The sequence below is a fragment of the Aegilops tauschii genome, chromosome 4 (genome assembly GCF_002575655.3).
Source record: "Aegilops tauschii subsp. strangulata cultivar AL8/78 chromosome 4, Aet v6.0, whole genome shotgun sequence".
Taxonomy (NCBI): Eukaryota; Viridiplantae; Streptophyta; class Magnoliopsida; order Poales; family Poaceae; genus Aegilops; species Aegilops tauschii.
The window spans coordinates 372,375,308-372,446,621 of record NC_053038.3 but is presented as its reverse complement, the minus strand read 5'-3'; the positions used below and the strand labels follow the sequence as shown (position 1 = coordinate 372,446,621).

The window sequence follows — 71,314 nt, the reverse complement described above, 5'->3', positions numbered from 1 at the left end:
AAGAGGACTAGGGTGGGTACAATACGTTTGTTTCGCTTATGAACGTACAATATACTCCCTCTGATCCACACAACCCCCCCCCCCCGCGGGTCATTTCTATCATAGAAACATACCAAACCTTTATCTCCTTGCACGACACGCAATTGATCTCTGAACATCAATCGATCTCGTCAACATGTGTCGGGGCATGCATGAACCGAATGTGATGCCAAAACTAAGACGCGAAGCGACACGTAGTGGAGGCAAAGTGAAACTTCAAACGAACCGTTTGTTTGTATGCATGTCGGACAAATTACAAATAAACATTGGAAATACAAGCATGGTCTAGGCCCACATGCGAATGATACTCGGCAGAATGTTCAAATGAGGCATGCGGGAGGATGGACTCGACCGGAGGGTGACATGATCGATGGAGAAGAGGGTTGGAGATGAATGAGAAATAAGCAAACGCCACATGATTATACTTGACTGGCTCAAATAAACAATAAGTTGTCTCGCTTGGCCTACATAGTGAAAGGCCTAATGCACAACGCGGAGCACTGGCGCTTGAATATGGCCGGGAAAACAGGGAAACCGACATGTGGGGCACACCTGTCGGGACGACGTAGCGCAAACTAGTCCAATGGAGGAGCTGGCCCACGACCTCCTCGCCACCGGCAACCGTTCATGTGGGTCGTGGGGGCCAACAACGTGGCGCAGCTCCAGCACCGCCTCTGGACACAGCGATCGCGGTGAGCGACACGCTCATCGTCGCTAGACACGGTCGGTTTCAGTGTGCCGAGGGTGGCATTAGTGCTGTGGCACGACCAACAGCTAGTATGTTTGCTTTGTGCCCAAGGTTGCCCCATCAAAGCATTGGGTAGCCAAAATTTTGGTTGAGGTTTTGGTCGCCCATGATTTGGCCGACATCGGCAAGAAAAATGAACTAGAGTTGGCTAGAGTTCATTGGCATGCCAAAAAAATGGCAACCATCCATTTTTGGGTCATGACCAAAACCTCAAAAAAAATGGCAACCATCCAAACAAAGACCAATCTTTGGGTCATGACCAAAATTTTGGTAAGGTGCACTTTGGCCACAATCCAAACACACCCCAACACCCGGCTCGTCGAGGATGCACGGGGCGCCAGGACGCGTCCGCGTAGTGGTGTAGCGCGGCCAACTGCATCCTCAGGACCTGAGACCATGCCGGGTCGTCTTGCTTTTTCAATGACATGCGTCGATCGCATGTGAGCAAAGGGCATCTCCAACGTTGCCACGACCGCAGCTGACTACCCTGGCACACCAAAAACCCTCGTCCCTCGCGCCGTCGCGCGGTGCGTTCCCAGCCGGCGCCAGCTGCCCGCATTCATGCCGTCCGCCCGTATGTTGTCGTTAAGAGGCTCGGTGCCCGAGGAACCAACTCTGGCGACTTAATGAGGCACCAGGACGCTTGGCCTCACCGGAATGCGCTACTTAAAGCGGCAACACCCAGCTAACCTCCACACCATAGTGCATCGTCCTCCTACCTGGCACCACATCCGCCATGACCGCAAGCACGAACGCTCTGCGGGAGAGCTTGTCTTCGGGGATGGAGCTCGAGGTCGCCGCCCTCGCTCAAGTCGTCGCACAAGCGGTGGCCACGCTGGCGGCCGACGACGGGAGCACCGTCAGCCACGCGTCCTACTTGCCGTCGTCCAACGTACGGCACCGCCGAGGTCGGGGACTCCTCCGAGGATGAGTAGGGCATGGGAGGCGGCAGGGCATGGTGTGCCAACTGGCCGGTCCGTCTCCCGTGCTCTACTTTTCCTCGCCGGAGACTGCACCTTCACTTCACGGGTCAGGAGTAATAGCAAGATGCCCGTGCGTTGCACGGAAGATCAAGATCTTGTGGGAGAAAAGGATGAACGAGGGAAGGCCTTATCTGCAAATGCACATTCACGCATTTCACATTTTTCTACATCTACGGGAACCTACGAAAGGGTTAACATAAATTGCCTCTCTCTCTCCTCCCCTGATTTTCATGGTGGTGGGCCCCTCCCTCCCCCCAATCTACAATCAACAGCTCACACGTTTCACATTATGTTAATTACGTAACTGGGACTACGTAGGTATAGCATTACTCGTCCTAAAAAACCCAACTAAGCCAACCTCCTAGCATATCGTGCGGGAAAAGACCCGGCCGCGCCGTTTTAGTCGGGATTACTGGATTACTAGTAGTAGTATCGATGGATCGCGCGAAGCAACAAGTTTTTTTTAGGGGGCGAAGCACCTAGTTTAAAAGGAAAAAAGGCGGTACACTCACAGCACCCCTGTCGCGGTCGCATTGCACCCCACACACGTTCGGTCCTGCACACGGCTCACGCAAATGGAACGCGCTTCGGCTTGCCTCTTCACTGACACGTGGGACTGCACTTGGAGAAACCGACCATGCGCCAAACTCCCCCCGCCCACCGCGCGAGAATCCTCCCCCCACCCAAAAATTCCCCCCAAATCCTAGATTCAACCGCCCTTCGGCCAACTAGCCAATAATATTCCCCAAACCCCCCTCCCCCCGTCCCCCTCCACTCCATTCCCGCCAAAGCCGCCCTCCCTGCCACGCCGATACATCGGCGCCGCCGTTCGTCGAGGGGACGCACGGCGATCCTCTCGCTCCCACAGTACGCTATCATAGACTGCCGTCCTCTAGCCGCACCGCCACCGCTGGCGACGTTCTTGTGGAGGCGCACGGCGGTCAGCGCCGCCACCGCTGGCGACGTTTGTGTGGAGACGCACGGCGGTCAGCTTCTCCCACGGTACGCGCATTCTAGACTAAGGCCCCATGCATGTCGGTGTAGCGCTGAATGTTAGCTGATAGACACTGTTAATCTCACTGTTTGCCGAAGTAGTTTACAGTCAATATGCTCTGCTTAAGAAGCTTCCTTGCCCTGCTCTGCACTCAATCTGCTTAGCTGAGATGGCATGCCAAGGCCGATTAGTTGCTAAAATATCCTGCCATATATTTATTGTGATGTAGATTGCCATGGTCTAGTAGCCAATATGTTAGGTGAAATAGCTCTACACCGTTTTATACTCGATCTTTGTTGCTGCGATGGCCTTCGATAGTTTGATGGCTATGTGCTCGGCCTCATTGACTGCTGAAACAGCCTGCCATAATTTAGCACCCAAATATGTTTGCTGAATTAGCTTTACATATATTTCGTTACTTAGATATGCTCATCCAAATATCTTGCCATAGCTTTAGACATCGACCTAGGTATTTTCTTCTGGACTTCACAAAAAAGCATATATGGTTTTCCTGTAATATCTAGTAGAAGAACTAATTTGTATGTCTAATAGATGGACATGACTTGGATAACTTCTGCTCGAAGATTCTCCGCTGCATATGTCGAGGGGGTTGAAAACTTCATGAACTTTATCAGAGCTGAGTACGGTGATCCGAAATCAGATGTGCTCTGCCCGTGTAGCAGTTGTATGAATTCAGTTACAAGACCCCAGTCAACTGTGCAAAATCATCTACACTTGTATGGGATGTCGGTCACATATACTAGGTGGGTTCATAATGGTGAAGCTATGAACGTCAATGTTATTGACTACGTGGAAGCAGCAGATCACCATCTTGATCTGCCTGATGCTCAGGTGGAAGAGGAGGAGGAGGAGGTGGTGGCGGAGCTAGTGAGTTTGACCAACATTGAAAAAATGCTACGAAATGCTCGTGCATTCCGTGAACTTTCACCTGCAGAAGAAAAATAGTGGACCCGCATGTTGGAACAATGCAACGTGGCTGTCACCCCAGGAAATAAGCTGTCAGTATTCTCAGCTATGGTCACCTTTCTTCAAGTTAAGACATCTGAGCGGATGACCAACAAATCATTCGATGCGATGTTGCCTGCTTTCCGCAAAGCTTTCGCAGATGCGTCTGAGCTGCCACACACCTACAGTAAAATGAAGAATTTCCTTCGTGCAGTTGGAATTGGATATGATATGATCCATGTTTGTAAGAATAATTGTGTTCTGTTCCGGTAGGATTATGCCAACTTAAGTGAATGCCCGAAATGCAAATCATCAAGATGGAAAGATGGCGATGCTGTGAAGAGGATTCCTCGTAATGTTCTGAGACATTATCCAATTACACCAAGATTGCAGAGGTTGTTTCATGATGCTGAAACAAGAGAGGATGTACTGTGGCATTCTAGGAACCAGGATTTCAGAGATCAGAATGTAATGAGCCATCCATCTCATGGTAGTGAGTGGAAAAGCTTCAATCAGAAGCACGAAACGTTTGCTGCTGACCCGAGAAACATTAGACTTGGATTAGCTTCAGATGGATTTAACCCATTTGGCCACCAGAGCGCCACATATAGCATGTGGCCAGTGCTTGTTATCCCTTACAACATGCCTCCAAATGTCTGCACCAAAGAATCAAACTACATGATGGCCTTGCTCAATTCAGGTCCAAAAATTCCTGGAAAGGATTTTGATTTGTTCATGGAGCCTCTTGTGGAGGAACTTCAACAGCTATGGAGGGGTGTTCTCACTCGAGACCTATATAGTAGCCCATCAGCTGATTTCTTTCTGTGTGCTGCTATAATTTGGTGCATCCATGATTATCCGGCTTTGGGCACTATGTCAGGGCGAATGACACATGGTTAAATGCATGTGTTCGCTGTGACAGGAATCCGCTATCATACGCAATACTTAGCAACATATGTTACATTGGACACCGCCGTTTCCTTGCCAAGGACAAGCCGCATCCTAGAAAATACCGAAGACATGTGTTCAATGCAAAGCATGAAAACCGTGATGCGCCAAAGAGGCTCACCGCCGATGAGTTGCAAGTGGAATTAGAGAAGGTCAGGCATATTACACCAGGAAACCATCCTGATAATGGTAGCGGGAAAAGGAAGCGTGGCAGGGCAGAAGAGAGATTATTGTTTACCCGCAGGTCCACTTTGTGGGACTTGGAGTATTGGAAAGATTTGGATCTGCGGCATAATCTTGATGTGATGCACATCGAGAAAAATATATGTGACAGCATTATCGGCACACTTCTTAATATTGAAGGCAAGACGAAAGATACCTTAAAATCTAGGATTGATTTGACACACCTGGGTATCAGAAAGGATTTGCAGGTGCAAGATGAAGGTAAACCACGGGATATGGCACCAGCTGTGTACGTCTTGGACAAGGTAAAAAGAAAAGAATTCTGCAAGGTCCTGTCACGTGTGAGATTCCCACATGGATTTGCTTCCAACCCTGAAAGGAGAGTCAGTGCAGATTGAGACAAGGTACAAGGGTTGAAAACTCATGGCTGCCACGTCCTACTTCAAAGGGTTTTACCTGTTATCCTTAGAGGATTGGGCTGCCCTGACTTATACAGAGCAGTTGCAGAGTTGGGACAATTCTTCAGGGAACTCTGCAGTAGAAATATCAGGATAGATGCTTTGGAGCATCTTAGAGACAAGATACCAACTATCCTATGCGACCTTGAGAAGATATATCCTCCAGCCTTCTTTGATGTGATGGTGCATTTGGTTGTTCATCTACCTGATGAGGCACTACTTAGAGGTCCAGTACAGTATGGCTGGATGTACCCTATTGAAAGGCGGCTAGGCACTTTCAAGGGCTATGTTAGGAACAGAGCTAGACCCGAGGGTTCCATTGCAGAGGCCTACATTGCTAAGAAGCGTTGACATTCCGCTCAAAATACATTGAAACAACTGATCAGCTTAGCAAAGACGTGGATGAAGACAATCCCGGGCTCAATGTTTTCGATTATTCTGTTCGAGTTACAGGGAAGAGTCGACAAGAGGACAAACCTAAAGATTTGGACCAAATGGTTTGGTATGTGTTGAATAACTGTCCTGAGATATTACCTTATATCAAGTAAGTGCTAAGTACTGCAGCTTATACATCGTAATCTACTAAACTTGCAGCACATTCTTATATATTTAGATGTTTGACGTGATCACTATGTTGTGCAGCATCTACAAAAAGGAGTTACTGCCGCAAAATCCAAGAAACATTGACAAACTGGTTATGGCAGGATTTGCGAAATGGTTCAAGAGCCATGTAAGCTTTTGAATTGCACTGTCAGTTTTTTTAATATATTGAGTACATAAGATGATCAGCTTGTCTATTTTCTAACCATAGGTTAAGAAGATGCGGGAGGATGGGCAGGTAGTTGATGATGCCCTTTACTCACTAGCAATGGGTCCCGATACTCGGGTAAGACATTATGAATCTTGCGTTGTTGGAGATGTGCGCTACAACACCCTTGCACGAGACGAAGGCAGGAAGACACAAAACAGTGCCATCATGAGCACGGATACGTATGACAAAGAGATAACTGAAATGTATGCTCACATAACAGACATTGTTCAGTTGCATTATATCTCCAGTTTCGAGGATCATCGGTGTGTGGTTTTGTTGTGCTGTCGTTGGTATAACCTGTTTTCCAGGATCGCAAAACCCAGAGCTGATGATTATTTCAAATCCATCAATGTCAAGGCGGCGTACCAGACCAACGAGCCTTTTATTTTGGCAAATCAAGCAACACAGATATTTTTCTTGGAAGACACATTTGCACGTAGCGATGACTGGAGAGTAGTGCAAAGGTTTAAGCAGAGGAATTCGTTTAATGAAGTTGCACAACAAGATGATGCTTACACTGCTCCTGATGTACAAGATAACACAGATGTTCCTAATATCTTTGAGAACCATCACGTTAATGACGCCGGCAAAAATATTATCTGTCATGCTGTGGACATACAAGACTTGATCAAGAAGAAGCCAACGTTCGAGGACGTTGAGGACGAAGAAGAAGATGACACCATGGGGAATTATGATTCAGACTGATACACATGGCGAAGATGTTGACGCTGCTACTGCAGATGATGATTACATTGCTTTTGTCGTATTTGCCTGTCAGAAGACGTTTTTTATCTACTATGTGAAATTGTGTTTGCTATGACAACTGAAACCTGATGAACATGTTGTTTAGTATTTTCCTGTGAGAACATCACTTGTTATGTATGCTGATTTGTGTTTGGTGATTGTATGACGACTAAAACATGATGACATTGTTGTTTAGTTGTACTCATATTTGGCTGTGAAACTTGAATTTGATGACATAGTTTGTTGTTGGACTGCAATTTTCTCGACGTCTTCGAATGAGAACAAAGCTGACCCGACAGGTCCTCTGCTATTTTATTTATTTATTACCAAAAGGGCCTCTGCTATTTATTTATTTATTTATGAGCAAAAGGGGATACCCCCTGATTTCCGTTAATAGAAATCATTATATGTTCACAACACTACGCCCAGCCTGCTACACAGGTTTCATTCATTACTAGTTTCAGCAAAGTGCTCATGTCATAGCCACTAAATACATCACGAGTGCTACATACACTGCAAATAAAGAGACAATCATCCTACAGAGCACATCGATTTTGCCCGTTATCTTCACAAGCTCTTTCATCTCCTCATTGCTGTCAAGGTCGTTCAGCAGCTGTTGCTTGGCCATGATCAGAGGAACTGCATCTTTAACCTTCTGCTCTGCATCTTCCTCTTCTGCCATTCCTTCTGTTACTTCTCCAACACCCCAACCTGCTGGTATTGGGATTCCTTGGGTAACCAAATAATCAGTGTAGTTGCACTCCCCCACATCAGCAACTTCCCAGAAATACAAATCACACGAATCTTCCCTTTTCTACACGAATCAAATTGGAAGATCATCAACCAAACTATTAAAAAAATCAGCAGCTGAAAGCAGCAGAACAACACTTAAACATATTATTACCCCATGATTCGGGCATTTGTAGAAGACTCGGCCAGGGTTGAGGATTGTGGTTGAGACGCGATGGATGACTCTGCGTGATTTGCAGCAGTGGCACCACCAACGGCAGCGGGTTGCGATGAGCAACCGGCTGCGGTGCGCGTGCCGGCGGGGGTGTGATGAGACCCACAGGCGATGGTACGGGTGGCGACTTGGCGCATATTTGGTTGTTGCCTGCCAAAGAGCAGGTGGACGAGCAGCGAGCGGACATGGTTGCTGCGGCCAGAGCTTCTGATGCTAGGCAGAGTAAGTAGAGAAGAGGAGAAGTGAATGTTGGATATGTCAGTTTCATTACTTGCATAGTAGCATAGCACCATATATAGTCATAGTCTAGGTTTGGATTCGAACCAGCTACAGGAGCACGTCTCTCTTTTTTCTAAAACTCAGCGACGTCTCTTTACTAGTACACTAGCTTGTTCTGTACGCCTTCTCAAGTCTTTGATTCCTCCACCTGACATCTGGAACCCACCGGAAGGGTCTCTGTATTTCGCGAAAAAAACGTGCCCCCCGCTGACAGCTCGGACCCACCAACTATCTTCGCACGCAAGGAAGTGCCTCCTTATTACGCACAAAAAAATGAATACTCCCCCTGCCAGCTGGAACCCAGCATCGTGGGAGGCTGACTTGTGAGCCTACCAAGTTGACAGGGACGGAGGGCTTTGTCAACTTAGTCAATATGAACTATTCTAGCTCCAGTTACCGTACGATGTTCATCCAACGGCAGTAGTGCTTCTTCAACCTCTGGTCTTCTTGCTCCAGCCGCCCAAAGCAGCGCCTGTCGTGCCGCGTGCTCCTGCCTCCCATGGCCGGCTGTGATGCCGCGGAGGCCTTACCGCCCCCTACTACTCCCACCGCTCGCCAGGCCATCCCTCTACTCACCCACACCCCCTGTTATTCTGCGGCGACGACAGCCTCACACCGCAGCCGAACCAGTGAACCCTCGTACTCCTCTCCGCCTGGGCATCCACTGCCGCATCTTCCCTGCCTCCGCGTCGTCCCCTTCCTTGGCCTCGCCGTCGTCCACCGCCTTGGTGCTCTCGGCGTGGCATGGTCAACGTGGTCAAGGAACAACTTCCATCGGAAGAGTACTGTACGTGGAGAGGCTGACAGCTAGGTCCACGGCAGCCGCAAGGAAGTGCCTCCTTATTACGCGGAAAATAATTATTCCTCCACCTGACAGCAGGGACCCACCGGACGGGCCACCGTATTTGGCGAAAAAACGTTTCCCCCCTGACTGCTGGGACCCACCGGACGGGCCAACGTATTTCGTGAAAAAACGTTCCCCCCACTGTCAGCTCGGACCCACCGGAGGTGCCTCCTTATTACGCACAAAAAAATGAATACTCCCCCTGCTAGTTGGGACCCACCTTGGTGGGAGGCTGACTTGTGGGCCTACTAAGTTAACAGGGACGGAGTGCTTTGTCAACTTAGTCAATATGAACGATTCTAGCTTCAGTGACCGTACGATGTCCATCCAACGGCCGTAGTGCTTCTTCAACCTCTGGTCTTGTTGCTCCAGCCGCCGAAAGCAGCGCCGGTCATGCCGCATGCTCCTACCTCCCGTGGCCGGTTGTGCTGCCGCGGAGGCCTCATCGCCCCCTACTATTCCCACCGCTGGCCAGGCCATCCCTCTACTCACCCACACCCCCTGTTATTCTGCGGCGACGGCAGCCTCACACCGCAGCGAACCAGTGAACCCTCGTACTCCTCTACGCGTGGGCATCCACTGCCGCGTCTTCCCCGGCTCCGCGTCGTCCCCTTCCTAGGACTCGCCGTGGCGTGGTCAACGTGGTCAAGGAACGGCTTCCATCGGACGTGGACTGTACGTGGAGAGGCTGACAGCTGGGTCCACGGCCGCAGCAAGGAAGTGCGTCCTTATTACGTGCAAAATAATTATTCCTCCACCTGACAGCGAGGACCCACCGGACGGGCCACCGTATTTTGCGAAAAAAATGTTTCCCCCTGACTGCTGGGACCCACTAGCTACATCTTCGCACGCAAGGAAGTGCGTCCGGGCAAAAAAATGATTCACCCACTGACTGCTGGGACCCACCAGCTACATCTTCGCAGGCAAGGAAGTGCCTGACAGTCGGGACCCACCTGGTCGAAGCGTATGTAGCGTTGTCATTCTGGTCGCGAATGTGTACGTACATACTGGTCGATGTAGAGGCACGCACGTAGCATGTACACGTACGTACAGCGGCCAGTGTGCAAGAAAGAAAATACGGCCACGTACGTGCATACGGGCAGGGTCTCGAACGCCTACTCGCGCATACGTACGACCAGGGCTCGTGTACATGGCTGGGTCGGAACGGAGAAACAACGTCGTCGTGTTCATGGGGAGCCAACCGGCTGGGTCGGAACGGAATGCGCCGTCGTGTTCATCGGGAGGGCTTGGACGGAACAACCGATGGAAACGAGGCCTGGCGTACCGCAGAACGGAGGAAACGGCCTTGTGTTCGACCGGCCACGTTCGAAACGGGATCCTGTTCATCGGGAGGGGTTTGGCGTACCGCAAAACAGAGGAAATGGACCTCCTACGGTCGAAACGGGGGTCCTATTGATCGGGAGGGGTGTGGTGTACCGCAAAACGGAGGAAACAGACTTGTGTTGGAGCGCTACGGTTGAAATGGGGGTCCTGTTCATCGGGAGGGGTGTGGCGTACCACAAAACGGGACTCCACGGGATACTGTTCATCTCCACCGTCGACCCCCTCCAGCCTCCACGGGCTACTGTTCATCCACCGTCGACCTCCTCCAGCCTCCACCTGCGACTGTTCATCCACAGGCTCCTGTTCATCCAGCCTCCACCGCGCGCTACTCCACCGGCTACTGTTCAACCACCCCTCTCCACGGGCTCCTGTTCAACCACCCCTCCACGGGCTACTGTTCAACCACCCCTCCACGGGGTGGTCCTGTTCATCCTGCCCTCCACGGGGTCCTGTTCATCCAGCCCCTACCGGCTCGAACGATCGAGGTCCTGTTCATCCACCCCCACTGGGAACTGTTCATCCAAACCCCCCAGCAACGCTCACTGTTCATCCAGAGGCAACGCCACGGGGTCCTGTTCATCCACCCCCACCGGGAACTGTTCATCCAAACCCCCCAGCAACGCTCACTGTTCATCCAGAGGCAGCATCGATCGGCTTCAGTTAGCAACAGTAGCGAAGGAATCGCTCGATCGGGTTCAGTTAACAGCCATCGATCGATCGCTCGGGTTCAGTAACGCGTAGCCTACAGTGCAATCGCTTGGGTTCAGTTAGAGCCCAATGCCTCGCTCAGGTTCAGTTAGAGCCCAACGCCTCGCACACACGCGCGTACGTACGAGAGAAACGCGCATCGCTCGGCCCCCGACCACCCACCGTAATCGGGGACTCCCCGATATTTTCCGCGCCCTCACTTCTACCACGGTTTTTTCCGTCATGGACGGCCCAAAGAATGTCATGCAGCTGCGTCTCCGACCCGCCCAGGACGAAAAGCCCATTTTTTGTCATGATTTTTTGTCATAGAAGTAGTACCCCACCACATCTATGATGATACCGGGTTTTGTCACAATTATTGTCATAGAAGTGTCATAAGTATGACAGAAAAGATTTTCGTTCGGCCCAAAATGTCACGGATGTGTCTTTTTTTTGTAGTGATTGCACATCCTGGTATTGACAGAGGCATTCATATAGAGTCATATTTTGTTCTAGATATCGAATTGTAAGTAAATAGAAGTGTGATGATCATCAATTTTCATTATTAGAGCATTGCCCTAGTGAGGAAAGGATGATGGAGACTATGATTCCCCCACAAGTCAGGATGAGACTCCGGACAAAGAGAAAAAAATATGATATATATATATAACTATGTAAAAAGGGAAAAAAGAAAAAGAAAAGAAAAGAAATACAAAGAGAGAAGGGGCATGCTAGTTCCACACTTGTGCTTCAAAGTAGCACCATATTTTTCATATAGAGAGTCTCCTATGTTGTCACTTTCATATACTAGTGGGAATATTTCATTATAGGATTAGATGCACACCCACTTAGTTTTCATATTGAGCTTTCATACACTTATAGCTCTTAGTGCATTCGTTGCATGGCAATCCCTACTCCTTGCATTGATATTGATTGATGAGCATCTCCATAGCCCGTTGGTTAGCCAGGTCGATGTGAGACTTTCTTACTTTTTCGTCTTCTCTATATTTACCCCTATCATCATACTGTATTCCATCCATAGTGCTATATCCATGGCTCGCGCTCATGTATTGCGTGAGGGTTGAAAAAGCTGAAGCGCGTTAAAAAGTATGAACCAATTGCTCGTCTTCTCATCAGGGTTGTGCATGATAAATACTTTGTGTTAAGAAGACAGAGCATGCCAAGACTATATGATTTTGTAGGGATAGCTTTCTTTAGCGTTGATATTTTGAAAGACATGATTGTTTGTTGGGATGCCTAAGTATTGATGTCTTTATGTCAAATTATAGACTATTGCTTTGAATCACTTATGTCTTAATATTCATGCCATGATTAGATATATGATCAAGATTATGCTAGGTAGCATTCCACATCAAAAATTATCTTTTTTATCATTTACCTACTCAAGGACGAGCAGGAATTAAGCTTGGGGATGCTGATACATCTCCGTCGTATCTATAATTTTTGATTGTTTCATGCCAATATTATACAACTTTCACATACTTTTGGCAATATTTTATATGATTTATTGGACTAACCTATTGATCCAGTGCCCAGTGCCAGTTCCTGTTTGTTGCATGCTTTTTGTTTCGCGGAAAATCCATATCAAACAAAGTCCAAATGCGATAAAAATTTACAGAGAATTATTTTGGAATATATGTGATTTTTGGGAGGTGGAATCAACGCTAACGGAGGCCCACGGCCTCCACAACCCACCAGGGCACGCGGGGCACCCCCTGGTGCGCTCATGTGTCTTGTGCCCTGCCCGTAAGTCGGTTGGGGCCCTTCTTCAGGTGCAAGAAAGATAATTTATGGAAAAAAATCGTGTAAAAATTTCAGCGCAATCGGAGTTACGGATGTCCGGGAATTTAAGAAATGGTGAAGGGCGTGAAAACAGAAACGCGATACAGAAGAGAATAGAGGGATAGATCCAATCTCGGAGGGGCTCCTGCCCCTCCGCCGCCATGGAGGCCATGGACCAGAGGGGGAACTCTCCTCCCATCTAGGGGGGAGGCCAAGGAAGAAGAAGAAGGAGGGGGGCTCTCTCCCCTCTCTCCCGGTGGCGCCGGAGTGCCGCCAGGGCAAGGATCGTGACGGCAATCTACATCAACAATCTTGCTACCGTGAACACCAACTTTCTCCCCCTCAGCGGTGTAACACCCCTTCTCCCCGCTGTAATCTTTACTTAAACATGGTGCTGAACTTCATATACTATTTCCCAATGATATATGGTTATCCTATGATGTTTGAGTAGATTTGTTTTTGTCCTGTGGGCTAATCATGATCTTGGTTGGTATGAGTGTATATTTTATTTATGGTGTTGTTCTACGGTGCCCTCCATCTCGGGAAAACGTGAGGGGTCCTCGCTGTAGGGTGTTGCAATATGTTCATGATTCGCTTATGGTGGGTGGCATGAGTGACAGAATACACAGATCCGAGTAAGTGGGTTGTTGCGTATGGGAGTAAAGAGGACTTGATACTTAATGATATGGTTGGGTTTTATGACCTTAATGATCTTTAGTACTTGCGGATGCTTGCTAGAGTTCCAATCATAAGTGCATATGATCCAAGTAGATAAAGTATGTTAGCTCATGCCTCTCCCTCATATAAAATTTCATGAATGATTACCGGTCTAGTTATCGATTGCCTAGGGATAAATGACTTTTCTTGTTGACAAAGGTTATCTACTTTTATTACCTTGCAATTTATTCATAGATTTATTCTCACAAAGTACTCGTAGTTTTATTTTTGCAAAATAGTTTCATGCTTGTTTTAGGTAAAGAAAACGTCAAGTGTGCGTAGAGTTGTATCGGTGGTCGATAGAACTTGAGGGAATATTTGTTCTACCTTTAGCTCCTCGTTGGGTTCGACACTCTTATTTATAGAAGAAGGCTACAAACGATCCCCTATACTTGTGGGCAGGGGTCCCGAACTGTGGATCTTGGATCGATGGAAAACAAGGGACGCAGAACACGATATTTACCGAGGTTCGGGCCCTCTCTAAGAGGTAACGCCCTACGTCCTGCTTGATTATATTGCTTGTGTATATGGGGGTTACAGAGTTGATCTACCTCGAAATCAGAGGAACTAAACCCTAACTAGTAGGATTGTGACTATTCTCCTAGCCTCTACAGACTAAACCCCCTGGTTTATATAGACACCAGGGGTTCTAGGATTTACAGATAGTCAGTTACATCAAGGAAACGCCGGATCTTCCATCTTGACTTGGGGTACACACCAAGGCACAAAAAAGTCTTTGGTCCAGATACAATGCGGTCCAACAGTCCAGCCCACATGAGATGAGTCGGCACCCCGAGGACCCCCTAGTCCAGGACTCCCTCAAAGGGGGAGAGAGAAGAGGTCGAGGAGGATACTTACTAGGGCGACTGTTGAGTATATGTGTTATGTGCATGTTGTGTATTACGCCCGCCTCCTAGTTCCTGTATAGTTGAGGTCCATGGCCCACCTTTGTACATCATATATACATGCCTATGCACGAAGAGCAATACATCGTGCAATCATACATGGTATCGGTTTTTAAGTTTTATCCCTAGTCTTCCGCCGCCGCCTCCCCTTAGCCGCCGCCTGCGCACCCCCGCGCCGGCCGCCGCTACTTGATCTCTCCTTCGCCTGCTCGCTAGCCTACCAATCGCGCCCGCCCGCCTGCACCCGCTAGCTTCTACCTCCCACGCCCGAGCCGTTCGCTAGCCAGCCGATCCCGCTCGCTGCTATCTCCGTACGCCAAGTCACGCCCGACCCGCTCGCTTGCATCGCCCGCTTCGGTGTTGGTGTGCAGCGCACCAAGTCAAGCCCGAGCCGCCTGCCGCGTCCACATCGCCAGTCGCCTACCGCGCGCCGCCAGCCGCGCGCGGTCTCGCCCTGCCGTCCTCGTCCGACTCGCCCAAGCCGCCTGTTCTCGTGTGCGTGTCTTGTATAGCTAGCAAATCCATCAAGTCAAGGCTAGCTAGCTTTGCTAGTCAACTACGTCTCGTCGGATCGTTTCTGGTGTGCCTGGTTAGCTCCGGCTGCTGCGTACGTGCGCGTCTTCGCGGAAGAAAGCACTCGTTCCGCTCGCGTCCGATCCGAGCTGCGCCACTAGCTGCCAGCCGCATGCGCGCCTCCCGCCTCCCGCTGTTGCCCAGTCGCCGCTGTCGGACCAGCGATGGCGTCAACCGGCCCGTCTGCCGCCGCCTCTGCCGTCCCGCCGCCGGTGCCCTACGGCGTGGCCCCGCCAACCCATTTCGACTTGCCGCACGGTTCGGCTCTGCTGCCCCCGCCGGCGTACATCTCTGGCCAGTCCGTCGTCGTCCGGCCGCCGGCGCCGACTCTGCCCGTCGACCCCTTGCTGTTGCGCGACGCGTTCGACCCGCCCATGTACGAGGCTCCTGGGTACTGGTGGGGGTCGTCAGCAGGCCAGCACTCGCCCGCTGGGCAGCAGCCAGACGGCGCCCAACACCTGCAGCATCTGTCAGCGGGCCAGCAGGTTTTTTCGGCGGGCCATCCGGCCTACCCGGCACCGCAGTTGCAGCCAGGGCTGCTTCCCATACCGTCTGGAGAGTACCCACCGCTGCTGCCGAGCGGTGGCTACGGCCTCCCCATGGCGTCTCCGTCCCCCTTGTCGGCCCTGCCGCCGGCACCATGGGACCCGGTGCTCCTTCCCGCGCTGCATGCCGCTCCCATGCCGAACAACTGCACCGGAGGTGATGATTGGTACGTGGACACCGGGGTTATGACTCACATGTTCGCTCATCCTAGTAATCTTGCCTCCTTCACTCCCGTCACCACCGACCGCCGCATCATTGTCGGCGACGGTTCCACACTCCCTATCACACATGTCGGGCACACTTCTTTTCCTTCTAATTCCATGCCTATTACTTTATCTAACATACTTGTGTCACCTCATCTTATTAAGAACATTGTTTCCGTTCGTCGTTTAACTCATGAAAATCCTATTACTGTTGAATTTGACGAGCTTGGGTTTTGTGTCAAGGACGCTCGAACCCGGATGGTACTTCACCGATGTGATAGCCTCGACGAGCTCTATCCGGTGCATTCGCCGTCCACCTCCACCACCGCACCGTTTGCTCTCTCAGCCGACGTCGATCTCTGGCACGCTCGTTTGGGCCATCTCAACCCCGTCACACTTCGTCATATTCTTAGGAGTTTCAGTTTCAGTTACCATAAGATAGAGGATCACACCTGTCATGCCTGTCGTGTCGGCAAACATGTTCGCCTCCCGTTTAATAACTCCACCACCATAGCTTCTTTTCCTTTTTAGTTGATTCATAGCGATGTGTGGACCTCTCCGGTTCCTAGTAATTCGGGCTATTTATATTATCTGGTTACCCTTGATGATTATTCTCATTATGTGTGGACTTTTCCTTTGCGTAGAAAGTCGGATGCACTCTCCACTTTGACAGCTTTTTACTCCTATGTCAGCACGCAGTTTGGGCGTCCCATCCTTGCTCTTCAGACTGACAATTGAAAAGAGTTTGACAACCTTGCTTTCCGCACTTTTCTGTCATATCACGGCACAGTTTTTCGTCTCACATGCTCGTATACTTCCCAGCAGAACGGTCGAGCCGAGCGCGTCCTTTGCACTCTGAACGACTGCGTTCGCACGCTCCTGTTCCATGCTAACGTGTCGCCTCGTTTCTGGCCGGACACACTCGCTACTGCTTCTCTTCTCCTGAACCTTCGCCCTTGCCGCCCACGGTGGCACTATGCACCTCACCATCTTCTCTTCGGTACGCCCCCATCTTATGATGGCTTGCGTATTTTCGGGTGCCTTTGCTATCCTAGCACTGCCGGCTCCGCTCCTCACAAACTCGCAACTCGTTCTATCGCTTACATCTTCATCGGCTACCCCTCCAACTCCAAGGGATATCGGTGCTACGATCCCATCTCCCACTGTGTGTTCACTTCCCGGCACGTTTACTTTGATGAGCATGTGTTTCCGTTTCACCAGGTACCCCCGGCGGTTCCTCCCGCCACCGGTGACGCGGGCTCCTCGACGCCTCTCCCAAGGCGCTCGCGCGCCTCTCTTGGCCCGCCCCTGGCTTTGAGGCGCTCCCCCCGCATGTGGCACCTCCTCCAGCTGCGGCGCTGGCGCCTCCGGCGCCCCCGACATTGGCGCCCATGGCCCCCGCGGCCCCCTCGACGCCCGCGGGCCCCCCGGCGCTGGCGGCCCCCTCGGCGCCCGTGGCCCCCCGGCGCCTGTGGCCCCCTCGGCGTCCCTGGCCCCTGGCGCCTGTGTAACACCCACGATGCGGCTATATCTCTCACGTGTCGAGGCACGACTTAGAGGCATAACCGCATTGTGGTTTAGTCGCAAGAAGGGTCATCTTCACACAATCCCATGTAATGAACAAGAATGGGATAAAGAGTTGGCTTACAATCGCCACTTCACACAATACATGAATTAAACATACATCATCAGAGTACACACATAGACCGACTACAGTCAAAGCCAAAAGAAAAGAAGATCACCCCAAATGCTAGATCCCCGATCGTCCCAACTGGGCTCCACTACTGATCAACCGGAAACGAAACATAGGAACGACCAAGTTCCTCGTCGAACTCCCACTTGAGCTCGGTTGCGTCACCCGTACTGGTATCATCGGCACCTGCAACTGTTTGGAAGTATCTGCGAGTCACGAGGACTCAGCAATCTCACACCCGCGAGATCAAGACTATTTAAGCTTATGGGTAGGATGGGGTAATGAGGTGGAGCTGCAGCAAGCACTAAACAAATATGGTGGCTAACATACGCAAATAAGAGCGAGAAGAGAAGCAACGCAACGGTCGAGAAGCTAGAAGTGATCCTGAAACTACTTACGTTCATACATAACCCGAACCGTGTTCACTTCCCGGACTTCACCGAAAAGAGACCATCACGGCTACACACGCAGTTGATGCATTTTAATTAAGTTAAGTGTCAAGTTCTCTACAACCGGACATTAACAAATTCCCATCTGCCTCATAACCGCGGGCACGGCTTTCGAAAGATAATACCCTGCAGGGGTGTCCCAACTTAGCCCATTACAAGCTCTCACGGTCAACGAAGGATATTCCTTCTCCCGGGAAGACCCGATCAGGCTCGGAATCCCGGTTACAAGACTTTTCGACAATGGTAAAACAAGACCAGCAAAGCCGCCCGAATGTGCCGACAAATCCCGATAGGAGCTGCACATATCTCGTTCTCAGGGCACACCAGATGAGCAGTCCGTACAACTAAAACCAGGCCTCAAGTTTCCCCGAGGTGACGCTGCAAAGGGCTCTAGTTTGGACCAGCACTCAGAGGAGCACAGGCCCGGGGGGGGTTTAAATAAGATGACCCTCGGGCTCGCGAAAACCCAAGGGAAAAAGGCTTAGGTAGGCAAATGTAAAACCAAGGTTGGGCCTTGCTAGAGGAGTTTTATTCAAGGCGAACTGTCAAGGGGGTCCCATAAATCACCCAACCGCGTAAGGAACGCAAAATCAAGGAACATAACACCGGTATGACGGAAACTAAGGCGGCAAGAGTGGAACAAAACACCAGGCATAAGGCCGAGCCTTCCACCCTTTACCAAATATATAGATGCATTAATTAAATAAGAGATATTGTGATATGCCAAAATATCCATGTTCCAACATGGAACCAACTTCAATTTCACCTGCAACTAGCAACGCTATAAGAAGGGCTGAGCAAAAGCGGTAACTTAGCCAAACAACGGTTTGCTAGGAAAGGATGGTTAGAGGCTTGACATGGCAACATGGGAGGCATGATATAGCAAGTGGTAGGTAGCGCAGCATAGCAATAGAGCGAACAACTAGCAAGCAAAGATAGAAGTGGGTATGGCCATCTTGCCTGAAATCCCATTAGGAAGAAGAACGGGTCCATGAAGAAGACAAACGGACGTAGTCGAACGAATCCTCACAACTCCGGAACGAAACCGAAGCTAACGAGAGAAGCAACCCGGAAAGAAACAAACAACATGGTAAACAACCACCACATACACATGGCATGATGCACAAACAAGTATGATGCATGTCCGATTTAATGAGGCATGGCATGGCAAAGTGCAACAAACAACACTACAAATTAAGTGGAGCTCAATATGCAACGAGTTGCATATTGACGAAACACCACATCAATTATTTAGTTCTCTCTCGTTTATGTACCCAACAATATTAAATGTTATTAAACATGGCAAGAGGTGAAGCATAGTAAGACTATCTATCTAGGCAAGTTTAAATGAGGCCGGAACAACAAACAACAATTCCGGAAAATCCCCATTTGCATATTTTGGTTATGGTACTGTTCTGCCCTAAACCATATTTTAGAGTTGTTAAACATGCAAAATAAGTGCACCATGTTAAACTAGGCATTTTTCTACCCCATTTACATATAAAGAACATTTAATTTGGAGCTACAGTTAATTAGTTATGAAATAATTCATTTTAACATGCTATTTATGCAAATTAATTCAAACAACACATTTAAACATTTTAAACATGGATGAAAGTGGCATATTATTAAACTACACAAATTTCTGAGCATTTTACATATTTAAGACATTTTAATATGATGCATGGTTGTGGAGTTATTGTATGCATGATCTAGAGGGACTTTTCTGTAAAACAGTAAACTCTGGATAAATAGACAAATTCGTCCGGAACAGGGAAAAAACATGGCAGGCCGAATCTGATGGAACCGGGCTGCTCACATTGGGCTTCAGAGAGCTGGCAGATCTGGGCCTGGTGCGGTGCGGGAGTGGCTGGAGCTGGGCCACGAGGTGCGACCGGTCAACGGGGAGGCTGGACGAGGCGGGCGCTCGCTCGTTCTCGAGCGAAACGACAGCAGGCGAGGGCGCGATGCAGGGGACTTGGCGCGGCGGCGCGGCTTGATGCAGAGAAGACGACGACGCGGGAGGAACTCGCCGGCGTGAACGAAATGACATGGCGCGGGGATCCGGGCGAGGACGGCGTTCTCCGGCGAGGTGGCGTGCGGGCGGAGCTGAAGAAGGCAGCAGCGCTGCTTGTTCTCCTCGGTCGAGGCCGAGGCGAAACGGGGCATGGCGGGCGGACTTGGCGCAGAGGAAGGAGGTCTGGCGGGGACGCGGGTCTCCAGGGCGTAGGATCTGGCCGGCGTCGAGGAGCTTCGGGCGGCGCAGAAGCTTGAAGCGGATGCCCTGGCACTCCCTGTCCATGGAGAAAACAGACAGGGGAAAACGAGGTAAGGTTGGGAGGAGAAGGGAGGAAGAGGAGCAGGGAAGGAGCGGCGACGGGGTGGCCTGCAGGTGGCCGAAGGCTGGCCGGGGTGGCCTGGTTCGGCGAGGTCGCTGGAGCGGCGCTAGGAGGTGGTGGCACGCTCGGGCTCCAAGGCGACGAGGAGGAGGCCGTGGGGCGCAGAGGTCGGGGTCAAGGGGATCAAGGAGCTCCTCTCCTGTGCATTGGCCGCTGCGAGCTAGGCGCCTGGTGGATCGAGGCAGAGGGGCTCGAGCATGAGCGATGGATCCATCGAGGGGAGACACTGTTGCGGGCTGGATGGATGGATTGGGTGGCGGCGGAAAACAAGGGACTTGGTCGGAGAGAATTTGGATCGGGAGGAGATCCCGAGGTGGGAGGTGGAGTGTGGCGGCGACGATTGGATAGGGGAGGAATGGATGGGATAGCCTAGGGTTAGACTGATATATATAAGTAGGTGGGATAGGGTTAGGGGTCTTTGGACCCTCCGATCGTAATCGGGCGGTCCAGAATAAATAGGTTAGGTCGACCAAATAAGAAAACAAAGATGTATTAGGGATGTTTGGGGATGATCCAAAACCAACGGTGATGATTGAGCGGGTCGGGTTCAGGGCACTCCGGACATGGTTGCGAAGATGGTCGGTGGCAGGCACAGAGGTTAGGTGGTTTGACAAGAGGGAATCGAAAACCCGGTTGGTCTCGGAACGGTCAACGAGGCAAAGGGAACACGACAACTTAGAGCGGATGCAAGCTTTATGAAAACATGCAGATGCAATGCGCATGATGCGATGATGAATGCAACAAACAAATAAATCACACGACAAAACAACAAAATAGCTGGAAGACTTTGGTAGCGTCGGTCTTGGGGCGTCACAGCCTGTGGCCCCCTCGGCGCCCCCGGCGCCTCTGGCCGGTCCGGTCACCCGCGCCCGTACGGGCGTTTTTCGCCCGAGCTCGCGCTACGCCTCGGACGACTACGTCCATGCGGCGTCCACCTCTGAGCCGTCGCCGTTGCCGTCCTCCGTTCGAGCCGCTCTTCGTGACCCGCTCTGGATGGCTGCAATGCAAGAGGAGTTTGACGCCCTGTTACGCAACCGGACGTGGCAGCTTGTTCCCCGTCCCCGGCACGCCAACGTGATTACCGGGAAGTGGATCTCTAAACACAAGCTCCGTCCTGATGGTACCCTTGATCGCTACGAAGCGCGTTGGGTCGTTCGTGGCTTCCGACAGCGTGCTGGCATCGACTTCACCGACACCTTCGCTCCGGTCGTCAAGCCCGGCACGATACACACGGTTCTCCACCTTGCGGTCTCCCATGCTTGGCTGGTGCACCAGATGGACGTCTCCAACGCCTTTTTCCATGGCCACCTCGAGGAGCAGGTCTTCTGCCAGCAGCCCACCGGGTTTGTTGACCCGGCGCTTCCCGACCACGTGTGCCTGCTTTCGCGGTCCTTGTACGGACTCAAGCAGGCTCCGCGCGCTTGGTACCAGCGCATCACAGCGTTTCTTCACCAGCTTGGGTTCCACTCTACCCGCTCGGACGCCTCGCTCTTCGTCTATCATTAGGGCTCTGACACGGCCTGCTTGCTGCTCTATGTCGACGACATCATCCTGACGACATGTACGGCTGGTCTTCTTAGTCAGCTCACGACTCGTCTTCGCGCTGAGTTCGCCATCAAGGACTTGGGTCCTTTGCACTACTTCCTCGGTGTCGAGGTGGTGCGCCGTCTGGATGGCTTCTTCCTTCATCAGCGGAAGTATGCTCATGAGCTCATGGAGCACGCCGGCATGCTTAACTGCAAGCCCGCCGCTACGCCTGTTGATACGAAGGCCAAGCTTTCTGCCACGGATGGTTCTCCTGCTTCGGATGCTGCTTTCTATCGGTCTATCGTCGGTGCTCTCCAGTACCTCACTCTGACTCGCCCGAAGATTTAGTATGCCGTGCAGCAGGCATGTCTTCATATGCATGCTCCTCGAGACGTTCACAGGGCTGCCGTCAAGCGAATTCTCCGCTATATCTGTGGCACTATGGATCTCGGCGTCACGCTTCACGCCTCCGCCGACACCGCCCTCACCACCTACTCCGATGCAGACTGGGCGGGCTGCCCTGACACTCGTCGCTCCACTTCGGGCTATTGTGTCTACCTTGGACCCTCACTTATCTCGTGGTCGTCCAAGCGGCAGCCTACGGTCTCTCGTTCCAGTGCTGAGGCTGAGTATCGTGCGGTGGCCAACGCCGTCGCCAAGTGTTCGTGGCTTCGCCAGCTGCTTCAGGAGCTCTCTTGCCCTATTGACCGTGCCACGGTGGTCTACTGCGACAACGTCTCGGTGGTCTACCTCTCCGCTAACCCGGTGCATCATCGACAGACCAAGCATATTGAGTTGGATATTCATTTTGTTCGGGAACAGGTGGCCCTTGGTCATATTCGTGTTTTACATGTCCCTACTTCCCAACAATTTGTCCATATCATGACCAAGGGCTTGCCTACGGCGTCATTTGAGGAGTTCCGGTCTAGTCTTTGCGTCAGCCGCGGTGCCGCTTCGACTGCGGGGGGGGGGGGTGTTGAGTGTATGTGTTATGTGCATATTGTGTATTGGGCCCGCCTCCTAGTTCCTGTATAGTTGAGGTCCGTGGCCCACCTTTGTACATCATATATACGTGCCTATGCACAAAGAGCAATACATCGTGCAATCATACAACGACGATGTTAGGTGGACTAGGACACTCACCGGGGGTAGGACGGAGTCACGGAGGACATGGGTTGGTGCGGAGCAACATGGAGTCATGGTGAAGTGGATGGGGAGGGGAGGAATAGGAAATGGGAGAGGGGGAATAGGAGATGGGCCGTGCTGATCAGAGGGAAGGCTCGCTGGTGGCAGTGGACCAGGGCGCCATGGATGTGGAGGATCGGGATCTGGGAGGGAGAGTGGTGTCGGGGAGGACGAGAGCAGCGGCGAATCCGAATGAATGACAGGATGGGGCGGGGATTTGGGTATAGTACGACTGAAGGGTGAGGGATTTGGGTGGAAATGTTCTAATGGTCAATTTCCTGGCAGCGAAACGAGTTAAACCCGAAATTCACAAATGAAATCCATGAAATCCGGGTGCCAAACGAGCTGTAAGAGATATCATAATAATATCCATGCAAAAAGAAAAGAGAGAAATTGTAATAAGTAAGCTAGTTGAGAATGGCTATGGAGCGGACGTTCATTGATTGTGGCATGAATATAATCCTGACTTTGTTTTTTGGTTGGTCAATAGCGACTGAGCTAAGCGATATTAAGTAATGGAATGTAATTTGCAGGTAAAAATATATACCCAAAATGTGTATGTTATACAAGATTTCAATATGTGTATTAAATACTTGTTCTAACATATTTATTATTTTCTTCATACTCCCTATATCCGGAAATACTTGTCGAAAAAATGGATGTTTCTAGATATAATTTAGTCCTAGATACATCCATTTCTAACCATTTTCGCGACAAGTAATTCCGGACGGAGGGAGTACCATGTTATAAGAGCATTTTTTACATTAATGTAGTGTTAAAAACGTTTTTATATTATTATGAGACGGAGGGAGTAATTCTCATCTATTTTCTCCGTCTCATAATATAAAAATTTTCTGCAAGCTAATAAAGTCTCATCTAACTCCTACACTACTTGATTAACCAAAAAAATTCCCTACAAATCTTCGTGTAAAATCCAACGGTGTATGAGCTAGATTAGAATAGTCACAGTTTTTAAAATAAGGACCAGTGCATCTTTCCTGAAAAAAGAAAAAGGAGCAGCGCAAATCTACTGCAGAGCCCAGAAGCTGCTCGTGTCTTCTGCACGACACCGGACCAAACCAATCCCGGCCCAACCAACGAACACAATCCAGTGACCTCGAGTCTTCACGGGAAGACGATAGAATTCTCCAGAAGTGCTTTCTCCTTCTCCACCGTTCATCCCCAGCTCTCTATAAATTCTTCCCCGTCCAGATCGGCAGAAACCCAAGAAAGTTCGAACAAAGCACCGATCAAAGAACGATCCCTCCCAAATCAATAGCTCACACTTCCGATTCCAACAAATCAGTCGATTCCTTCCACCAACAGCTTGAATCCCCACCGACAATGTCGCTGATCCGCCGCAGCAACGTGTTCGACCCCTTCTCCCTCGACTTCTTCGACCCCTTCGACGGCTTCCCCTTCGGCTCCGGCAGCAACAGCAGCGGCAGCCTCATCCCGCGCACCTCCTCCGACACGGCGGCCTTCGCGGGCGCGCGCATCGACTGGAAGGAGACGCCCGAGGCGCACGTGTTCAAGGCGGACGTGCCGGGGCTGAAGAAGGAGGAGGTGAAGGTGGAGGTGGAGGACGGCAACATCCTCCAGATCAGCGGCGAGCGGAACAAGGAGCAGGAGGAGAAGACCGACACCTGGCACCGCGTGGAGCGCAGCAGCGGCAAGTTCCTCCGCAGGTTCCGGCTGCCGGAGAACGCCAAGGCGGAGCAGGTGAAGGCGTCCATGGAGAACGGCGTGCTCACCGTCACCGTGCCCAAGGAGGAGGCCAAGAAGCCCGAGGTCAAGTCCATCCAGATCTCCGGCTAGAGCGATGAAGTGGAGTGCAGAGCAGTGGCGTGGAGTCTCGCCCCGGTCGTCGTGATGAAATAAAATCAAGAAGAGTCCGGCCGTCTGTGCGTGCGAATGGTCCAATGTTGCAGTCAGTGTTTTGAGTCTCTCGTGTCAGTGTTTTGAGTCCGGTTTGTTGTTTGTTCTTCAGTCTGTACTGGCTCTGTACTCCATCAGCAACTGAGTAAATTCATTACCTTCTCTGCTAATTTGTGAATGGCCGTGCTGATCGTAGAATGTTCCTGACTCTCACAATTGAACTGGGAATGAACACTGAACATTACAGTGACGCTGATCTTAGTCGGAACTTAGGCGCCTCCCGGATGCTGCTGGTAGGAGGAGCACGGCAAGCGGAGGCGGACGACGAGCAGCCAGTGGTCTTCCCGGATCCCGGTCGCTCGTCAGGCGTGAGGAATTCGTGGAGGAGGGGGCGAGGAGCTCGAGCCGTGCGCCTCGGTGTCTTGTCAGCGTTCCGTATCGTCAAAAGGGCCGCGGACTTCCGGTCCAGCAGCTAGCTAGGCCCAAGTTCGCTCGTGCCTCCGCCGCCGCCGTCACCGTGCGCCGCGGCCCCATCTGCGTCAGGCGCCGGGCACCCCGCGTACGGTATGCACCTTACAGGCCTTCGGCGACCGTTCCATTGCCACCGCGGGCTGGTTGGGCTAGCGAGGCTTCTCGTCGTGCTCCCACCGTCCCAGACCGCCGGCGGCCTCCCCTGTCTGGCCACATCATACATCTCCCGCCTCCTCGCCGTCAGCTGCATATGCGAGGAACCGCGAGACGAGGTCGCCGAGGAGATCTCGGCTCCGTTTTCCTCAGTCGCGATGCAGCCGGGCGGTGGGCGTTGGCATGTCCACCGCGTCCGCAAGGTGTTCGGCGCATTGCGCGACCGCGCCCTCGACGAGAGCCCACTGGCGTCAGCGCACTCATGGACACGTGTTATTCAGCTAATCTTGTCTACTTGTTGCTTGTGCTGTCGTGCGTTTACCAGGGACGGGAATTTCAGAAGCTGGAATCCGGAAGATTGTTCCAATAGGTGGAGGCAGATACAGGCAGAGCCCCTCCTCTCTACCTGCTTCTCTCTAATGCGTGTATGAACCTGATGCAGTGGTTAATTGTCTTGTTGGGATGCAGATGAAGCAGCTGGAAGCCACACAGAGGATCTCTTCCTGCGTTCATCCAGCTTAGTCCTCCCACCTCTAGTTTCGTACCTAAATGTTTTGATTTTGAATGTACTCCATCTGTTTCACCGTGACAATTTTCATCTCATGGTAGCTATCCATTGATGTAATCAAGACTGCAATTCACTTTTCCCACTGTTGCTTTTGCTTTTAGAACTTGGGAGGAAAAAATGAATTGGCTACAACATTTCTTTCATACATGTTATTCTCTTCATCTCATTAACATAAATTCCATTCTAGCTCCATGAACACAACATTGCAGAGCCTTTACTTTGCTACTGATGCAACTTCAGAGCAAATAGCACCTTACACCAAGTAGTTTGCAACTTGTGTCACTATACTAGGTTATGCAAGAGTTTTCACTCTGCACCATGTTCTGCTCAGTAATATTGCACTTTGCACCATGTCCGGCAAAAAAACATATTAATTTTTCTTTTTGAAAAGATTAACATGAGCATATGAACTTGGGAAACTGAATTTTCATGTATCTGCAAGACATCTAGTTTAGACAGGAGTCATTATATGAATCACTTAGTTTGAGTTATATGCATTATTTAAATAAGATGGTAAAATAAATTGTAAAATGGGAGAGTTAATGCTGTAACTTTTTAGCTTTAAGTAACCGCTTTTTATGAGTTTCTTCTGTCTCCTACATTTATTTTGGACTCTTATGTCCATGTACATGTCGAGAACATGACAGTTGGGTGCATTTGATATTAATCTTACTATAATTTTGTCTCCAAATCATCTTCACAAAATATCTAAGGTATCTTCACAAGATGGTGTTTGGTACATGCATGTGCTCATGTGGCACCAAATGTACCGGACTTCACTTCACACACTAAGAATTAGATCTTTGTTCACTGACAAGCACATGCCATGTAAACTAAGTTCTGTTCAACTTGTTTCTTAATTAAAATGTGTTTGTGCTTAACTTTATTACATGTGCATGTCTAATAAATTCGATTCCATTCCAGGTACATCTCAAGATGTACTAAAACTATGAAAGGGTTAGAAGTCAACCATAAAACTCATAATAGGAGTTAACTACCATATTTGTGCATGTCTAATAAATTCGATTATGTTTCAGGTACATCTTAAGGTGTACTCCTCTGACCCCATTTACATGGTGCACACATGTTCCGAGGTCCAACTTTGACCATTAATTTGACTAGCAAAACTTGGGCTCTGTATTACAACAATTATACAATTCAATCCATATTAAAGAGTAATTTCCAGTGGTATAATTTTTATGATATTTAATCAGCACATCATAGATTAAAAAAATGATGGTCAAAGTTTAATCGCGACGAGGGTGCGATGTAAATAGAGACGCATGGAATACTAAAACGACGAAAGGGGTAGAAGTCAACCAAAACTCATATATCTCGCTTACATAAGAATGGCAATGCTTCAATTATTTAGTTTCAAAGAGAAATCCTTTGCCTGGTGCATGCTTCATGACAAAAAGAAAGTGGACTATTTATGAGTGATTTTCTTCAGGTAAAATTTTGTATTACAGAGCCCCCCCCCCCCCCCCCCCCTGTATAGGCTTGTATACAAATATATTTTTGTGCAATCTAGCATAACTATTTATACTTAGTTGAGTTTGATAACTATTTATACTTAGTTGAGTTCGATCCTTGAACTATCTTATTTCTTAAATCAGGCCCTCATAATGGTCTGATTTTGACTATTAACAGGTTGATAGGGTGTTAAACCTTGCCACATAGGACTACCAACTAGTCAGCAATTCACTATGTGCACAAGAACCGGTCAAGTTTACTGTCTGGGACTCGCCGGCCTCCCCTACAGTTTTCAGATCGAAAAGAGATCTGGTCAGAGTGAGAATTAGGTGGTAGGATTGGCCCAACTAAGAAGAGGGGTCTAGGCTCCTCCTTCAGTTGTAATCTCTCCTGAAAAGATGCTTCAATTATCTAACTGTACAAGAAATATCGTTCAAGATCTTCGCATTTTGCATGTTCAAGATATGCAAAGCTACTGCTGCAAAGAAAGACTTCTATGAAGAACCGGTGCTGCTCTACATTGAGAACTTAAAATCGTTTTTATTGAGACAGTCTTATTGATCACTGGTTTTTCAGTCACCCAGCCACCACCAACTGGCTTCATCAATTGAACTGGGTGGACTAGTTGGCTTCAGTGGTGGAACCTGGTATTTAGTAGGTATGCTGCATGTATATGTATACGTGGGCTACAAAAAATGAGAACTTCACCCATGTGTTCTTGGTACGTTCTTTAGAGCTTGCAATCTCATATGCTAGCCCAATCTGCATTGCCAACCCAAATTTCCAGGGTCCAACGGTCTAACACTCACTGTTGATGCTTAGGGCATGTTTTCATAGCCACACCTTGTCGAAGTTTGCCAGAGGTATGGCAGTTCGGAAGGGTACACTTTATTTGTACTGCTACAACTGTGGCATGCGACACTTCCTTTGCAGCATACCCCACTTGTTATAATCTCTTCGGAGTACCTACCTATCGTGGCTATGTGCGGGGGCCCCAGGAACCCTAGTTATTCATAGGTCGATGTGGTCATCATACATTTGTATGGTATACCTCCTCATAGTTTAGGACTACCCATCAACACCGTTTATACTTGTCATAGTTTAGTAGATAAAGCGTAGCAAAGTCAGCATGTGCAAAGTTTGGCTAGGTGTGGCTATGAACCAAATATTCCCTAAGCATTAACAGTCCACTGGACAAACCTAATCCCAACTTAGAATATAACAGTTACTCTCCCTGCCTTCATCCGCATCAAGGAGACAATGCGGCACCAACTACAACCCACCTCAGCAGAATCATTGTCTACTATGTGTAACCATCTTTGAGCAGCAAGAGCGACCTCGTGTGACTTGCCCACTTTGGGTGTGGGTGCAGCATCGTTCCTGCACATCTTCTCTTGTTCCGCAATGGACAGGTTGAAGGAACAATCCCCTTTGCCTCCCGAACGAGTTGCGCTTGAGCACCTTGCCCAGGGAAGTTGGCGGCGTCAAGGTAGAGGCAGCCGGCAGGGGTTCCTTCAATAGAAAGTGTGTAATTTGAGCTACTGAACTTTTCTACTCCTCTGTATCAAAATATAAGACGCTTTTTGATACAAGGTAAGTCTCAAAAAATGTCTTATATTTTGATACAGAGGGAGTATTGTATATCTTCAATTTTTCTGTTGGACAATGCTATTAACCTTATAGCTATGATTTTTTAATGACCAGCAGTAGGAATTCCTACTGCGTATATTTATGTATTTCTGTGAAGCATGTTACATAAGTACATTAAGATAGTAAAGAAAGAAGATTCAGTGGAGCTGGCAATTGAGGCACGGAAGTCGTGAAGTTCTTTTTCCTTTTGCCCTATGGATAACCATGGCAAGTTCTTTGAATTTCATTCTGCATCCATAAAGACTTTGGTAGCACTCCTTTGAAATACAGTCACTGCGAGCGTCCAAATAAGGCAAGCTTGATGGCTTGAATGTGATGTGGAAACCAAGAGTTGTGGCACCAGACATATTTCCAGCATTCATTGGCAAATTGGCAGTGGAAGGAAAGGTGATCTCTGGTTTCAGTTGTGCTTGCTCCACATAGAACACACGAATAGTCAGGTAGGAAAAGTTTTTCCTCTGAACATTCTCTCTTGTGTTCAGCCTGTAATGTAAAAGCAGCAAGAAGAAAACCTTAAGCTTCTTTTGGCAACATGATTTCCAATCACTCAAATGCTAGTAATGCCTCAGAAACTTAAGCTATCTGCTATCTAAATACTGAACTGCCACCTGTGCTATGTATTCTCTAATATTGAACTTCATAATGTTCGATTGTTGTCTTGTTGCTGCCCTGCCTCGGCACTTTTTTGCAAGTTTGACCACTGTTTGACACTTGTTTGTTGTTGGCTGTTGCTACATGGAAAATGGAGCTTGGGGTCCAGATCAATGCTTCAAACCTGCAAAGGTGATGTACTGATGTGTTGCTTCATTATTAATTTAACGGTATTCACATTGTATGCTTATTAACATTCTATCCTTTTGGACTTTTGGAGTTTGAATAGGGCATCAGCAATTCAGCATTAGAAGTTGGCGACTTGGAGGTTTGGAGCTGCTTCGGTATGATCAGGGAAAGAGGGCAGCAAGGTAATCTGCTGTCCTAGCAATCACACATATTTGTTAATGACTAAAGAAATAGTAAAATGTACCACCGCATTGGTGCATTTTAAACATGCCGAATTTACGTATCAGCATCGGCCTGATAATGATCTACACGTATCCGTATCGGTGCTGCATATGGTAACACGGTCTCTTCGCCCATAAAAACTGAATATGCTTCAGATGTAGAGAAGTCAGGTGTTGTCCAGGAATAGGTCTGTGAGGACTAGTTCACGGATCGAGCTCTATTCATGGCGAAATGCGAATTACAGAGGATTTCGGAGGAGGGAGGTCCTCGCTTACAAGTCACGCACACCACACACCCACTAGCCGTTTTGCCAGCCGCTGCCGAATCCTATCTATTCCCAGGTATAAGTACATACGCAGATTTAGGCCCACTCCGGCCCAGCAAGCCGAGACTCTTGGGCCGTGCTTCTGTTTGAACTCCTTTTTGGCGCTTGCCCTGGTCGCTGACAATCCCTCCTCCCTTAGACACGGCTTGACCCCAAGCCGGTGCCCGGGGAAACTTTTGCTGCAGTGTAATCTTGTCTTCCCACATTGCCATATCCACTTGGCGAAGCATTCCATTTGACTAGGACTTGGACGATTGAATCGGAGCCTCGACGAACCACCCGTTGCTGCAAAACTTGCTCTGGAAACTGGAACTGATCGTCAGGTGAAGGAAGCTGAGATAGTACCTGACAGTCGGGTGCAAGCACCCTCCTGAGCAGTGACACATGGAACGCGGGGTGTACTTTGCTTGCCGGCGGCAGGTCCAATCGGTAAGCCACTTCACCAACGCGCTTATGGTTTGCTCTTGGTGCCAGTGATGACTGGAGGTAGGGTTGAAGCTTGAGGAATACCTTGTCGCTCACTTCAAAGTCACGATCAGAACGATGTTTATCAGCCTGGATCTTCATTCGTTGTTGGGCACGGAGCAGATGTTGTTTAACTGAATCCATAACCATAGTGCGGTCAATAGGCCACTGTTGCAGATCAGTGGACTGAAAGCATTATCAGCTGACAGACCAAAATGACGCGGGCAATGCCCATAGATGATCTCAAATGGTGTTTTACCCGTAGCTGAGTGCCAATTGGTGTTATACCAGAATTCACACGGTGGAATCCATTTTGCCCAACGAGACGGATGCCCACTGACAAAACAGCAAAAGAAGCACTCCACTTGCTGATTGACGCGTTCAGTTTGCCTGTCGGACTGGGGATGGCGAGCAGAACTCATTCGAAGCAGTATGCCAGATTTTTGGAACAACTCACTCCAGAACTTGCTTGTAAAAATCCGAGCACGATCAGAAACAACAGAGAGGGGCATACCATGCAGTTTGTAGACAGAGTTCAGAAATGCATCAGCCAGAGTCTCAGCCGAAAACTGGAGAACCCCGACGACCTCGACGGCGATCTTTTCCGGCGGGACGGCGGCTCGTGCGGCTGTTTGGCGGGTCGCTCTGTCTGGTCCTGGTGGTGGCTGCGTCGGGTGGATCTGAAGCTGGAGCACGTGTGGCAGCTTCGGGTGGATCTGGTGGCAGCTGCTTGTGGTGGCATCTTCGTGCAGCCGGATCCGGAGCTTCGGGGTGGCAGCCCGTGCTCCTCGCCTGGTGGTCCTGGTCTGGTGATGTGCGCCGCGCCGGCTGCGGCTCTTCGTCGGTGGCTTGACTCGGGAGGCTGCCGGATCTGGCCGGGCTCGGTCGGTTTCGGCTCGCTGGTACTTCTGGCCGGCGGCGAGATTTGTGGTGGCTTTTGCTTGGTCATGGCGCGATGGCTTCGTGGGAGGTGCGCGGGCTAGCGGAGGTGCAATGCGTGGGGTTGTGGTGTTGGGCGGTGCTTCGGGCAAAAGCTTGCCGGGCTCTTACCGGCCAACGGCGTCGGCGCCCATGGACGTCGTCTCACCTCCTTGGAGGCGCCGCCTAGGAGTTCTCTCCTTGCACACCCTCGGATCCAGTTCTTCGGGTGAAAGCCTAAGACCCGGTTGGGTCGGACGATGGCGTCGGCATCGTCGCTTCCCTCTTTGGGGCGTCGTCTTGAAGAACTTTGGATCCCGTTTGCGCGCTTCATGGGCTAGACGCTCGCGACATTGCAGTCGGCAGGTGCCTGTCCGGCGATGTGGATGCTTTGCGCGGCTTCTTGTGTGGCAACGATGGCGGCTTCGAGCGGAGTCGGGTTTGCTGCTGTGTTTTGGTAGTCGGTCTCATCCGGTGTGATCGAGGGGTCGCCGGGCCTCTCTTGTCTTCTGAAGTCGGAGCTGCTGAGGAGGCGCCTTGCGGTGACGATGACACGAGACGGGTGGTCGGTTCTGGCGCTGGCTCGGCGCAGGCCCAACGCCTTTTCTCCTGCAATGCTCGTTGACAGAGTCGGAGCTGCCTGGTCGCCGGTGCGTGCAGTGGACTGTTTGGCATTGGCCGGCTCAGGCCTCTGCGTTGTCTGCGGTAGGGGCTACATCGGTGGTCGTCGATGGTGGAGTCGGAGTCGCCCTTGCGGAGGTGTGATGACGATGGCATCGGATTGCAACCTCGACGACACTCTTCTCCTCGGCGGCGTGTGCGTGTTCTTGTGTGGGTTGCCAGGTCGCCCTGTGTGCCTTGTTTTTGCGGGCGTGTTGTGCCGGTTTTCGCCTGGTTTTCCGTTAATTAACGGGGCAACTCTCTTCGACCTTTTTTAATGAAAAGAAGTAAGTAGTGTACCCATTTCTTTGGTTCTGCAGAAACCATGCACCTTCGATAGTTCAATGCACTGATCGACTCTCTCTGTTTGCCCATCTGATTGAGGGTGATAGGCAGAACTATATCTCAAGTCCACCTTCATTGCCTCAAAGATTTCTTTCCATAGTTTGCTTGTAAATATCTTATCCCTATCAGAGACTATGGCAATGGGAGGCCCATGCAACTTGATCACATTATCTATAAAAGCTGCAGCTATAGACTGCACAGTGTAAGGATGGGCCATAGGGATGAAGTGAGCAAAGTTAATCAATCTGCCCACTGTTACAGTATATGTGGATTGCACTACCCCTTTCCATCAGTTCGGACTTTTGATTGCGTTGGCTAGTGCATGAAGCTTAACATGGTATCAGGGTCCAAGGTCTTGAGTTCAAGTCCTGGCTTTCGCAATTTATCCAAAAATTGCTGGTAGCTCCCCTTTTGTGTCCACGTATAGGCCTCTTGAGTCATACGTGAGTTTCGCGCGCCGTCGCTCTCTTCCGGTTGCACGTGTTGACTTGTCTTCCCCGTCACACGTGAGAGGGTGTGTTACAGTATATGTGGATTGCGTGGGCTAGTGCATGAAGCTTAACACGCACCACCACAAATATGATTTCTTTGCCATTAGATTTGGGAAGCCCCTCCACAAAATCCATGCTCAGATGTGTCCAGGCCATGTCAGGAACATGGAGAGGATCCAAAAGCCCTGGAGAATGACAGTGCTCTCCCTTGTTTTTCTGACAGACAGGACACTCGGTCACAAATTGCTCAATTTCTTTTTTCATGCCTGGCCAATAAAAGAAGTTTTTCGTCCTGCTATAAGTAGCTTTCATGCCACTATGATCTCCCAAAGCAGATGAATGTAATGCTGTCAGCAACCTCATCTTGAGAGCTTGATCACTGCCCACATAAACCTTCCCCCTTTATGTCTGATAATCCCACCTTCGAAGGAATTATTATTTGCTTCATGAGTAGGCAGCACTAATAATTCTTCCATTAGTTTCTTACAAACAGTGTCTTCCTCATAGGATTTTTCCATTTCCTCTGTCCACTTAGGAGTAACCAAGGAAATTGCCATCAGAGAATGTTTTCTGGACAAAGCATCAGCTACTGTGTTTTCTTTTCCCTTCTTTTACTCTATCTGGAGATCAAATTCTAACAGTTTGAGCATAAGCTTCTGTTCAATGTTACCAGAAACCCTTTGATCTGCCATAAACTTCAAACTCTGGTGGTCAGTCTTGATAATCAACTTGTGTCCAATTAAATAGTGTCTCCATTTTTTTAAAGCTTCAATGATTGCCAGGGCCTCTTTCTCATATGTTGATAAGAGACAATTCTTTGGGCATAGTACAGAACTATAATATGCCAATGGTCTGCCCTTCTGCATAAGCACAGTTCCTACACCCTGCCCAAGGGCATCTGTTTCTAGTACAAAAGGAGAAGTGAAATCTTTCCTTTTCTTCAAGAAAATGCAAAGACTTTGCGTTTCATTTCATTGAAAGGATAGAGTTTGGTTACAACTTACAATCTCCTAAGAGGCAGGAGCACAGAAAAAAAAGTTACAATCAATGAACATCCCAGGTTGCTGGCAGTATCACTCGAAGTCCCCGTGCACCTGCTCTAGCCCAGAGCGTCGCCTCGGTCTTGATCTTGTCAACAAGGGTCTGGACGGAGGGCTGGACACCTTCGAAGATGCAATCCTTTCGATGCTTCCAGATCATCCAGGGCGTGAGTAGGGTAATGGAACCCAGGCCCTTGCGCAGCTGCTTTGGTGTGTTCTGTTTTGCGCTCAGCCACCAGTGCATGAGCGCGTCCTCCTGGTTTGGGGCAGCGACTGTCATCCTCAGCCAAGCGAGGATCTCATGCCAAGTGTGTTGGGCGAAGGGGCACTCCAGGGGTAGGTGCCGCATGGTTTCTAGGGCCTGATCGCAGAGGGGACAGCGGGTGTGGTGCTACAGGCCATGCCGGACTAGCCGTTCCGCACTCCAGGAGAAGTGAAATCAGGGAGGGCTAAAACTGGAGCTGTGGCCATTGCTTGCTTAAGCTGTTGAACAGCTATGTCTTGCACATTTGTCCATTTGAAATTTCCCTGTTTGAGCATTTCATGAAGTGGCCTTGCAATTAACCCAAAATTTTGAACAGATCTTCTATAGTAGCCACACAATCCCAAGAAACTTCTTAACTGTGTTAGAGAAGTTGGAGTAGGCCACTCAGTAACTGCACTTACTTTCTCAGGGTATGTGGAAAGCCCCTGCTCATTTATGATATGACCCAAATTATCTACCTGAGGAACAGCAAACAAGCACCTGGACATTTTAACTGACAACTGATGCTCCTCAAGCAGTTTAAACACTATTCCCAAGTGTTCTAAGTGTTCTTCCAGACTTGTGCTAAACAGCAAGATATCATCAAAGAAAACCAATATAAATTTCCTCAAGTACTTGCCAAAAATTGCATTCATCAGTGCCTGAAATGTGCTAGTGCATTGTACAATCCAAAGGGCATAACCAGATATTCAAAATGGCCAAAGTGTATTCTGAAAGCAGTTTTGGGCACATCTTCCTCATTCATCCTAATTTGATGATAGCCTGATCTTAAATCCAGTTTTGTGAAAAACTTTGCTCCATTTAATTCATCCAGGAGGTCCTCAATGACAGGTATGGGAAATTTGTCCTTGATAGTTATGGAATTCAAATCCCTAGAATCAGTGCAAAGTCTCCAAGTAGCATCTTTTTTAGGAACAATAATAACTGGAGAAGCATAAGGGCCCTGACTAGGCCTGATAACCTTGGATTTCAACAGCTGATGGACCTGTTTATCCACTTCATCTCTGTGCTTATGAGGGATTCTGTATTGCCTAATGTTTGGTGGAGCAGCATTGGGCTGAGGATTGATCTTGTGGTCACAACTTCTAACTGGAGGAAGTCCCTCAGGTTCTGCAAAAACTTCGGGATGCTGTGCAATTAATTGTTCTACTTCAGGAGGGTGACATGTGCCTGAGGTTTGGAAAAAGAAATATCCCCGATCAGGAATAGTGCATAACCAGAAGTTCCAGCAGTGACCATAGAAGCTAACTCAGCACCAGGGATCTCGGTTGCAGCAGCAAAGGAGTTACAAGCAGGAACAGTAATTTGTTGCCCATTCTTCTTCATAAGGATTTGCTTGTTGTCATTATCAAAGGCCACAGGGCTACTTTGCCAGACCAATGACCATGTCATACCCTGGTAAATCTAAAATCCTGAAAGGATGTGCAAACTGTTCTTTGCCGATTTGGAATTTAGTGGGGACATAAGCACCAGACCACAATATACCCCCACCTGCTACTGTCACAGCTCTAGATTTATCTTTCAATATAGTGCAGTTTGTGGTCAGTGTAAATTTCAAGTTCAGAAATGTTGAATTGCTCCCAGAATCCACTAGCGCAACTGCTTGCTTGCCCCCAATCTGGACCAGCACAGATAATGTGCTTACTCTGGCAGTGCTCATGGCCTGCAAAGAAATTTGCATACAGTTCTCCTCAGCATTTGGTTGCTCTGGCTGATCTATTTCAGTCATTTCTTCTGGTTCTTCTGTAGTTGGTAATTCAGTGGGGTCTTCTCCCGTTAACAAATTAATAACAGGGGCCTGTTTGCATTTATGTCCATGAAACCAACTGTCCCCACATCGCCAACACTTACCAGGTTCTCTAGCTCTCTGTATGACCATTGGTTGTGTTGCTTCGGCTCCTTCATCCACAATTGCACCTGGCTGTTTATAATATGGAGTTGTATGTCTTTGTGTACCAGATGTCAGAGGATAAGGTTTCCTGGCTGGAGTAGCCTGTTCAATATCAACAGCCAACCAATATGCATCAGTTAAAGTTTCAGGTCTCAGTGGCCTTAACAGAAACTTAGTTGTTGCTCTCATTCCATTCACATAACACTTTACAAACCACATTTCTGTTAAATTTGGATTATCCTCCTGCACCTGAGCCATTAGATCTTCAAACTGATCTGTATATTCAGCAATAGAGAGACTATTTTGCTTGAAAGCATTGAATCTTTCCACAAGATCATAGGTACTGGAAGCAGAAAAACGGTGCAGAATTTCAGCACAGAACTGGCCCCAGGTATACTGCTTCTTCAAAATGCCCGCTCTCCTTAACCAGACATCAGCTCTCCCCACAAAGTACATCTGTGCTAATGATATCTTATATTCTGGAGGTGCCCCAGCCATTTGAAAGTACTTTTCTGCTTGCCTAATCTACCCTGCTGGATTAGTGCCATCGAACTGAGGGAATTCCATCCTAGGGTTCTTGGTCATGGATTTGAGGAACTGAGCTCGCATATCGCTTTCAAATGCTTCGGGAAGTCTTCCCACCGGAGACGGTTCCCTTGCTGCTGTATTTGATTGAAAGCAGGCGTCCTAGTAGTCCTTGTGGGCGCTATTGGTGAGCCCTGAACAGAGGGTCTATCTCGAAATTGTAGCGGTCCAAAGCCCCGGTGGAGCTGATCGTCTGTCAGTCTGGATAGGAGGCAGTTCGTTGCCTGTTAACAGTGCAAACGGACTAGTTTTCTCTTGCTCCATGAATAATCTCCTCTTAAGTTCTTCAGCGAGAGGACGCTGCTGTTCGTCCCCCCCTTCCTTCTGAATTTCCTCAACTTCTGGGGATTTTTCCTGATGTGGCTCTTGGGCGTGTGCTGTTGAAGGAGGAACCACTGATGTGGATGGGGCTGCTGCGCTGAGAGTTTTGAGCACTTCTGTGATCATTGTGAGCTGTCCTCCAAGTGCTGCTACTGCTGCTTGCACCCCGGAAATCACCTTTGTCATCGGATCCTGCTTGAAGTTGGTAGCCTGGATGTCCTTCCGCAGCAAATCCACCTCCTCTCGCAACCCTGTGGTCTCTTCCCGATTGGCCGCAACATCCTCCTTGAGATGCAGCAGTTCTGCCAGATCCGTCTCATCCACGCTTTGCTTCGAACGCCCCATGACTGGCCAGAGTGGAGAGGAATTTTACGACCGCACACGTCAGCAACCTGAACCACATGGACAGATCCTGCCGCCGCCAACACGAACGCCACCCTACAACACCACCCGTACGTGAACCTGGGATTTCACCACCTAGACAGTGTGTCCCGGCAACCAGTTCCGCCTCACGAGCTGCCGTCGAATTTCGACCGCCTCCAACGCCACCAAGCACCACCTCCAACGCCCCCCCAAAAACCGCCCCAACGTCCACAATCACCGCCGCCGCCGGAAACCAGGGTGGGAGAAGGGGAAAAAAATCAGCTTGTCACCGCGCGATCTCGCCGCCGAGGAAACGCCTGGCTCATGATACCGATTTGTCACGCCCTGGATGGGATTGGGAAAGTAGATCAGGGTAAGGACTAGGGTTTGAGAGGAATTGGGGATCGAATCAGCCAAGCCGAGAGGAATTCTCCAAGTGTACTGTAGCAGTATAGCTGTAAAGTATAAAGTGTTTTGGTCAAAATGGTAATAGCATACCCACGCAGGGGCTCATCTGGCTCTTATATAGCCATGACAACTAGTGAAGCGATACAGTAACTTAAACACTAGTGACTCGGTGAAAATAAGGCGAGCACCGCGAGCCGTTGGATCCTTTCCTGGTGTTGCCTCCTAGCCACCGGATAACTGAATGAATAGGTGTGACACCTGACAGCCTCCGATATACAAGGACCAAGCCCTGGTCCTAGGGTTACCCCTTCCGCCGCAATCCCTTCCCGTACCTCTCTCTCTCTCCCGTCTCCATCCAACTGCGTGTCTCTTCCTACCTCGCCGTCTTCTCTCCCCTCCGTCCGCCCCTTTAGCCCGATATCTCTGATGGCAGGTATGCATTTTTGTTTAATTACTTCCATGTTAGTTCTGTACATTCCCGTTGCGGTGCTGCCATACATGGCATTTTTTTTCTAGTAATTGTGTATTATGATTTGGGGGAAGTTTGCCCATTTGGACATAGTTGGCATAATTACTGAAGTGATCAGCCTGAGTGTGATATCCCACTAAGAGAGGAAGGGGAAATCACAGATTGGCAGGATAAATTGCAGCAAGGGATGAGAAGAACAGAGAACAAGCGAGAAAACAGAGAGCAGGTGAGAGTTTCAGTCATAGGCATACAGGGACAGCGACTCAGCCCAAATAACTCACGCGCACACTCACAGCGGGACCTCTGGTCCATACACCCAGTCCACACTGGACTCCTGTAGTTCATCTATCTGGCAGGTGGTCCCCTTCGATTCTGTATCCCAGTTGTCTTCGACATCCTGGACTGGTATCTCTTGGTCCGCCTTCGTCACTGTCATCTCTGCATGCATAGGTGGTGTAGGCGTGACACTAGCCCCCGCTTGAGCAAGATCATCATCCCAAATTGGTGCCTCTGGAAACCGTTGCTTGAGGGTGTAGTAATCCTCCCAGGTAGAGCAATCTGCTGGCAAATGTGACCATTGTACCAGAATTTCCTTTCTAACCAACCTGCGTTGAAGGATGGCGAACGGAGTAGAGCCCGAGGAAGGAACCTGCAGGTGAGCTGACAGATCAGTGAAAACCGGAGTGTAGTTCGGTGTAAAAGGCTTCAGTTGGGAGACGTGGAATACAGGATGCACCTGGGCCGCCTCAGGAAGTTCCAATTCGTATGCCGCAGCGCTAATGTGTTGCACAATCTGTAGGCACCAAAGAGCTTGAAGGAGAGCTTAGGGCATGGACGATTAACCACAGATTTCTGTGCATAAGGTTGCAGTTTTAGGAGCACCTGGTCACCCTCGGAGAATTCGCGGTCAGTCCTGTTCTTGTCAGCGTATGCCTGAAGATGTTATCGGAGCAACTCAGTATGGTCCTGCTCATCCATCACCAGTTCATGCGCTGATGAGTCCTCTGCAACGGTAATATTTGCAATGCTCCAAAATTTGGTTCCGCCCCATATAGTGCCTTGAATGGTGAACGCCCAATGGCAGAGTGGTAACAAGAGTTGTACCAAAACTCGGCCATTGCTAGCCAACAATGCCAGTGTTTTCGACGATCTTGCACAGCGCAATGTAAGTAATGTTCCACGCATTGATTCACCCATTCACTTTGTCCATCTGTCTGCGGGTGGTACGGAGAAATGTAGTTCAGTTTGCTGCCAACGGCTGTGAGCAGAGCCCTCCAAAAATTACTGGTGAAGATGCGATCACGGTCAGACAATGGATAATGGCACACCGTGCAAACGAACCACCATCTCCAGGAAGGTTTTGGCAACAGATGCAGCAGTGAAGGGATGCTTTAACGGAATGAAATGCGCGTACTTTGTCAGGCGGTCCATGACGACCAGTATGACATTGTAGCCATCTGACATTGGCAGACCTTCAATAAAATCCATCGTGAGGTCTTGCCAAGTTCCTTTGGTGGTGGCAGTGGTTGTAGCAGGCCAGCTGGCTTAGTGTGCTCATGCTTTGATTGTTGACAAGTCTGTCATTGCTTGACAAAAATTTCAACTGCCAGTTCAGACCCGGCCAGTAGAATAGCCTACGAACTTGTTGATAGGTTGCATTGGTGCCTGAGTGGCCACCAACTGCGCTGTCATTTTAGTGATGCAATCAGCTTGGTCTGCAGAGCTAAATTAGCACCAATCATCAGAATCCCTTTGTACTTGATGATACTCTGTTCCAAACTGAACCAACGATCATTGGAAGATTTCACAGTCAATTCTTGCAGCAATTCAGTACTGTCCTGGTCATTGTCGTATGGCAATAACACTTCCTGTAGCCAATCTGGGCGACAAGTTGAGAGGCCATCCAGGATAAACAAATGTCCCACTCTTGACAACGAATCCACGGCACTATTGTCCACCCCTCATTTGTATTTGAAACTGAACTGCAGGCCCACATGTTTTGCCATGGCTTTGCGCTGAAGATCTGAACCTATCTGCTGTTCAGTCAGACTACACAAGCTCTTATGATCTGTATAGATGACAAACGGAATGGCCCTCTTTGTAAACATTGCCTCCACTTATCGCAGTCATAATTACTGCGAGAAATTTCTTCTCGTAGATGGATAATTTATAAGCGATGGGGTACCCATTCTGCATCAGCTCGGCGCCCACCCCTGTTGCGCAAGCTTCTGTTTCAATGGCGAATGGCAGCTTGAAATTTGGCAAGGCCAAGACTGGGGTACGGGTCAGTCAGCAGATGTGTCAGGGGTTTCGTGATGATGCCATAATTCTGGACAAACTTGTGATAGTACCCTGTTAATCTGAGAGACCTTCGCAGTTCTGTAGCATTGGTGGATATGGGCCATTTCTTCATTATGGCTGTTTCCTCCGGATCCGTAGCCACACCATTGTCTGAAATAATATGGACAAGATACTGAATGATGCCCCGATGGAGCACTTGGACAGTTTTGCAAAGAACTTGTTTGCACGGAGCTGCTCGGGCACAAGGCGTAGGTGTTCCAGATGAGTTTCCCATGATGGGATGTACACCAGGATGTCATCCAAGAACACTATCACAAATTTGCGAGGGAAAGCAGCGAAGACTGAGTTCGTGACGCCCTAGAACGTTGCTGGTACATTCGCAAGAAAAGACTGAGTTCATGATGCCCAACGTTGCTGGCACATTCGCAAGACCGAAGGGCATCACACGGAATTGAAAATGCCTGTGGTGCGTTTTGAAAGCTGTCTTTGGTTCATCTTCAGGGCGCATTCGAATCTGATGATAGCCTGCACAAAGATCTAGGTTTCAAAGAAAAACCTGGTGCCTGCGAGCTCATCGAGTAATTCGTCCACCACTATTACAGAGTTGAGCGCCTGTAGTCTATGCAGAAATGCCAAGTATCGTCTTTCTTTTTGACGAGGAGGACAGGAGACGCAAATGGGCTCATACTAGCATTTACAACTCCAGACTTGATCATTGCAGTCACTTGACGCTCTATCTCATCCATTGTGCTGCCTGTTCACCCGTGAGCATGATGTGTGAGGTTTCCGCTGTAGGAACATAGGCTCAAGAGGCCTATACGTGGACACAGAGGGGGGCAGCAACACTTTTTGGATAAATTGCGAAAGACATGACTTGAACTCAAGACCTTAGGCCCTGATACCATGTTAAGCTTCATGCACTAGCCAACGCAACCAAAAGTCCGAACCGTGTGTAACCCTTCTACGTTGCTGCCAAGCCTCACCGGCCTCAATATCACTGGAACATGTCAGTTGCAATGGATCATAGTGGTCCAAATCAGACCATAGTTGCTGCAGTTTGCTGGCGTACTCTTGGACCATTTTCTCCCCTTGCTTGAGTTCGTCCACCTTACTCTGGACCTCCATCATCATCACACTGCCAGCCCCAGAGTACATATTACTCAGTTTCTTCCAAATCGCTGCTGCATTTGCAATTGCTTCTATCATCCTAGCAAGATGGAGAAACGGAGTTCATCAACCATTGCTGCAACCACAGGGTTGGTGGTGTTCCACACTCGCAATCAGCACTTGTTTTATCCGCAGGTTCTATGAATACTTCCTGCACAAAGTGCTCTACGCTCTTTGCACTCAAGGTTACCTTTGCCCTCCTTGACCAACTCAGATAGTTCTTGCTCTCTTCTAACGTCAGTTCATTTGGCATGAGCTCTAGCTTCAAACTTGCGTGTTCCCAGTGGTGCTTTTGAACCCATTATCCCCATTGCCATAAGATTCTGCAGCAAACTTCTTATATCGCCTTTTGTAACCAGTGTGGATTCACCCTGACCCTCCTTCTCTTGCTTATCTTGTGCTGCCTTCCTTACAGCCTCAGCGTCAGCCCCAACGATACGCATTTCTGCTGAACACAAAACAAGAACTCCCAGCTGCTCAGCAGCAACGAGACTCCTTTCTCCACCCCCTTTCTTTTCCACCCCGCAGCTGTCGTCTTCCTCCCCTAGATCACCACCGTGAGCAGCATTCAAATCCTGCACAGCCGGTTGTGCCGCCAGCCGTCTCCCCACCAGCTGGGCTCGATCCCAGTAGCCATGCCAGCTGCACGAGCCGCACAGCAGCAGTTCTCCACCTCCACACGCAGCTGGACACCCCCCCCCCCCCCCCCCCTCACCTCAGGCTGCCTCTCTCGTAATGCCTAGCTCCGACCATATTAAGATTTGGAGGAATTTTCTGTCGTGTGTCTCCCCCTGGACACCCTCTTCTTTTTATTAACTCTTTTCGCTTTAGTCTCTGTACAACAAGATTATTACGCACCCACTCTCTCTCTCCAAAATTGTCTATCCTTTGCTACTGTGTTTTCTACCATGATCCAAACATCAACACTTTAGTTTTCTTATAGTTTGCAATTTTATGTCGTTCATATAAATTCCAATTTTCTCGTCTTTATTCCTTTGTTCTAAGCAGGAACCAAAGCTGCCATGGAGGACTATAGTGTGAGGATGGGTTTTGTGGTAAAAATACCTCTTCTTGTAAATAGCTCTTTCACATTATAGATTATGAATTTATTGGGTACATGCTAGAAAGATAATCTTCTGCCTTTTCCCTTGTGTTTCCCTAAACTTACATTGTAATGTATCATCTCAGTTCAAACTTTGCATGAGTAAATGTTAACTGATTATTATTCGAATGAAACAATTTCAAAAGGAAAGGTTCAGTACATACTAGATTTTGAAAGATATTGACGGCAATGTTGATTTGTTTAGTTTAGCCGCTCAGATTTTTGTTTTGTTTCATACTTGTACCACTACAATTCTTCTTGTTTCAATATGTATAACTAAAATGACATGCTTGTGCAGGATGATTATATTTGTGCTATTTGTGATGAGGGTGGCGACTTGATATGGTAGGCATACTCTATTTGTCTAATCTTTTTCATAATGTAGGGTATCTTTTATTTTTTGTTCTTCTGAGGTTAATCTATGGTATTTTGGAGAGTTATATGCCACTATTCACATAAAAATACATAGATCAGTTGAAAAGAAAATTAGTGTTTTTTCGGTATCATGTAAAATGATTGATTATTGTAGTTCATTTATTTTGAATGGAGCTATTTGCTCATGTCATGTGTAAGGGGCTGTTTGGATTGCTGCCCACAGCCGCCCGTCCAAAATATTGGTCGTTGACCAGGCTGGTGAGGTCGTTTGGATGAGTGCCGATATTTTGGCTCGCCCAGCCCACTGCAGCGCTACTAGTGTATATCTGCGCCAACTTTTTGGTGAAGCTCGGGCGCCGAAATCGCTCGCCAATTATTGGCGTGCCCTCCGTTGGCGGGTCTGGCTCTGTCAAAAACCAAACAGCCCCTAAATATTTCCTCCACGTTCAGAGTTGCCATCGCGGCTCTAGATTGCCATTCGTCATTCTGTATACTATTTGAGTAGCCTGATTGCATAACATTGTAGCTTGCGTTGCATGAACTCTGCAAGGCTATTGTTCTCAAAAGAAGTTTTGTATCCAGCGGGGCCTGCGTGCTCCCTGACTGGAGAAGGGTTGACACATATTCTTAACTTAATTCATTGTAGTTGTGATGGTGACTGTGGGAGGTCATTCCACCCAACCAAACCTACTGGTGAAGCTTCTCATTGCGACACTCTTGGTCTGAGTGAAGAACAACTGGTGCTAATTCTTTACCAAATTATTCAGTTTTATTCTTGTTTCAGTATGTCCGGTATTGGCATCTAACTTTTCATGCATATCATATTATATCGGAACTACCTGAGTTTCTGTGCGAAAATTGTGAGTCTAAGAAGCACCAGTGCTTTGTTTGCGGAGAGTTGGGATCTTCAGACCAAGGAGGAGGCGGACAGGTGTGTCTGAAAAAACATGTATTTGTACTTTGTATTTTCTGAGATATATTATATTCTGTTTGTGATGGAACTGTTACTTGATTTGCTGATTTCTTAATTCTCTATGTCATTGAGAATAATGAGAAAAAACAGTAGAGTTCTTTGAAGCTAAAGTATTGTGATTCTGTAGATGTAGGAGCCAAGGGAACAACTACTAATGATACTTGATTTTGATTGCATATAGGCTCTAAAATATTCAAGATCTTTTTGCATATGCAGTTGCTCGTCAGGATAGATCAGATTCCTTTAATTCTCCAACTTTTTGTTTGCATTTTTGTCAGGTCATCATACAGTGCAATAAAAGGGGCTGTAAGCGCTTTTACCACCCTGAATGTCTTCCACTGGACATCAATAATTTGCCAGGGGATTCATGCCCTATGCATGAATGCTACTCGTGCAAGAAAAAACATGCAACATCAAAGGGTAACAAAACAACAGGAAAAACAAAGGGAAAAGAAACGTGCAGGAAAAAACATGCAACGTCGGAGGGTAATAAAACAAGAGGAAAATCAAAGGGAAGGGGAACGTGGGAAATGGACTTGGTGCTATGCAGGCGCTGCCCCAAAGCATTTCATCGGAAGTGCTTGCCAAGGTGTGATTTATGTACCGGATAGCTCGTGTTGATATTGTCTGCTTTGATGTATCTTGTTTTGTTGACCCTTTGTGCTTGTATTGTAGGAAAATCTATGGCGGTGAAGGTGAAATACAGAGGATATGGGAGACTGCGGGTGGGACTGTGTTCTATTGCAGGTAGCTTTTGCCGTCGTCCTTTTGTCATTCTCTGTGTCCTCTGTCTGTTCTACTTTCAGAGTTTGTGACAGGTGCAAAATCTTTGCAGGGATCATGAGATGGTAGAAAATCTCAGAAGTGCAAAGAGGAACCGTATTAAGTTTCGAGAAGAAAAACCTAAAGGTGCGGCTGAAAATCAAAGTGTTGAGGATGGGAACAAGTGAAGTATTCCTGTTGCGAAAAATATGGCCGGACCTGTGGTGGCCTCCCTCCATGATTTATCTTCCAACTTGTTGGAGAAAGGAAGCTTGTCTTGGGCTCTCGGCGAATCGCAAAGAGTGAAGTGAAAACTTTGGTGTCGTCTATGACAGACAACATTTATCTGCAGTCTTGCATCATTCATGTGTTGATGTGTTGATGTGGTTTATGTCCGGTGACCGTGAAACCGCTTTTGTGTGTAGCTTGACATTGTTATTTCTTACATTGCCATAATTTGGACATTAATCAGGTAGTATGAACCGCCATTAAGACGACGCAGATGCGAGTCATCATGATAGAAATGTGCTGGCATGTCACCGGCAGGGGTCTTTCCTCCCCTTGCCCTTATCTGGTTGGTGCTTCTAATGCTAGTTTCATTTGGTTGCCCCTGGCTTGCTGTGATGATGGATGCAGGTCACACGCAGGTGCCAATCTGAACCAGCTCAGCTGAGGGCGACACTTTGCTGGGCCGCGTTGTTTACAGTTGAGCATATCATTTTTCTGTTTGGCCAGTGCTTTGCTGAGTCTGTCATGACCGGGATGGGTTGCAACGTGGCGAGTTAAGCAACTCTGAGAGCTTACCTCAGGAAGCACTCGGTTGAGATGACACGACGGTCACAAATATTTTACTTGTGAGATGAGATTAGATGACGGGGTAGGCTTGACCTCGCAGAGCCACGCGCCTACGCCGACGCGAGAGCGACCGAGCACAAGAGCGCTTGGCTGGCACCTGGCAGCAGTCAAAAGCCGGCCACCAGCACCATCTCATCCCTGGTGGTGTCGTCAGCGGAATGGCCGGCGTCTTAAACAAAAAACGAGCACGATGGCCGGCGAGTAGAACAAAATACAAAGATTTTGTCCGATGCAGATTAGATAAGCTGCGGGCCGCCGTGAGATGGCTGCAAGAAAAGCTCGAGACTCGTGAGCCGCTCAAAATCGACTCGAATTTTAGCTTGACTCGAAAATAAACGAGATAAGTTTGGACATTTTATGTAACTCGACTAAGAAACGAGCCGGTCTCGAGTCAATACTAGCTTGCTCGATTTTAGCGCGATAGATCGACGCCTCGACATGATATCATTATGTTGAATGATCATGCCATATATTAATTGGAAATAAGATAATTTATTACCATATATGTTGCCCTTGTCCATGATTTTCTCTAGTTTCTTTACGAACAAATATGAAAGTTTAATTAAGTGCAAAGAAGATTTAGGCCTTATTTCTTTCAAAAAATATTTAGGTCTTGGGCCAATAATTTTTTCCCAATTATATGTCTATCGCGAATCATTATATTATTTGGGTACTAAACTTTCGGTCATGAGAGAATACGTCAAAATACTTTGAAGAAATTTATATTATCATCATCTTGATTGGAGTAATAAATTTTTAGTGCTTTCTCATGTCGTGTTGACCCTTTTCTAGTTAGGATATTCATCATAGATTTATGATTCTCATTTTGCTCGAAACTAACTTAAGATCAACTCGAGATCGTTATAAGTTGAGCACGAGTCATGTTTTACAGCTCGGCTTTGAGCTTCACTCGGTTTGAGCTCGCTCGAATTTTTATATGAGTTGAGCCGAGCCAACTTCAACTCGCTCGAACTCGACTCGTTCGCGGGGGTGTTCGGCGAGACGTACGGCACCAAGTCCACGCCTCCGGCACTTTCGGTTCATTCGCCCCTACGCTCCCCGTCGCGTCGGGTCGCTCTCTACGCGCGCACCCCCAGTCAGTCCCACCTCCCACGCGCACGGCAAGGCGCGCCCCCAATGGCGTGGGACTAACGCGCGGCTCGGCTCGGCTCGACGGTCCGGATCAATTCCGTCACACGCCCAGCGTTCTCGCTTTCTCTGGAAACCGGAACACTCTCATTTGGCCATTTCTACGGTCCAGCTTAGCGGTTCGCTCTACAGTTTGGTCGGCAGCCGTCACCGTCGTCGGCTGGCGCGCTCCGTGCCCGCCGCCGCCGCCGCCTCGGTTGCGGTTGCCAGGCAGTTACTTGCCTTACCGCCAGAGCGACCACGGCAGCAGCTACTGCCTTCCGCTTCCGCTTCCGCACCAACCCCACCACCACCACCACCACCACCATCGTCACCGCCACCACAGCAACCCAACAAACCGCGGAGAGGCGAGGGGCGGTTGCTCTACTGCTGCTCCCTCCTACCGCTGTACCGGCGCCGCGCTACTGCGCTCCGCCGCCGGCCCCTTCTAGCGCTTCGCTTCGCGTCGTGTAGCAGGAGAGTGCTACCAGCGGGTCGCTCCGCTTTCCCCAGCCGCTCTCCTATTATTCCCCCAATTCCTATCTACCGCCGGAGAGGCGCCGTTCGCTTTTGATCGATCCTATCGGTCGGCGCGGATGGAGGCGCTCAAGAAGCAGGCCAGCAAGCTGCGGGAGCACGTCGCCAAGCAGCAACAGGTACGGGTTCCCCTCCCAAATTCCACAAATTCAGCCTCCCGCTGATCACCGGGTCGCCGGAATTTCGCCCGGAAGTAGAAATAGGGTTCTTCCCCCGGCAATTGCTCCGCCACTCAATTCCACACAGAGTTAGTTTGAGAATTTTTGAGGTTATGGGTAGTGACCACTGTATTGGGAGAACAGAACAGAACAGCAGCCATTGGAAGGGAGGGAGTGAGTTGCATATCTATTCTTTAGGTTTCTGACACTAATCTGGACCTACTCATTTCTTGTACGTTTGACTGTGGATACCCACTTATTCGGCAGCTGAGCCTAATTTTACTTGGTCCAATAGAATGAATGGTTCGAGCATCATATGCCATGCTTCTTTGCCTGTTCCACTCTTGAGAGAGTTACATTTACGTTGCAGGCGGTTCGCAAGACGTTCAGCGCACGCCATAATCAAGACACTTCGCTTGTTGATGAAGCTGAACTTGAGTGCCACCAGAATCTCCAGAAGCTTTATAATACCACAAGAGCAGCTAAAGTATGCCTTCCTTCGGTTTGTTACCTGTGATAGATAAGAGATTACTTACGGTACATTGTACTACTGAGTTTTAGGTGTAGTATTAAGTTAATCCAACGATTGATATGGTTCGCCTAAAAGCTCAGCTTGAGGATAGCTTGGTAATTTCCGACTAGGCTAATATTCTCAGCTTTGGGTTCTCTCACCCGATCGATTCAATGCCTCCAATAATCCAGAAGGAACAGGAAAATTAACTGCTCACAACCACATGACCTCGCCTCCCTGCAAACGATCCCAATATAGCTCCGCCGTATGTGACGATCGCCGCCACACGTGATGAGCGCAGCTGTATGCCCGCTCCTCCCTTGCGCCGCCACTGTCAGGTGAGAAGCTGCTGCACGGAAGGTCGACGAGGAGGGCGATGCCGCCAATCGCTGCTCGTTGTCTCCCTTTTCAACACCAACAATGATGAAGCATGGAATCCAAGAGCTCATGCAAAACTTTAGCACTAGTCTGGTCACTGATCTTAGCAGTAGCTGGATGATGCGTGTTACATGTAGGCTACCACAAAGAGCTTACAGGCTATAAAATAACAGCATCACATGTTACATAGCGAATTTGGGACACAAATGAATCAGTTCCACTACTGTTTTGTAACTTCAGAGAGAAACAGTGTGTACGACACGTTCAATCCATGTCCTTATCCAACCATATAAGTTCCACAAAAAACTGTTTCGCTCGACGCCAATTCCAAATCCAAGCCTAAACAAGCGTGGACGTCGAACTCGACGGAAGGCAAAGTGTGATGTGCTTGGCGGCCAGGCGATGGAGAGCAGCGTGCTCTCGCGCCTAGACCCGCGTACCCCGCACCCACTACGATTCATCCCCAACCCGATGTGGGCCACCACCACTCCACCAACAGCATGAACGGCAGCTCCGGCGGCATCCCTCCAGCCGTCGCCCAGCTCGTGGATTACCAGCAGAAGCTGGATGCTGGACTGCCCGAAGTGCCCTCCATGCCTGAATATACTACAAGAATTCTAGTGTAGTATTGTTATTATATCTTAGCCGCTGCATCATAAAAATAAACGGCATAGAATAATTTAATGTACTGTAAAAGGACTCAAAGATAACTAGTCTAGCCGATTGTTGTAAAGTGAATTGGTTGTGTCTCATTTTGTAGCATTTCCAACGAACCATTGTACGAGGACTGGAGGGTTTTGTTGCTGTTAGCACCAAACAGATGGAGATAGGTAACTTCACATTGTTTTTTGTTGTTGTTGTTGTATGTGCATATGCTTCTATTTTGAGATGTTGTCAAGCTATAATGTTTCTTCCTGTAGTGAAAAAGCTAGCTGAGGATTGTTGCAAATATGGAAACAACAATCAAAATCTTGGTTTTGTTCTTGGAAAGGCTTCAGTTGAGTTTGGTAAATCCCACAGCCAAATGGAGATAGAGCGGGAGAAACTTCTTAGAGTTCTTGGAGAGCAGGTGATGGCTATTCCCATCCTCAGTTTCACTATTTCATAAGTTTCTCAACATCACAAATGTTGCCTTCATGGCGTTATGTTTATTAGTCCGAAACATCTATGTTGTGATATATTTTCCTTTTTACCCTTGAGTGGAATGTCATCTGAAGCTAGACGTGGTTTATTCTGTTAAAATTTACAAAATAGTATCAAAGCAAGTAGTGAATGCCAAATGTGATATGATGATTTGTGCATTCTAAAATGCACATATAACTTCTTTATGATTACATCTAACTAATGACATCACATTTTCTGATTCAGCTGTATTGCTACTGTTTAACCATTTGGTTTTTCCTACCCACAGGTTTTTGAGCCTCTTCGAGAAATGATAATGAGTGCTCCTCTTGAAGATGCTCGCTTGTTAACTTACCGCTATCAACGGATCAGACAAGATATGGAGTCTCAGGTAATGAATAGCAGATGAAAAATTATCTTCTCCAGAGCAGTGGTTATGCCAGGAGTTAGTACCTGTGATTTCACTCCTTTAGCTTCCATAGACTAATACATAAAATTAGAAATTATAGCAAAACAAAGTGGCATTTGGAAAAACCTGTGTGGTCAGCTGATCACAGAGCTACTCGCCTAGCACTGTAACTACTTCAGAGATCCCTGCCTGATACTAAAAAGACAATGTTTCTCTTATTAGATAGCTGATGTGGTTAGAAGGCAACTGAAGTCGAAGGAGAGTAGTGGTAATACAGATTCGGTGAAACTGCAACATGCAGAGTCAAAACTATCAGAGCTCCGAACTACGCTGGCAGCATTAGGAAAGGAAGCAACGGCAGCTATGGAGGCTGTAGAGGCTCAGCAGCAACAGATTACCTTCGATCGTCTTCTTGCAATGGTATGGTACGCCTCACTTTTATTTCAGAATATGTACTTATGTTGACGGCTGAGATTCCTGTGGTATGGTACGGCCACTTATGCTATAAACAGAACGGTCATAAATTGCCTTTTGGTTTTGTTGATTAGAAACTTCATTTCTAGGATAGAACTTCATTTCAATGACTTATCTTTTTATTCTGTTCTGCCTGTGTGCATGTGCACGTGTGGTCATATGGGTACATTGCTTTTGTTCTCAACCCTGATGTGTGGGTGCCTAGTTACTGATCTACTCCCTCCGTATCAAAATATAAGACGTTTTTTCGTCTAAATTTAGAACAAAAAACGTCTTATATTTTGATACAGAGGGAGTATTTTTTTTACCAAAACTGTACTTACTGATTAGAAGTAAAACAGTGCCATGTAAGTTTTGGCATATAAACAATTCTTATAGTTTGGCCCAATCCCCTTGAAAGTATCCTGGAAATTAAATATGTCTTCTAATTACCAGGTGCCTTTTTAAAACATAGTTTGGATTTTCTGTCCGTTTGATGTGATTGGTGATATGTGTGATTTAGATGTTGAACATGGGTATGTTTTTTTTTCACTTGCCCCTAAATAAGTCAGGTAGCTTTTTTTGTTAATTTTCCTACTTCAAGTTTCCCACTCCTGGATTTGACACTCATGAGCTCCAACCAAATATGCATACGCCTCATGTACCGTATGTGAAATTTGATAACTTTGATTGAACAGAATTGAGCATTAAACATTAATGAGCGTTATCTTATGGTGTGCCCCACTTGCAGGTTGATGCCGAGAGAACTTACCATCAGAACGTTGCTGATATTCTGAACAAACTTCATGATGAGGTGCATAGCTATTTCTAAATAATGGATTATTTGACCTGTACTGTGCATTTTTAATGCCCTAAACGTTGAAAACAGATGTGAGTATTTTCTGCTGAAGGTTATTGCCATTTTTCTGCTGATTTGCACAGATGCTCAATGCAAGACCCCATGAAGAGTCAGACAACAATGATGACGTGCCATCATCAGATCCATCATCGGAGCCTAAAGTATCATCACCTAAAGTATCACCGACACATGTGCACTCAAATAGCATATCAGAAGATCCAGCATTAACTGAAACTAGCGAACCTACAAGGAATGGTCAGGAAGTGCATTATGTTGGGGAGGTACGTACGCCTTTTGCACCGCATATTTGGCAGATCAGTTTGTAGTGTGTCATCTCTACTGTTCTTCACTCTTTTATATTGTTGCTGTGTACTCTGTATCATGTTAGACCTTAGTTCCGTACTGGCATGAGCTATTTTAGACAGACTGATGGTAGGTTTTTTGGAAGCCCCAGAAAGCTATCTCTGGAACTGCTCCATATATTTATTTATAAGTAGATTATAAACATGTGCTTTCTCATGGCTGATTTTTACGATGTCAAGTTCATTTGATTGATTCATAAAACAAATGTTCATCTGATTCTCCAGCAATCAAAGAAATCAAGAAACTGTTTGGTAGCATAAGAAAGCCATAAAATATGCTGTTAGTAGCATGATTATCCAAAATCATGTGAGTACCCATTTTGTTGAATCAGAACTGCAGCTTAGACAGTGCTTAATATGATCGATGAATATCCCGTGCTGCCATTCTTTCAACAAAGCTCCTCGCCTACCTTGCATTTCATGTTATTCTTTTTTTACACCTGCTAAATATAGTAATACCACATAAAAATGCTGGAGTGGAAATTCCATGTGGGTTAATCCACACACAAACAACAAATATACGCAATAAAAGGATGGCAAGGAGTATTTGGCAAGATTAGTTGTTGAGTAATTTTAGCAACTGCAGCACACTTGCTGTACTGAACATAGCATTTCATCACTCCAGAAGCTTAACACTTGATGACTTCCTTGTCGTGCAGGTAATCCATCCTTTTGATGGTCAGGCTGATGGTGAGCTCAGTATCTCCGTGGGTGATTTCGTTGTGGTCCGCCAGGTACACTCGGTTTGCACATCAGCATTCACTGTTGTAGATTTCATCCATCCATTATTCGTGTTACACCTCATGGCTAAATTTCTGAAGTAATGAACCACACCTTAATTCATACCCGCAGTAAGTTGGGTAACTGCTGCTGCATGAACATGATGAGATGCAAGGCAACGCATAACTGTCCATTTATAAGAAGAGAGAACACATGGGGCCGGCAGTGCTAAGCAAGCAATCTTTGTGTGTCTGTCTTGACAGGTGTCTCCAAACGGATGGTCGGAAGGGGAGTGCAAAGGAAAGGCAGGCTGGTTCCCATCTGCGTACGTAGAGCAGAGGGACAAGGCCCCGGCAAGCAAGGTGATAGAGCCTGGACGTCTGACTGCGTGATCCCTCTTTCTTCTTGTACTAAATGGCTGCTGTTCATCGTCCTGCTTTCTCCCCTGTACATGATATGAGGTACTTGCTCAGGACTGCTCGGCATTTTGTAGAACTTTTTTATATCTTTCTGTGCAGATTCTTCTTGTGCTTATGTAAAAGACATAGTAGTAGCATTTTGCCTGTTAGGATCTCTCTTCTGTTTTTCTTCTTCTTTATTCGATTCGACACGAATGTATAGAAGAGCTACTTATTTGGTCATGGGATGCTGTGTTCTTCCCCCTGTTATGTGGAAAGCGTTCCTGCTGAATCAGTGTTTATCGGTTTCAGAACAGTGATAGATATTGTCACAACTCTTGTTTCTTGTTTTTTCTCTGTTGGATCGAGATTCCCTGTTGCTATTCTTGTCAAAACCGAAAGAGTAATAAAGGAAACCGACGCGACTGGAGCCATCCGGTGTATCCGTTTGGGCAAAAGAGGGTTGGGCGTTGGTTGGATTTTTCTTGGATCCATCTTTCTGTTCAAGTCTGATGAACCTTAACTGCAACAGGAACACTTGCTTTCTTTTCCCTCACTGACTCACCGGCTGCAACAGAGACAGTTTCGTTGGGCTCTGAATTTATTGGCCCTCCCTCCCATGCTTTTTATCAATCTCTTTCGCTGCTGGTCCGGCCAGTGCGTAGCTCTACTCTAGGCCACCATCGCATAGCTATTTCTTGCGCCTGCACGCACATGGAGCTCGGAAAGCTCGCAGCCTCAGCCACCGTTTCGTCACGAGTGAAAAAAGAAAAGAAAAACTAAACTCAGCGAGGAAGAGACCGACAGTGCTGGCGACATGGTTGAAAGCGCAAGTGGCCGTTTGTGGTGTCCACGGATGGATTGATTGATTGGCTCCTAGCTCACCGATCTTCCCAGGCCCGAGGCCGCCGCTGGGGCCTCCGGCAGTTATGACGGCGTGCTCCTGCTCGCCTCTCCTCGTCCGTCGCTGCCGTTTCCATTTCCGATCCAGCCGCGCACAAAAGTCATGGGTGGGTGGCTCTAGGAGAATCGCTTCTCGCTAGCCATCTGCCGAACGCTAGCAGAGCGCAGTTGGTGTTCACTGGCGCAGGAAAGGGACGTCGGATTACAGGAATCTAGCTAGCCTTTTGTGCTCGGTTTTCTTGGCGACAAGTACTCTGGTACAAAACGTTTATTTTGGGTGAAAGTACTCCATGGACCCACGCATTTACGAGCCGCCGGTTCTTTGCCACAAGCCCACAAGAGAGAGAGTCCAGTGCCAGCAGGCATTGCTCTTTGTTGAGACGTGTTTTTACTAGTAGACTGGACGGATGAGGCGGGGTGAAAAATGGCGGCTGGCTTTGGCAGGCGGACGGCGAGGGTGAAAGGGTCACATCGGATCACAGGAGAGGACATCGGCTATGAGACACGGAGACACCACAGCTCAGCGACCTCTGGCGCCTCGTCGGCCGGAGCGCCGGACCCACCAACGGACCTCCTCCCAGCTTAATCACTAAGATTTGTACTTTAATGTAAAAAAACGCTCATATATTATGAGATGGAGGGAGTATGTGTATTTGTTAAAGCTTCCCATCCCCAATATCCGCCTCAAATGTTAGGGTGAGCTACCGGATCATTGTTTGGACAGTAAAACAGAAAAACGTCATCCAAGCGGATGGGGTAAATCCAACTCGAACGACTGGGCTGACCGGCAAATCCGTACCTAGCTCATATGTGGGGTGGATAGGAGACGTCCGGACGCATCCGCGACGTAGGGTTGGCCGCAAGGTCTGTGTTATTTCGCTTCAAGATATCTCCTTCCTTACCTGACATGCTCTGTTCCTTTTTTTACCTCATCCGCACAACCGTCATCGTAGGGCAAAATGGACAAAATTGACCTATGGGCAAAACAATTTCACAAAGTGAACCGTCGGTGACAAAAATTCACCTAGCTGATCGTTTTGTGTGGCGCTCGACAGCCCGGCGCCACACTACACTGTGCAGCGCCTGACTGACAGGCGCAGCACACCAGGCCAACGTGGCAGCCCGAGGCCACGCCCGACCCCACCCCTGATGTGCAACGCCTAGCCGACCGGTGCCATGGCTCATTGTGCAGCGCCTAACTGTAAGGCGCCACACAGCCATGTGCAGCGCCTACACATTAGGCGATGCCCTCCCCCATCAGACCCCCATTACTTCCAGTACCAAAACAGAGAGCGCGACGGCGGCTCTCTCCTCTCCCCTCTCAATTCCCTCTCCAAAGTTCATTAGATCTGGTGATTTCTTCTATGGATTTCTTCCCCAATCCCTCCTAGAAGGTAATCTCTTCCGTTCCCCTTCTTTCTATCTGAAAAATCTTACCCATTTTTCAGATTTGTGCAAGTTTCGGTGGAAGTGGAACCCTTGTTTCGCTGGCATTAAAAATTTGTATGTAAAATGGAAATACTTTGTGTGAATTAGGATTTGTAGATGATTTGTAATCATTGTGGAACCCTAGTATTGTTCATTTGTTAAGTGCTAGATGAGTATGAAATTCCTAGATGAGTATTTTGTAGATTAGTATTTAAATTAGTAGAACTAGATGAGTATTCCTATTCGTAGATGATTTGTTGATTTGTGGAACCCTAGTGTGGAACATATGTATGATTGTTGAGACGAAGTAAACCCTAACCCCAACATAATAAGAACCATAACCCTAACCCTATTCGTAGATGATTTGTTGATTTGTGGAACCCTAGTGTGGAACATATGTATGATTGTTGAGACGAAGTAAACCCTAACCCCAACATAATAAGAACCATAACCCTAACCCTAACATACTAAGAAGCCTAACCCTAGCAAAATGCCAAACAATCATATCATATTTCCATACCAATTTTAAGATCCATGAAAAACTAGGGTTTGCCTAAACCTTGAAAGAATAGAGCAAGTGTGAGCATTTTTCGAATGAAAACATGGGGATCGAAGGAGATTACCTTGAGGGAGGGATTGAGGTCGAAATCAACAAACAAAATCTTCAGATTCCAAGGATTTGGGAAGGATTTGAGAGGGAGGATGAAAGGATCGATATAGTTGACTAGAGGGGGGGGGGGTGAATAGGCAACTAACAATTTTTAGCTTTTCTTTACCAATTTAAACTTTGCAACAAAGTAGGTTGTCTAGATATACAACTAGGTGAGCAACCTATATGATGCAACAACAACAAGCACACAAGAAAGCAAGAGATGCAACACAATATAAGCTTGCACAAGTAAAGGTACGAGATGACCAAGAGTGGAGCCGGTGAAGACGAGGATGTGTTACCGAAGTTCCTTCCTTTTGAGGGGAAGTACGTCTCCGTTGGAGCTGTGTGGAGGCACAATGCTCCCCAAGAAGCCACTAGGGCCACCGTATTCTCCTCACGCCCTCACACAATGCGAGATGCCGTGATTCCACTATTGGTGCCCTTGGAGGCGGCGACCAGACCTTTACAAACAAGGTTGGGGCTCTCTCCACAACCAAATTGGAGGCTCCCAACGAAACCACGGAGCTTCACCACAATGGAATATGGCTCCGAGGTGACCTCAACCGTCTAGGGTGCTCAAACACCCTAGAGTAACAAGATCCGCAAGGGATTAGTGGGGGGAATCAAATTTCTCTTGGTGGAAGTGTAGATCTGGGCCTTCTCAACCAATCCCCAAAGAATCAACAAGTTTGATTGGCTAGGGAGAGAGATCGGGCGAAAATGAGCTTTGGAGGAACAATGGTGCTTGGGGGAAAAGAGGTGAGTCAACTTGGAGAAGAAGACCTCCTTTTATAAGGGGGGAAACAATCCAACCGTTACCCCCGCTCAGCCCCGCACAGAGCGGTACTACCACTGGGGGCAGCGGTACTACCGCTCCCTCTCGCGGTACTGCCGCGCAGACAGAAGAAAGCAAGAGGCGGAGCAGGACCTGGACCCAGGGCGGTACTAACAGCGGTGGTAAGGGTGGTACTACCGCTTACGAGCGGTACTACCGCCTCTACTGCCGCTGCCAGTGCCGCAAAACCTGACACGAGAGGCGACAACCTCGAGTCGAGGCGGTAGGAGCGCGGAACCGCAGCGGTGCTACGGCTGAGAGCTCCAGGCGGTACTACCGTTGTGGAGCAGTACTGCCGCTTGTAGCTCTTGAGCGGTACTACTGCTGGGGTCCACGGTACTACCGCTGGGACCAGATTTCATAGAGAAGGAAACAAGGGAGCCTCCATCGAAGCGGGAAGGCTCAGAGGGTGCAAAGGGGATGTGTACGTGTTGATTCCACCCTAGCCTAACCAATGCGGACCCCCTCTTGATAGTACGGTGACTCCTACGACACAAGTCCACCAAAACTGAATCGAAAGAGCTACACCATCTTCGCTTAAAACTCCGAGGGAATCGTCTCGTGCCAAAGGATGAATCTCTGAAATACTCAACGCACACAATTATTCCGCAAAGACATTGTCATCAATCACCAAAACTACTTAGAGAGAGACATGCCTTAACAATCTCCCCCTTTTTGGTGGATTGATGACAACACGGGATTTGCACAAAAGGTAAGACAAGAAAGTAAATGAATCCCAAAACTACAAAATATAGACGGAGCTCCCCCTGAATGTGTGCACCTAATAAGAGGTGCCTTTGGAAAGCAGAGCACATACATTAGGATAAACACTCTCCCTATATTTTATAGTCAGGCAGCATTAGCAATAGGTAATGGAACATGTAAATCTTGGATGCATAAGAGTAGGAGTGAGCAAAGAATATAACTGGATAAGCAAGCAACTCACATACTACCAAGGTACTCGACAAACTAGATAATAAAAGGATAAGGTAGAAATTGTCTCACACCATATGATAGGGTACCGGGTCTCGCAAACATAAACCAAACAAGCGCCAAAGACGAGAAAAGAGTTTGCGAGAAAGACATGCAAGGAAACACGCTACACAAACACACGCTCGCAACTCGACAACGACAAATCCCTAAGCTCTCTCCCCCTTTGGCATCGAGACACCAAAAAGGCAAAGAGCGTTGCTACAGCTCCAGGTGATAGCAAACTGTGGGTCTCCATCATCACATCCCAGCAGGATCGTCTGCACTGCCATCATCAGTAGGAAACTGCTCGATGTCTGAATCTGTCCACGGGCAGTGCTGCTGAACCAATTCCTCCTCATCAGTGATCTTTCCCTCAGATCCGCTGGCAACAGTTGCACCCAACTGGCGCATGAGCTCCTTGTGACGGCTCCTGGCCTTCTTCTCAGAAACATGAGCCATATACTATCCATGAGACTCCATGCAAAAGGGTTTCTTCATCTTGCGCTTGATCTTCTTTGCCCATGAGGGTTCCACTCCAGAGGGCTCATAATCCGCATCATCGTCAGCATCAGCCTCAACCTCGGTCTCCATGTCAGCAGCTCCAGATGGAATCCCAGACCTAGAAGCCAGGGTGCCCCAGTTCTCCTTCTTCCGCAGACACTTGATCTCATGGGAGATCAACTCACCAGTCTCCAGCACAACATTAGGATACACGTGAGCCCAAGCCTTCTCAATGAGTAACATGATAAACGGACCATAAATAGGGAACTTGCGCTCAGAGATGGCGGAGACGAGTTCAGACCACATGACATGAGAGATATCCAATGATTCTCCAGTGTTTTCTTCCTTCTCATGCTGGCCGAAAAGAAGCATGTCTACGAGAAAGGAGTGAACCATATCCAAGTTCCCAATGCGAGGGAAGAGAGTCTCTCAGCAGATGAGATGAAGAATGTCCAGATAGGCAGGCAGCTCATAGGTCTCCTTCTGAGTCACGGGGTGAATCTTCAAAGTACAGTAGGGCCAGAGAGATTGCTTATGAGTGGACGTTGCATTGCGGTGAGGGCGAAAGCCAACTGGGTTCTCAAGTCCGTGATCTTCAACACCAAGTAACTCCATGAAGGCCTTCCACTTGACGAAAAGCAGCCTCCCATTTTTCATCCAAGTCAGAGTCCTTTCCTCATCTGTTCCAAGATGGACCGTGGCATAAAACTGAGCCACCAAATCTGCATCAAAATCCTTGTTAAACTGCATGATCCTGCGGATGTTCAACTGAGAGCACATCTGTAGGGCATCGCCAAAGTAAGCAAGATCCTTCTCCATAAAGTCAATGTCGATGGTGCGAACATCAACATAGAGATTCTTCTTCGATTTGATCACATCAAAGTAGATGGCATACAGAAAACGGTTCCAGAACGGGCAGTTGACCAAAGTGGGTTCTTGATCTTCTGCATAGGGGTTGCACCGACGCCTTTCCCAGAATTCCTTGGCATTCATCTCTGTCACAGTCTTGCTCCTAGGTTTTGGCCTGTGGGCAGTAGTCTTCTTGTGCTGAGAAGGAGGAGGGACACTTGAGGAAGCAGCCGCAGTCTCAGAGGTACGATAGCGCTTTGAAGTTGAACGCCCGGGGTTGACACGCCAGACAAGCTGCTCAGAGGGGCCATCACCTCGAACCAAACACATGGACAGAAGAGACAACACGAAAGAAAGAGCATAAGCCACCAAACAAAACAACGTGGATCAAAAATTGGCAGGAATATGGTGGAAGTAGGCATCCAGCGGTAGTACCGCGATCAGTAAGCGGCAGTACCGCTCCAAGGGGGCGGTAGTACCGCACGAGACGGGGAAACGGCGGTTCCCTACAGCCGTGGTCAAATCCGACACTACCGTGATGCCAAATTCAAAAAATACTCCTACCAAATATCAATCCAAATAGTCTAGTCGCCATTCTCCAACCTACTCAAGCCTTGATTTAGCCAAAAATCGAGAGATGCAACAACTATTGCCCCTAAAACACTAGATCTGAAATCTAGGCAAGAAGAGAAAGGGAACGGGGCAATACCGGCATCCATGGCAAGAGGACGGGGTGGGGATCGATTCCACCGAAGGGAATGGAGAGGGACGGCCCGGAGACGGTGGCCCGCTGGAGCCCTCCCGCGACGAGTCGGCGCTGGAGAGACGAGGAGGAACGAGTGGGTTGTGCGAATGGGTATGGGGGAGAAGAAACCTCCCCCTGCCCCAACATAACCCCCTGGTCCCGCCCCGCAGCGGTAGTACCGCTCAAGTGGGCGGTAGTACAGCTTGTCAACACAAGCGGTAGTACCACGCACTAGCAGCGGTAGTACCGCCCAGCCAAGACCCCGAAGACTAGACACAAAAAGGCTGAGCTCAAAAAGAAAGGAAAAACAAACGGCAAGGAGAGAGAACAAACACAAAGCAACAAGAACACCAGAGAGAGGACAAGAAACACACACCTCTTCAAGAGAGGGCGGTGGCCGATGCCACCTATATTTGAGTCAAGAGGTATGGCACCGCGAAGATTTTAACCTTGGGCCCATGACCAAAACTCGTCTTTGAGGCACAAGTACCATAAAAAATGGCTAATGTGAAAGACTTGATCAATTTATGCATAATGGGGGGAGGGAGAGTTCATTGAGAGAACAACACTCCCCCTATGTCCATGCCTACACCTAAACAAGACATCACGAAGAGTATGGTGGGGTGTGCAAAGGTTCAAGCCACATTGCTCGAATCAATGATATTTAGCTCATGCCTTAACTCGCAAAATCTTGCTTCATCCAAGGGCTTCGTGAAGATATCTGCAAGGTTATCATGGGTGTTGACATAGTTGAGCTCGATCTCCCCTTGCCTAATGTGATCCCGGATGAAATGATACCGAATCTCAATATGCTTCGTCTTGAAGTGTTCCACCGGGTTTAGAGAAATCTTGATGGCACTTTCATTGTCACACCAAAGAGGCACTTTGTCACAAATGACACCGTAATCCTTTAAAGTTTGCCTCATCCAAAGAGGTTGTGCACAACAACTACCAGCGACCACATACTCCGCTTCAGTGGACGAGAGAGACACACAACTTTGCTTCTTAGAAGACCAACTAACCAAAGAGCACCCAAGAAATTAGCACCCTCCGGACGTGGACTTCCTATCCACTTTGTCTCTTGCCCAATCAGAGTCCGAATAGCCTACAAGATCGAAGTTTGCTCCTCTTGGGTACCATAAGCCAAAGTTTGGGGTATGAGCCAAATATCGAAAGATTTGCTTGACCTCCACAAAGTGGCTTTCCTTAGGTGCGGCTTGAAACCGTGCACAAATTCCCACACTCAACATGATATCCGGTCTAGATGCACAAAGGTAAAGCTGTGACGCCCCCGATTCAATCGTACAATAATCATGCACACAAACGTGTACGATCAAGATCAGGGACTCACGGGAAGATATCACAACACAACTCTACAACATAAATAAGTCATACAAGCATCATAATACAAGCCAGGGGCCTCGAGGGCTCGAATACAAGTGCTCGATCATAGACGAGTCAACGGAAGCAACAATATCTGAGTACAGACATAAGTTAAACAAGTTTGCCTTAAGACGGCTAGCACAAACGGGGATACAGATTGAAAGAGGCGCAGGCCTCCTGCCTGGGATCCTCCTAACTACTCCTGGTCGTCATCAGCGGGCTGCACGTAGTAGTAGGCACCTCCAGTGTAGTAGGAGTCGTCGTCGACGGTGGCGTCTGGCTCCTGAACTCCAGCATCTGGTTGCGACAACCAGGTAGAAAGAAAGGGGGAAAAGAGGGAGAAAAGCAACCGTGAGTACTCATCCAAAGTACTCGCAAGCAAGGAGCTACACTACATATGCATGGGTATATGTGTAAAGGGCCATATCAGTGGACTGAACTGCAGAATGCCAGAATAAGAGGGGGATGTTGGGAATCGTAGCATAATTTAAAATTTTCCTACGTTCACCAAGATGCATCTATGGAGTATACTAGCAACGAGGGGAAGGGAGTGCATCTACATACCCTTGTAGATCGCGAGCGGAAGCGTTCCAATGAACGTGGATGACGGAGTCGTACTCGCCGTGATCCAAATCACCGATGACCGAGTGCCGAACGGACGGCACCTCCGCGTTCAACACACGTACGGTGCAGCGACGTCTCCTCCTTCTTGATCCAGCAAGGGGGAAGGAGATGTTGATGGAGATCCAACAGCACGACGGCGTGGTGGTGGATGTAGCGGTTCTCCGGCAGGGCTTCGCAAGCTTCTGCGAGAGAGAGAGAGGTGTTGCAGGGGAGGAGGGAGGCGCCCAAGGCTGTAGTATGCTGCCCTCCCTCCCCCCCTTTATATAGGCCCCCTGGGGGGGGGCGCCGGCCCCAAGAGATGGGATCTCAAGGGGGGGCGGCGGCCACAAGGGGGAAAGGGGTTGCCTTGCCCCCCAAGGCAAGGGGGAACTCCCCCCCTAGGGTTCCCAACCCTAGGCGCATGGGGGGAGGCCCAAGGGGGGCGCCCCAGCCCACTAAGGGCTGATTCCCTTCCACTTTCAGCCCACGGGGCCCTCCGGGATAGGTGGCCCCACCCGGTGGACCCCCGGGACCCTTCCGGTGGTCCCGGTACAATACCGGTAACCCCCGAAACTTTCCCGGTGGCCGAAACTGGACTTCCTATATATAATTCTTCACCTCCGGACCATTCCGGAACCTCTCGTGACGTCCGGGATCTCATCCGGGACTCCGAACAACTTTTGGGTTTCCGCATACATATATCTCTACAACCCTAGCGTCACCGAACCTTAAGTGTGTAGACCCTACGGGTTCGGGAGACATGCAAACATGACCGAGACGCCTCTCCGGTCAATAACCAACAGCGGGATCTGGATACCCATGTTGGCTCCCACATGTTCCACGATGATCTCATCGGATGAACCACGGTGTCGAGGATTCAATCAATCCCGTATACAATTCCTTTGTCAATCGGTATGTTACTTGCCCGAGATTCGATCGTCGATATCCCAATACCTTGTTCAATCTCGTTACCGGCAAGTCTCTTTACTCGTACCGCAATGCATGATGCCGTGACTAACGCCTTAGTCACATTGAGCTCATTATGATGATGCATTACCGAGTGGGCCCAGAGATACCTCTCCGTCACACGAAGTGACAAATCCCAGTCTCGATCCGTGCCAATCCAACAGACACTTTCGGAGATACCCGTAGTGCACCTTTATAGTCACCCAGTTACGTTGTGACGTTTGGCACACCCAAAGCACTCCTACGGTATCCGGGAGTTGCACGATCTCATGGTCTAAGGAAAAGATACTTGACATTGGAAAAGCTCTAGCAGACGAAACTATACGATCTTTTATGCTATGCTTAGGATTGGGTCTTGTCCATCACATCATTCTCCTAATGATGTGATCCCGTTATCAATGACATCCAATGTCCATAGTCAGGAAACCATGACTATCTGTTGATCAACGAGCTAGTCAACTAGAGGCTTACTAGGGACACGTTGTGGTCTATGTATTCACACATGTATTACGATTTCCGGACAATACAATTATAGCATGAACAATAGACAATTACCATGAACAAAGAAATATAATAATAACCATTTATTATTGCCTCTAGGGCATATTTCCAACAGTCTCCCACTTGCACTAGAGTCAATAATCTAGTTACATTGTGATGAATCGAACACCCATTGCGTCCTGGTGTTGATCATGTTTTGCCCTAGGGAGAGGTTTAGTCAACGGATCTGCTACATTCAGGTCCGTGTGTACTTTACAAATATCTATGTCTCCATTTTGAACACTTTCACGAATGGAGTTGAAGCGATGCTTGATATGCCTGGTCTTCCTGTGAAACCTGGGCTCCTTCGCAAGGGCAATAGCTCCAGTGTTGTCACAGAAGAGAGTCATCGGGCCCGACGCATTGGGAATCACCCCTAGGTCGGTAATGAACTCCTTCATCCAGACTGCTTCCTGCGCTGCCTCCGAGGCTGCCATGTACTCCGCTTCACATGTAGATCCCGCCACGACGCTTTGCTTGCAACTACACCAGCTTACTGCTCCTCCATTCAAAATATACACGTATCCGGTCTGTGACTTCGAGTCATCCAGATCTGTGTCGAAGCTAGCGTCGACGTAAGCCTTTACGACGAGCTCTTCGTCACCTCCATAAACGAGAAACATATCCTTAGTCCTTTTCAAGTACTTCAGGATATTCTTGACCGCTGTCCAGTGTTCCATGCCGGGATTACTTTGGTACCTTCCTACCAAACTTACGACAAGGTTTACATCAGGTCCGGTACACAGCATGGCATAAATAATAGACCCTATGGCCGAGGCATAGGGGATGACACTCATCTTTTCTCTATCTTCTGTCGTGGTCGGACATTGAGCCGTGCTCATTTGCACACCTTGCAATACAGGCAAGAACCCCTTCTTGGACTGATCCATACTGAACTTCTTCAATATCTTGTCAAGGTATGTACTCTGTGAAAGACCAATGAGGCGTCTTGATCTGTCTCTATAGATCTTGATGCCTAATATATAAGCAGCTTCTCCAAGGTCCTTCATTGAAAAACACTTATTCAAATAGGCCTTTATACTTTCCAAGAATTCTATATCATTTCCCATCAATAGTATGTCATCCACATATAATATGAGAAATGCTACAGAGCTCCCACTCACTTTCTTGTAAACACAGGCTTCTCCATAAGTCTGTGTAAACCCAAACGCTTTGATCATCTCATCAAAGCGAATGTTCCAACTCCGAGATGCTTGCACCAGCCCATAGATTGAGCGCTGGAGCTTGCATACTTTGTTAGCATTCTTAGGATCGACAAAACCTTCTGGCTGCATCATATACAACTCTTCCTTAAGGAAGCCATTAAGGAATGCCGTTTTGACGTTCATCTGCCATATCTCATAATCATAGTATGCGGCAATTGCTAACATGATTCGGACGGACTTCAGCTTCGCTACGGGTGAGAAAGTCTCATCGTAGTCAACCCCTTGAACTTGTCGATAACCCTTAGCGACAAGTCGAGCTTTGTAGATGGTCACATTACCATCTGCGTCCGTCTTCTTCTTAAAGATCCATTTGTTTTCTATGGCTCGCCGCTCATCGGGCAAGTCAGTCAAAGTCCATACTTTGTTTTCATACATGGATTCTATCTCGGATTTCATGGCTTCTAGCCATTTGTCGGAATCCGGGCCCGCCATCGCTTCTTCATAGTTCGAAGGTTCACCGTTGTCTAACAACATGATTTCCAGGACAGGGTTGCCGTACCACTCTGGTGCGGAACGTGTCCTTGTGGACCTACGAAGTTCAGTAACTTGATCCGAAGTTTCATGATCATCATCATTAACTTCCTCCCCAGTCGGTGTAGGCACCACAGGAACATTTTCCCGCGCTGCGCTACTTTCCGGTTCGGAAGGGGTGACTATCACCTCATCAAGTTCCACTTTCCTCCCACTCAACTCTTTCAAGAGAAACTCCTTCTCCAGAAAGGACCCGTTCTTGGCAACGAAGATCTTGCCTTCGGATCTGAGGTAGAAGGTATACCCAATAGTTTCCTTAGGGTATCCTATGAAGACGCATTTTTCCGATTTGGGTTCGAGCTTTTCAGGTTGAAGTTTCTTGACATAAGCATCGCATCCCCAAACTTTTAGAAACGACAGCTTAGGTTTCTTCCCAAACCATAATTCATACGGTGTCGTCTCAACGGATTTCGACGGAGCCCTATTTAAAGTGAATGCGGCAGTCTCTAAAGCATAGCCCCAAAATGAGAGCGGTAAATCGGTAAGAGACATCATAGATCGCACCATATCCAATAGAGTGCGATTACGACGTTCGGACACACCATTTCTCTGAGGTGTTCCAGGCGGCGTGAGTTGTGAAACTATTCCACATTTCCTTAAGTGTGTACCAAATTCGTGACTTAAATATTCTCCACCACGATCTGATCGCAAGAATTTTATTTTCCTGTCACGTTGATTCTCAACTTCACTCTGAAATTCCTTGAACTTTTCAAAGGTTTTAGACTTGTGTTTCATTAGGTAGACATACCCATATCTACTTAAATCATCAGTGAGAGTGAGAACATAACGATATCCTCCGCGAGCCTCAACACTCATTGGACCGCACACATCGGTATGTATGATTTCCAATAAGTTGGTTGCTCGCTCCATTGTTCCGGAGAACGGAGTCTTGGTCATCTTACCCATGAGGCATGGTTTGCACGTGTCAAATGATTCGTAATCAAGAGACTCCAAAAGTCCATCTGCATGGAGCTTCTTCATGCGCTTGACACCAATGTGACCAAGGCGGCAGTGCCACAAGAATGTGGGACTATCGTTATCAACTTTACATCTTTTGGTATTCACACTATGAACATGTGTAACATCACGTTCGAGATTCATCAAAAATAAACCATTGACCAGCAGGGCATGACCATAAAACATATCTCTCAAATAAATAGAACAACCATTATTCTCAGATTTAAATGAGTAGCCATCTCGAATTAAACGAGATCCAGATACAATGTTCATGCTCAAAGCTGGCACTAAATAACAATTATTGAGGTTTAAAACTAATCCCGTGGGTAGATGCAGAGGTAGCGTGCCAACGGCGATCACATCGACCTTGGAACCATTCCCGACGCGCATCGTCACCTCGTCCTTTGCCAGTCTCCGTTTATTCCGTAGTTCCTGCTTTGAGTTACAAATATGAGCAACCGCACCGGTATCAAATACCCAGGAGCTACTACGAGTACTGGTAAGGTACACATCAATTACTTGTATATCACATATACCTTGGGTGTTGCCGGCCTTCTTCTTGTCCGCTAAATATTTGGGGCAGTTCCGCTTCCAGTGACCACTTCCCTTGCAATAAAAGCACTCAGTCTCGGGCTTGGGTCCATTCTTTGACTTCTTCCCGGTAACTGGCTTACCGGGCGCGGCAACTCCCTTGCCGTCCTTCTTGAAGTTCTTCTTACCCTTGCCCTTCTTGAACTTAGTGGTTTTATTCACCATCAACACTTGATGTTCTTTTCTGATTTCTACCTCAGCTGATTTCAGCATTGAATATACCTCAGGAATGGTCTTTTCCATCCCCTGCATATTGTAGTTCATCACAAAGCTCTTGAAGCTTGGTGGAAGCGACTGAAGGATTCTGTCAATGACCGCGTCATCCGGGAGATTAACTCCCAGCTGAGTCAAGCGGTTGTGCAACCCAGACATTCTGAGTATGTGCTCACTTACAGAACTGTTTTCCTCCATTTTACAGCTAAAGAACTTGTCGGAGACTTCATATCTCTCGACCCGGGCATGAGCTTGGAAAACCAATTTCAGCTCCTCGAACATCTCATATGCTCCATGTTTCTCAAAACGCTTTTGGAGACCCGGTTCTAAGCTGTAAAGCATGCCGCACTGAACGAGGGAGTAATCATCAGCACGCTGCTGCCAAGCGTTCATAACGTCTTGGTTCTCAGGGATTGGTGCTTCACCTAGCGGTGCTTCTAAGACATAATCTTTCTTGGCTACTATGAGGATGATCCTCAGGTTCCGGACCCAGTCCGTATAGTTGCTGCCATCATCTTTCAGCTTGGTTTTCTCTAGGAACGCGTTGAAATTGAGGACAACGTTGGCCATATGATCTACAAGACATAGTGTAAAGATTTTAGACTAAGTTCATGATAATTAAGTTCATCTAATCAAATTATTGAATGAACTCCCACTCAGATAGACATCCCTCTAGTCATCTAAGTGAAACATGATCCGAATTCAACTAGGCCGTGTCCGATCATCACGTGAGACGGACTAGTCAAGATCGGTGAACATCTCCATGTTGATCGTATCTTCTATACGACTCATGCTCGACCTTTCGGTCCTCCGTGTTCCGAGGCCATGTCTGTACATGCTAGGCTCGTCAAGTCAACCTAAGTGTATTGCGTGTGTTCCGAGGCCATGTCTGTACATGCTAGGCTCGTCAACACCCGTTGTATTCGAACGTTAGAATCTATCACACCCGATCATCACGTGGTGCTTCGAAACAACGAACCTTCGCAACGGTGCACAGTTAGGGTGAACACTTTCTTGAAATTATTATAAGGGATCATCCTACTTGCTACCGTCGTTCTAAGCAAATAAGATGCAAAAACATGATAAACATCACATGCAATCAATTAGTGACATGATATGGCCAATATCATCATGCTCCTTTGATCTCCATCTTCGGGGCACCATGATCATCTTCGTCACCGGCATGACACCATGATCTCCATCATCATGATCTCCACCATTGTGTCTTCATGAAGTCGTCACGCCAACGATTACTTCTACTTCTATGGCTAACGCGTTTAGCAACAAAGTAAAGTAATTTACATGGCGTTATTCAATGACACGCAGGTCATACAAAATAATAAAGACAACTCCTATGGCTCCTGCCGGTTGTCATTCTCATCGACATGCAAGTCGTGATTCCTATTACAAGAATATGATCAATCTCATACATCACATATATCATTCATCACATCTTCTGGCCATATCACATCACATAGCACTTGCTGCAAAAACAAGTTAGACGTCCTCTAATTGTTGTTGCAAGTTTTTACGTGGTTTGTAGGTTTCTAGCAAGAACGTTTTCTTACCTACGTATGACCACAACGTGATTTGCCAATTTCTATTTACCCTTCATAAGGACCCTTTTCATCGAATCCGTTCCGACTAAAGTAGGAGAGACAGACACCCGCTAGCCACCTTATGCAACTAGTGCATGTCAGTCGGTGGAACCTGTCTCACGTAAGCGTACGTGTAAGGTCGGTCCGGGCCGCTTCATCCTACAATGCCGCCGAAACAAGAAAAGACTAGTAGAGGCAAGAAGAATTGGCAAACTCAACGCCCACAACTGCTTTGTGTTCTACTCGTGCATAGTAACTACGCATAGGCCTGGCTCATGATGCCACTGTAGGGAATCGTAGCATAATTTAAAATTTTCCTACGTTCACCAAGATGCATCTATGGAGTATACTAGCAACGAGGGGAAGGGAGTGCATCTACATACCCTTGTAGATCGCGAGCGGAAGCGTTCCAATGAACGTGGATGACGGAGTCGTACTCGCCGTGATCCAAATCACCGATGACCGAGTGCCGAACGGACGGCACCTCCGCGTTCAACACACGTACGGTGCAGCGACGTCTCCTCCTTCTTGATCCAGCAAGGGGGAAGGAGAGGTTGATGGAGATCCAACAGCACGACGGCGTGGTGGTGGATGTAGCGGTTCTCCGGCAGGGCTTCGCAAGCTTCTGCGAGAGAGAGAGAGGTGTTGCAGGGGAGGAGGGAGGCGCCCAAGGCTGTAGTATGCTGCCCTCCCTCCCCCCCTTTATATAGGCCCCCTGGGGGGGGGCGCCGGCCCCAAGAGAAGGGATCTCAAGGGGAGGGGCGGCGGCCACAAGGGGGAAAGGGGTTGCCTTGCCCCCCAAGGCAAGGGGGAACTCCCCCCTAGGGTTCCCAACCCTAGGCGCATGGGGGGAGGCCCAAGGGGGGCGCCCCAGCCCACTAAGGGCTGGTTCCCTTCCACTTTCAGCCCACGGGGCCCTCCGGGATAGGTGGCCCCACCCGGTGGACCCCCGGGACCCTTCCGGTGGTCCCGGTACAATACCGGTAACCCCCGAAACTTTCTCGGTGGCCGAAACTGGACTTCCTATATATAATTCTTCACCTCCGGACCATTCCGGAACCTCTCGTGACATCCGGGATCTCATCCGGGACTCCGAACAACTTTCGGGTTTCCGCATACATATATCTCTACAACCCTAGCGTCACCGAACCTTAAGTGTGTAGACCCTACGGGTTCGGGAGACATGCAGACATGACCGAGACGCCTCTCCGGTCAATAACCAACAGCGGGATCTGGATACCCATGTTGGCTCCCACATGTTCCACGATGATCTCATTGGATGAACCACGGTGTCGAGGATTCAATCAATCCCGTATACAATTCCCTTTGTCAATCGGTATGTTACTTGCCCGAGATTCGATCGTCGGTATCCCAATACCTTGTTCAATCTCGTTACCGGCAAGTCTCTTTACTCGTACCGCAATGCATGATCCCGTGACTAACGCCTTAGTCACATTGAGCTCATTATGATGATGCATTACCGAGTGGGCCCAGAAATACCTCTCCGTCACACGAAGTGACAAATCCCAGTCTCGATCCGTGCCAACCCAACAGACACTTTCGGAGATACCCGTAGTGCACCTTTATAGTCACCCAGTTACGTTGTGACGTTTGGCACACCCAAAGCACTCCTACGGTATCCGGGAGTTGCACGATCTCATGGTCTAAGGAAAAGATACTTGACATTGGAAAAGCTCTAGCAAACGAAACTATACGATCTTTTATGCTATGCTTAGGATTGGGTCTTGTCCATCACATCATTCTCCTAATGATGTGATCCCGTTAGCAATGACATCCAATGTCCATAGTCAGGAAACCATGACTATCTGTTGATCAACGAGCTAGTCAACTAGAGGCTTACTAGGGACACGTTGTGGTCTATGTATTCACACATGTATTACGATTTCCGGACAATACAATTATAGCATGAACAATAGACAATTACCATGAACAAAGAAATATAATAATAACCATTTATTATTGCCTCTAGGGCATATTTCCAACAGGGGATAGCTAATCCTGTCGAAGACTACGCTTCTGGCAGCCTCCATCTTGCAGCATGTAGAAGAGAGTAGATTGAAGTCCTCCAAGTAGCATCGCATAGCATAATCCTACCCGGCGATCCCCTCCTCGTCGCCCTGTTAGAGAGCGATCACCGGGTTGTATCTGGCACTTGGAAGGGTGTATTTTATTAAGTATCCGGTTCTAGTTGTCATAAGGTCAAGGTACAACTCCGGGTCGTCCTTTTACCGAGGGACACGGCTATTCGAATAGATAAACTTCCCTGCAGGGGCGCACCACATAACCCAACACGCTCGATCCCATTTGGCCGGACACACTTTTCTGGGTCCTGCCCGGCCGCGGAAGATCAACATGTCGCAGCCCCACCTAGGCTCAACAGAGAGGTCAGCACGCCGGCCTAAATCCTATGCGCGCAGGGGTCTGGGCCCATCGCCCATTGCACACCTGCACGTTGCGAGGGCGGCCGGAAGCAGACCTAGCCTAGCAGGCGTTCCAG

At 48.4% G+C, this 71,314-nt stretch overlaps 3 protein-coding genes across 7 annotated transcripts; all 3 read left to right on the top strand.

Annotated features, from left to right (window-relative positions):
- The first annotated feature begins 24,141 nt into the window (after nucleotides 1-24,141).
- LOC109757388 (17.9 kDa class I heat shock protein) lies at nucleotides 24,142-25,040 on the top strand. Its single transcript, XM_020316210.4, has one exon. It carries the CDS (start codon nucleotides 24,337-24,339, stop codon nucleotides 24,808-24,810), a length of 474 nt encoding a protein of 157 aa, XP_020171799.1. The 5' UTR covers nucleotides 24,142-24,336; the 3' UTR covers nucleotides 24,811-25,040.
- A 161-nt stretch (nucleotides 25,041-25,201) lies between these two features.
- On the top strand, nucleotides 25,202-45,937 carry LOC109757390 (protein ENHANCED DOWNY MILDEW 2). Of its 5 annotated transcripts, XM_073496767.1 has the most exons (11): nucleotides 25,202-25,880; nucleotides 25,963-29,625; nucleotides 29,934-29,968; nucleotides 30,066-30,147; nucleotides 43,210-43,256; nucleotides 43,602-43,648; nucleotides 44,325-44,418; nucleotides 44,523-44,609; nucleotides 44,930-45,240; nucleotides 45,327-45,398; nucleotides 45,487-45,937. In XM_073496767.1, the coding sequence occupies exons 4-11, from the start codon at nucleotides 30,123-30,125 to the stop codon at nucleotides 45,599-45,601; spliced, it is 798 nt and encodes a 265-aa protein (XP_073352868.1). In that variant the 5' UTR covers nucleotides 25,202-25,880; nucleotides 25,963-29,625; nucleotides 29,934-29,968; nucleotides 30,066-30,122; the 3' UTR covers nucleotides 45,602-45,937. The 5 variants fall into 5 exon arrangements, with proteins under 5 accessions (XP_073352868.1, XP_040243223.1, XP_020171801.1 ...); XM_040387289.3 differs by lacking the exons at nucleotides 25,202-25,880; nucleotides 25,963-29,625 and having other exon boundaries at nucleotides 29,670-29,968; nucleotides 44,512-44,609; XM_020316212.4 differs by lacking the exons at nucleotides 25,202-25,880; nucleotides 25,963-29,625 and having other exon boundaries at nucleotides 29,906-29,968.
- A 1,395-nt stretch (nucleotides 45,938-47,332) lies between these two features.
- LOC109757386 (SH3 domain-containing protein 2) lies at nucleotides 47,333-53,619 on the top strand. The gene is made up of 10 exons (XM_020316208.4): nucleotides 47,333-48,052; nucleotides 48,462-48,578; nucleotides 49,741-49,810; nucleotides 49,901-50,049; nucleotides 50,392-50,493; nucleotides 50,734-50,931; nucleotides 51,716-51,778; nucleotides 51,907-52,104; nucleotides 52,845-52,919; nucleotides 53,169-53,619. The coding sequence occupies exons 1-10, from the start codon at nucleotides 47,993-47,995 to the stop codon at nucleotides 53,295-53,297; spliced, it is 1,161 nt and encodes a 386-aa protein (XP_020171797.1). The 5' UTR covers nucleotides 47,333-47,992; the 3' UTR covers nucleotides 53,298-53,619.
- Nucleotides 53,620-71,314: the final 17,695 nt, after the last annotated feature.

Coding starts and splice junctions, on each gene's coding strand:
- LOC109757388 (XM_020316210.4), top strand. CDS start 24,337: ATGTCGCTGATCCGCCGCAGCAACGTGTTCGACCCCTTCTCCCTCGAC.
- LOC109757390 (XM_020316212.4), top strand. CDS start 29,921: ATGGAAAATGGAGCTTGGGGTCCAGATCAATGCTTCAAACCTGCAAAG. Junction 44,419..44,522: donor GTCTGAGTGAAGAACAACTG/GTGCTAATTCTT, acceptor GAACTACCTGAG/TTTCTGTGCGAAAATTGTGA. Junction 45,399..45,486: donor GGGACTGTGTTCTATTGCAG/GTAGCTTTTGCC, acceptor AAATCTTTGCAG/GGATCATGAGATGGTAGAAA.
- LOC109757386 (XM_020316208.4), top strand. CDS start 47,993: ATGGAGGCGCTCAAGAAGCAGGCCAGCAAGCTGCGGGAGCACGTCGCC. Junction 50,932..51,715: donor TCGATCGTCTTCTTGCAATG/GTATGGTACGCC, acceptor CCCCACTTGCAG/GTTGATGCCGAGAGAACTTA. Junction 52,920..53,168: donor ATTTCGTTGTGGTCCGCCAG/GTACACTCGGTT, acceptor CTGTCTTGACAG/GTGTCTCCAAACGGATGGTC.